This window comes from Glandiceps talaboti, chromosome 10, assembly GCF_964340395.1.
Source record: "Glandiceps talaboti chromosome 10, keGlaTala1.1, whole genome shotgun sequence".
Lineage (NCBI taxonomy): Eukaryota > Metazoa > Hemichordata > Enteropneusta > Spengelidae > Glandiceps > Glandiceps talaboti.
The window spans coordinates 19,514,580-19,570,747 of NC_135558.1; the positions used below are offsets into that span (position 1 = coordinate 19,514,580).

At 36.6% G+C, this 56,168-nt stretch overlaps 3 protein-coding genes across 4 annotated transcripts; 1 reads left to right on the forward strand and 2 right to left on the reverse strand.

The window, feature by feature from the left end:
* Positions 1-2,152: 2,152 nt before the first annotated feature.
* Positions 2,153-17,302, reverse strand: LOC144440730 (WD repeat-containing protein 76-like). The gene is made up of 15 exons (XM_078130113.1): positions 17,298-17,302; positions 16,318-16,432; positions 15,879-15,998; positions 14,905-15,153; positions 14,421-14,510; positions 13,501-13,577; positions 12,682-12,805; positions 11,291-11,433; positions 10,282-10,435; positions 9,716-9,880; positions 8,614-8,750; positions 6,952-7,053; positions 5,281-5,436; positions 2,924-3,026; positions 2,153-2,308 (listed from the first exon to the last, which is right to left on the reverse strand). Exons 1-15 carry the CDS (start codon positions 17,300-17,302, stop codon positions 2,153-2,155), a joined length of 1,896 nt encoding a protein of 631 aa, XP_077986239.1.
* Positions 17,303-20,306: 3,004 nt separating this feature from the next.
* Positions 20,307-31,695, reverse strand: LOC144441086 (quinone oxidoreductase-like). The gene is made up of 9 exons (XM_078130616.1): positions 31,566-31,695; positions 29,821-29,965; positions 28,744-28,896; positions 27,319-27,482; positions 26,415-26,466; positions 25,465-25,614; positions 23,449-23,550; positions 22,361-22,456; positions 20,307-21,500 (listed from the first exon to the last, which is right to left on the reverse strand). The coding sequence occupies exons 2-9, from the start codon at positions 29,938-29,940 to the stop codon at positions 21,336-21,338; spliced, it is 1,002 nt and encodes a 333-aa protein (XP_077986742.1). The 5' UTR covers positions 29,941-29,965; positions 31,566-31,695; the 3' UTR covers positions 20,307-21,335.
* Positions 31,696-33,631: 1,936 nt separating this feature from the next.
* On the forward strand, positions 33,632-47,410 carry LOC144441173 (uncharacterized). Of its 2 annotated transcripts, XM_078130717.1 has the most exons (5): positions 33,632-33,699; positions 40,623-40,833; positions 45,266-45,431; positions 45,837-45,953; positions 46,419-47,410. In XM_078130717.1, exons 2-5 carry the CDS (start codon positions 40,765-40,767, stop codon positions 46,493-46,495), a joined length of 429 nt encoding a protein of 142 aa, XP_077986843.1. In that variant the 5' UTR covers positions 33,632-33,699; positions 40,623-40,764; the 3' UTR covers positions 46,496-47,410. The 2 variants fall into 2 exon arrangements, with proteins under 2 accessions (XP_077986843.1, XP_077986842.1); XM_078130716.1 differs by lacking the exons at positions 33,632-33,699; positions 40,623-40,833 and having other exon boundaries at positions 45,106-45,431.
* The last annotated feature ends 8,758 nt before the right edge of the window (positions 47,411-56,168 follow it).

Genomic DNA, 56,168 nt, shown 5'->3' on the forward strand with positions numbered 1-56,168 from the left:
GTATTATATGCAAATTACCACCTTGGTATGTAAATTAGCCTCCATACTTGCAATCTAGCCTGGGAGAACACTGGTTTTTTGCACCTAAGTTTGACAAGTAGTTGACTAATGGATAATGAAATCAAGTCTGAACTTACTGTTTAAATATGGTTTTTAAGTTAGTGTACATAGTACCATCAATACCTTCATGTAGAGAAGTAATATTTTCACATCAGTACTGGACTTTTTTCAGTAAAGCCCTGGTGTACATTTGTATTTTTCAACAGGTAAATATAGAAGAAACTTGGTTCAATGCATGGCAGTAACAATAAAATAGAATGCAACAGTGACAACTTACATTCACTGTGATTAGAAAGTAGCAATTGTGAACTTGTTTTTCACCTAACCTTGCAGTTACCATGAATACTATACACAATTCATTCAAGCATGCAGAGATGTAGAAAATAGGTGGAAGGCAGAAAACAATAACCGGTTATCAAAGATAAATTTTGGGCAACATGGAAAAAATTCTTAAATATGACAGACATAGTTGTTACAATATTGAAATATTTTGTAGTTTTTGAGTCGTTGAAACCTACAATCATAATTTGATTGCGACAAATGTTTCCCCCAAGTTTGAACTTATGGTGAAATTCGCTACCTTTATAAAGCCTTCTTTGATGGCAAACATGGAATTACACAATTTTTCAAAAATGGTAATCAGCAAAGGCCTCTCCTGAGGGTCCTCAGAATTAAAACGTGGGAGAGGGGAATCCCCTCACTCACCTATCGCCATGACTGCATAGTGGTGCTTTGCTCACTAATTTCGCCCATCAAAACATTGTTTCCTTGTATCACAAAATTTTTCTACATCCCTGGGCTAAGGTCCAGTTTTCAACATCCTGGTTCTAACTGCATATGTGCTATGTAATTCTGTTACAGCCTACATATATATGTTGATTTGGGGGAAAGGTTTATTTGCACATTGAGGTGTCAAGATTTTCTTGTTACATCGACCAATGTGTTGAGATGTGGTGAGGTAACTAGAGACTAAATCTGGCATGACATTTGATTTTTAAGCACCACATCTGGTTGATGTGTTTGACACGATGATGAATGGAGATTAAACTTAAAGTTTACAATAGGAAGTAAAAGAAGTAGACTCTGGTGATGTGTCAAATCTAAAGGCTCAGTTAAATAAGGCAACTCAATGAACAACACACTGTGTAATTTGTCGCATGCGTTTAACTGCTTTGTGTACACATAATTTCAGGGCCTTGCAACGTCGTGGGGTGTGTCTTAAGGAATCCAACATGTCAGATTTTCTGCAACTGGTCACAAGTTGCTTCTCAAGTTGCTTGATGAATTGCCACATTATGTAACCACCTCGTCGAGTTGCAGGCATTAACCTTTGACATACCTGTATGCCCATACCCCGGTACATGTACATCAAATGACTTTCAATGTTATGGTCGCCATATTTTTATATCGGCAAGTAATTTCCAGTATAGTTTCACTTTATCAACACAATAATTAGCACTCATCACTGGTATGCAATGTTTATGACATCAGAAAAATCAATATCACCATAAAAAGTGAACTTCAAATTGAACATAGTTTAACTCTCGATACATGTATGTCTACAAGTTTAGTCATTTCACTGGTAACACATGTATTAGCAACTTTATAACATTTCTTCTTAAGTTCCAACTGCTAGAAGACTTGACCTTTATAATCGGCCTGTAACATTATATATCTACGTATGTGCACCAGTTTGCCTCGTGTCTCACCAGGTAATTAGTTACTGTCTCATTTGATTCAATGAATTGCTTAATGCATTGCCCCGTGTAACTGGGAGTTTAGGGTCAACCAATCAACCATCACAACAATTCCCATGTTCCTTATCTTTTCAACAAGGTACATGTATTTCCTGGCAATGGAGATGTTCAAGTTTCCTTTTTGGCAAATACATGTGGTTGGTTGCTGTCACTATCAAGTACTTCTTCAGAATAAATAAGCCAAGTTTTCCCATTATGTCTGATTCTATATAAATATGTCTTGACAGTATAAGTTCAATGTCATCTGTATTCCAGTAAAAAGCGCTCATTCAATGTTTTCCCAATGGAATACGTTTTGGTAATTCACAGGAAGAGTAAATAATGGTATATTCTCTTTATTCCTGCATGAACACATGCACACGTCCACTTGAATTACCACCAGCAAGGATGTTTCTTGTTGGATGGAATACATTCAGTGAGCACACAGATCCAAGGTAGTCGGCATCAAAAAAGTTATGAATATTATGGCAGTGGTCATTGTACATCTCAATCTGAAATATAGTACCAAATATTAGATTAGTTGGTTCAATTCCCTCACTGGAAGAATAGGAATCTTTGCTGTGCACAGTGGGCTACTCAACTGCATAATAGACATCAACAGAAATAATGTATTCATGGTTGCACAATGAATATTGATGACAGAAGTTTTACACTGAAAAGTCACGAAAATTATTAATTATAAATAATCAGGCACTATACATGTTCATTAGACGTTGACTGCAGTAGCAGGTTGAAATCATGGTTGCACTGGTGACATTGATTTTATGGTATGGAATCAAAAATCTGTTTAAGTACGTCTACTCACATGATTTAATATTGTTGAGGGTGTATGATATTGTGAGTAAGTCAATATTTCTACTAAAAGAGTTTTTAAAAATGTTCTAGTTGCAGCTAGTGCACTGAACTCTTAACAAAAAATTTACTGATGTAGCCATACAATATTAAAACATGGGGAACCTTGTAAATCTCTCCAAGGTTCCTGTATGTTGTGTCATGATTTTGATGTACATGTAGAATATTGGCAAAAGACCTCTGGCACCTCGGCAGATTTCATCTACCTGTAAAGTACAATTTCAGCAATAACTGTTCAAAAATAGCTGTCTTACCCTTCGAGGATGGCTCATACTGCCACTGATAATGATGTCTTCTCTGCTTGGGTGCCACGCTGCCCGGAAGGGTGTCAGCCAACGACCAACATGATTATCATGCCTAGAGTGGAAAATATACATTGATAATTAATTCAAGAGTGTTAAATAAATAACCACACAGTCACACTGCTGAAATATGCCTCTTGCATTTTTGCTTCATCATGTAAAGATACTCTCACCAATAAAATATATGCCACCCGTCCAAACAGCCACACATATTTTTTTTCACTATCTGAATGAATATACACATCAAATTATCAACTTTTATGCACCAATTTCCCTTGCCTTCTTGTAAGAGTGAAGTTCATCTAGTTTCAATCCGGGTTTTCACGTTATTGTTATCTTATCAGTGGAGCTATGAGGATTACATACAATGATTGTTTTGTTTTGGGCCAACTTTTTCAATAGCTTTGTCAGACAACTTTTTCACACCTGGTGTTTACTCTTTTTCAAAGGGCTAGGATAACACTATCACTTGCTGGGTAATGCATCTTTCATTGTGAATGAGTCAGCCACAAGGGCTATATAATTATAAAATGCGAGTGTTTTTGGATTCTGGAATTGACAATATCATGTTATGGTACTCAACAAATGCTTTTATTTGGGAGAGGTTCAGATTAGGTTTTGAATTTACGTGTGAAAAACATGTCTTATAGAGCTATAAGAAAAGTTGGTCCAAAACACAAGAATAATCAGTATAGCAATCCATATAGCTCTGAATGCAGGATCCAGGGACTGACCCCTTAGTCTTTAAGTGATATATACAATATACAATAAATATTTATTGCATGACAACATGCCATACATGTAGCAGGCATGGTAAAGCACACAACAATGACATACAGAAATAAAGTGACTACATATCAAATACATATCAAGTACAGAACTCTACCTTATTGCCTTGGTAATGTTTCCTGGAGTGTTGACATTCAGCACTCTAAGTAAGGCAAAAAAACATTCATTACTGATACCAGAAATCTAAAGTTATCATATCTGATGCAAAGAAGATTATGTTTCACTGAAAGTACAAGCGTACATGCACATATCGGCTATTTATGGAAATACAAATTCTAACAAATAAACTAATATTCTTACAGCGTTTTTCATGTCTTAAAATAAGCTAAATTTTGGGCTGATTTTTAGTGTCATGGAAATTACGGTAGCAGAGGTCAAGTATGGCACAATAACAATAACATTGCAGATTCTTGATTTTGCGGTGGAAATTTAAAAAAATACCGCCAATGGCCTTCTAGCACAACTATACCATTTTTAAAAATGTTTATCCATATGCTAGTCAATGCTTAAAATAAGTGTTCATTTGCTGAAGACTATCCAGTTGCCTATCCAACCATGTTGCTATCTTTATGATATACACTTTGTCTATCTTTGGCTGTTGTTATGTATGTAATGTTACATACATTTTTGTGTGTTTTTGTTCACTTGTGTATGAGTTCCTGATATTATCTTTACAATATATGTGATCATTTGGCTGTTGCTATGGGTGTAGTCTTGTTGCTAGGCAAATCTACATACATTTGTTGAATGTTTTTTCAATAGTCTAATAATCCCTATTATCTGTGAAATACATGACCGTTTGGCTGTTGCTATGGGTGTGGTCATGGTGGCTAGGGATATTTGCATACATTTTTTGAATGTTTACTCACTTGCCTACTAGATGATGTTGTTATTTGACCAAAATATACTGCCAATTGGTTGTTGATCATTGTTGCAAGGGCTAATTGTGTCAAAATATGCATATACATAGCAAGTACCAAGCTAAAAATTGTTACGACTCGAAGCTTGAATGGGAAATGATGTTGTGGGAGTAAAACTTCAACCGTTTCACCTCCTACACAACAACCAAAAGTGATATTCCTCACAAGTCCTCCCAACATTTTTCATTATATAATAATATTAAACCCCTTATAACTTGTCATAATAATAATTATTATTATAATTATATTATGCTAAACATATTGAAACAGATACGATTTCTGCTGAAATAGAAATAAATTGACTTGTTGATTTAGATGGCTTCACTTGTTTGTTGATAATCAATACACATGTTAATATAGCTACTTGTATGCTACAACATCTTGATTGATGACTGTGTGAGCACCTTGACCATTAGACTACATGTCCCATTAGAGAAATGCCAAATCAACCCTTGACTATGTCCCATTAGAGAAATGCCACATCAACCCTTGACTATGTCCCATTAGAGAAATGCCACATCAACCCTTGACCATGTCCCATTAGTGAAATGCCAAATCAACCCTGTTTCTGTTGTTATTTGATTTAGATTGAAATCTAACCTTATTCTGTCATCGAAGGCTGTAGTAACCACCTTGTCTCCTGTGAGTGGTGAGAAGTACGCAGCCGTCACTCCCCTTCCATGTTCAAAGATGGACAATGCCTTGTTTTTTCTACCACCACTCTTCATGTTCCGTATGTCCCACATGGCAACAGTGCTGTCCAGATACAAGTTTGACATGTTACTCACATTGCTGTACATGTAGAGGCCATTAGCAATTATTTAAAAGTAAATCTCATCATTTAATAGTAAAGAAAATACGAGTGACCTAAGGGGCCTCATTATTATGAGTTGCTGATGACTATTGACAAAAGCCCTCTGTCTAGAGTATTTTGAAGAAAAATTTGGGGAAATGATATCATCATACATGTACCTCTTCCAGCATAATTTATGAAAAACAAGTCTTCATGGAAGACAAACATGCATAGGCCCAAAAAAGTATTTCTTGTAGTGACTACAACAAGTTCTTTAGTTTGTACATTATGTCGCAGGCTGACACAGGGAACCTTGCACATCCTAGCACTAGGATGTACACATAGTGCTAGGATGTGGCCACAGCCTACCGGTAGTGCTAGGAAGAAGAGCACAGCTATGTACAAGCTGTGTGCCTCACAGCCCCGTTACAGGGTATATTTTTCCACAGCCCTGGTACATGGTTGTGAAAAATAAGCTTGTTGAATGGATGTGGAATACCGCCTCTATGCCATGACTGTTTTGCACATCCCAGTACCATAGCTGTGTACTGCATACCAAGCACACAGTTGTACACATACATGTAACAGTTATGGTGGAATAATACCCTGTAGCAACCCTTTTGGTCGTATCTCACTAGCACTGCTCACATAGCTGGTACATGGTTGTGGGAAATATCTATGTTACAGCTATGCTAAAATAGCTGGTACATGGCTGTAGGAAATACATATGTTACAGCTATGCCAACATAGCTTGTGCATGGCTGTGGGAAATACCAGCCTATGTTACAGCTATGCTAACAAAGCTGGTACATGGCTGTGGGAAAAGGCTCTTGTACATGGATGTTCTAAAAACCTATGCTGCATTGCTATTTTTCATATCCTTGTTACATTGGTGTTGGCATACCAGTTACACATCTGTCAAATCTAGGTATGTTACACCTAGTGTGTTGGCCAGAGCTGTTACAGGGATATTATACACATAGCTGGTACAGTCCCCTTGGCTCCACTGAGCTGGTACAGTTCAGTGCATAACCCTGTCCTAGGTATGTGAATGTTACAGGGGTGTGCAAGGTTCCCTGTGAATGTTTTGACACAGGATGATCTAGATATAAATCTTGTATTTTCTGTTTGAAAAAATTCATCTTGGCTTGTATATGATACAACCAGGTTTATCTTTTCAGTCCATCTGATGGCACATTCACTGAACCTGCTATGCATGTAAGATGAAGCCCAGAGTGTATTGAAAATGAAAAGCAAGATATGAATTGAACATCGTTTCCCTAGGTGCATGTAACCTATATTGTTCAACTTTGAGAAAAAGAAGGTGGAAATTACCCTGATAAATTTCAAGTTCATAACACTTATAATTACTGCAGCATGATGTGACCTTGCATGGCACCCATGTTATCCATACAATAACATGCATACACAAGCAGGGCACTGTACGGTTTAATATAATGATTCCATTAGTATCATACCTATCTGTTGAGGCTGTGATGACACAATGTTTGCGTAATGGATGGACACTAACTGTCTTGACACTCCTGTTGTGAACTCCATACACATTCTCTGCTGCCTTCCTGTAAAACCAGAAAAAGTCTTTCTTTACATAAACTTTATCATTTTTTTGTTATAATTTTTGTCTTGACAGTCTGCTGGCATTAGCCATTTCCTATTTACACTGTAATTAACAGTGACAATCATGTGCTTAATGCAACCTGTTAGTAATTTTTATTGGCCTTTAATCTTTACTGATCAGTAAAAGTTGTCTTTAAGATTATGTTTTATTGTTATTGAATTCATTAAACAGAAAGGATACCCTGTTTTATTTTTTTAGGTTTTTTTTTGTATTTAAACAAAAACTTAATGAATGAATGTGATAAAATGCATTGGTTTCATTCACCTTCTATTATCAGTATGCATCTGGCATTGATCAGAACTTAGGGGAAGTATTGTAATGCCCTTGCTAGGCAGTTTCTGTTAAATGTGTTGTCAACTGATTCTATTGTTATTGAACAATACAAGGAGTTGACAACCTGCTTAACGGAAATTCCCTATGGAGGACTGTATATCACTCCTGTCGAAGTTCTGATCGATGCCAGCTGAGCTGTGTACTGACAAGTGAAAGTGAATGAAACTAAAACTAATGCATTAAACATAGTGAATTCACAAGGTGTCCTTTCCAAGTATACTTTGAGACTGACTGGCTTGTGTGTAACAGCTATCTTGGCAAGCTACAGGGGCACATTTGATTTGCTCAATTAAACAAAATGTACGTACACACGTATGATTTATCGATCACAATTATGATTTCACATTTGATAAAGACCAATCGCAATCATGAATGATAATCACAGTAATCATACCCCGAACTGTGATTGATGGGATTACAAGATGGCGGACAACGTAATAATCATAAGGGGACCATTCACTGGGCATGGTTCGTCATAGCTTCCAGGTCGACCTGCCCAATGATATCTGTTCTCTGTACTAAATTGTTTATTTAGGGATAATTGCTCAAGTTCGCATAAGCTAAATAAATGAACTTCATTCATTTAGGCCAAAGCCCCTCCCCCCATACAAACTCACAAGTGTGGCATTGACACCTTTATATATGATGTAAGCGAGGGTTAAAATTGTAGTGATCACACCATTATGATCAACGCAATGTGAAAACAAGGTATACATGTAAATACACTAAAATACAATGTACTATAGGAAACCAAGGACTGTATCTCACATTAGAAGTAAATTTTAATTAACTTATCGACATCTCAGTAGTAAATACAGAACCTCTTCATCATTTAAGGCATGAAAGTTTTCAAATTTGGTTAAAAGTGCGAAAAAATAAATAAATAACTTCCTCTTAATGATGAAGTTCGAGCTTGTGCGTCATTGTTCGATCAATCATCCCTTACTTTCTTTGTGACAATTTTGGTTTCTAAATTTTGATCTCATTTCAATCTCTATTCAAAAGATTTTGCATGATGATGTTTATTCTAGATTTGAAGTGAGAATGTCTTACAGTTCTCTTGAACAAGGTAACAGTAAACATTTAAGATTTGTATTTCTGAGGTACTACCGTAGATAAAAAAAGTTTACTACTTCAAGCACGATCATTTTAGTGAGACTTGACCAACCTGTTAGTCCTTGTGTCAACAATTCCGATGGAGCCTTCTCTGTTGACCATCTGTCCTACCACAATTTGACTTCCATCTTGACTCAAGAAGTCAAGATAACTGTACCAAATGTCCAAACCATATGTGGCAGTACAAACCTATAGTGTATATGTATGATGTATAAATCATTTACACATCAAGTTGTAGTAGATTCCAATGCATGATATGGTGTATTAGATTTTTCCATTTGTGTACACAGGGGGTTCCATCTTATGATTAGCAGGATTCTCCCATGGCCTTCAGAGAGTAGTGGGTTGCACCTTATGACTTAATACACGGTTCTCCCCTGGCCTTCAGAGAGTAGTGAGTTGCACCTTATGACTTACACGGTTCTCCCTAGGCCTGTGTATAGTACATGTACCGGTAGGTTCCATCCTATAATTTACGAGGTTCTCCCCAAGCCTTTGCACCCCACGATGCACAGGGCTCTCTTGAGTCCTTTATATGGTAATGGGTTCCACCCTATATATGATTTACACAGTTCTCAGGTCTTTGAGGAGTACTGGGTTCCACCCTGTGAATTACAGGGCTCTCATGAGTCCTCTATATCGAAGTGGGTTCCATCCTAAAAATTGCTATGATTACAGGGTTATCCCCTGGCCTTTATTGAGTAGTGCATTCTACCCTATGACTCACCAGGGTTCTCACCTTTATAGTGGAGTGTCAGTGGTTTCCACCCTATGATTTTCAGGGTTCTCTTACACCCATTATAGAGAAGTGGTTTCCTTGCTATATTTTACAGAGTTATATTGGGTGATGAATTATCAAAATGTCAAAAAAATGTCAAGACAACAAAGAGGGTACATACATGTATAGAATGCTGTTATCAGCAAAGCTTTTCCTGTAACCCCTTGCAGGAAAATGGCTGAACAAATGTCAAATGCAGTACTGTTAAAGTTTTTTTTAACAAGATATCAAAGTTGTGCAAGTTATTAACGTACTATGTTATCCCCCAAAATCATGTGTTGATAGCAGTAAACTGTAACCAAAGCAAGTTATCAAAGACAGAAATAAGACTCTCTAGACTTCTTTGAATACTATACAATATTTTTAGCTGTCTTACCTCCTCAAACACATTTCTGTTGAAGTCTCCACATCTCACAGTGCCATCATAGCTGCAGGAGTAGATCTTGTCAGGTTGTAGTTGGGGTAATGCCAAACAGTTGATTGGTCTAGAGTGTGGTTCAAATGTATACACACCATTGTCTGATGTCTCTGCCTTTGCACCCTAGTATGAAGTAATGGTAACATTAACAGGTGGGATCCTAGATTGTATAGCTCAGATTGAAAAGAATTATTACCCATTGTATACAGCACACATGTACAGGTCTACAATCTCATTCTGTCTTTGGCAGGCATCAGGCTAGTTCAGCAAATGACGGGTTAATACGACTGATATCAATGCCAGGCTAACAGAGTGATTACACTGTGCTAGCCACTAACATCTCACAAGCACTGGAAGGGTTAATGCACCACCCCAATGTCACCACCAGAACCAATCATTATTTAACAAGAATTTATACTTCAATGTTTCTAAATTTTTGCATCTTCATATTAGGCAAACACACACTGACACAAACACAGACACAGACAGACACAGACACATAGTTTTGATGGCACAATACTAACCACATCCCACAGACCAAGTGTTCCCCATTTCCCACCAGCAAAGACCAATGTCTTAGTGACAGACGGGTGGATGGCTAAAGAGAATATCCTTGTCGGTACAACTTTAGCCACATGGTCTTGGGTCAGAGTCATCTTGGCTACTTCACCAATAAACCTGGTAGAAGGTAAACAGGATTGTGAGTTTTGGCAGTTCCGATAAAGACTAAAGTTTTGGTATGAAAAACAGTTGTCTGGCAGAGTTTAAGGAAAAGCTGGTCCAGAACAAATGAATAACACTGTGTAACAATTAAGCCAAACCTGGGGTTAAAACTCTGGCTTTAAGTAACCCTTTTTTTTATCAAAACCATGACAGGAATAGAACAGAGCCACACAAAAGTACCATTTCAAATATTGACATGTTTTATATATTAGATATCCTTCAACTTTTTATTAGATTTGCCTCATGTTTTGTTTGTCATTATCTGTCTTTCTAAGTACATGTATTGGGAATCATGGAAACAACGGAGGGGAAAGCTCTTTAGACTAGCTTCCTGTACACTATAACCGAAATTTTCTTTTGGAAACTCATAAAATGATCTCACCTGCTACCATCGTTACAAAAACACAATCATTGATCAATCAATTAATCAATCAATCAATCCATCAATCTATCAATCAGTGATTTTATAAACACTCATTTCCACTATTATGTAGAGTTTAGAAGTGTTGTACAGCATGTACATGTACATGTATGTAGGTTGGCTATGGTCCGTTCAGAGATTTGTATTTGATTAATAATAGTTTCAATTTAAATGTATCCTGTATTGATGGTAACCAGTGGACCGCTTTAAGGATTGGTGTCATGTGATCATAGTTCTTGGCCCACATGGTAAACCTTGATGCAGTGCTCTATGTGTGTTGGTAATGGTTTCATATATTCAATTGGTAGGCCATAAAACAGTGTATTTCATTAGTCACCATAGTGTTGTATATTAAAACCAATAATAAATACATAATGGAATGTTCTTACTTGTCAAGGTCTGTTGTGCTCTTGTATTGTGATTTGATCTTGAATTCACAAATTCTTTTTACTGAGTTTTCAAATATTGAAGTTTCACGCTTGTCTTCGATATTGTTTGGTTTCATTTCCATTGGTCCTCCTGGTTTCCGTGGCTATAAGGTAAAAAATAAAGGTGTTGCTATTTTCAATGAAGTATGCTCACCAATAAGTATATCTAGTTCAATACACAGTCCTGTAGATTTAATCATAGTCAGGCATAATCCACGAGAATTGATGATGGGTAAAGTATAAATGGCCCTGAGCTCTCATGAAACATTACAACGAAACTCATGAAACAAAATATTGCCTGACTAGACAAAAATAAAAATCTTACTAACATTGCTACATTTCATCATCTGGCTCAATGAAAATCTTACTAATATTGCTAAATGTACAGTTATCATCAGGTGCTTCAAAAATCTTACATTGTGCTAAATGTTATCATCTGGCTCAACGAAAATCTTACTAACATTGCTACATTTTATCATCTGGTGCTTCAAAAATCTTACTAACACTGCTACATTTTATCCTCTGGTGTGGTAAAACTATTAACACTGCCCCTATCATTGTCTGGCATGACATACATATTAACCAACATTGCTACACATTTTTTGCAAGGAAGGTGAGCTACCATTATCAGTTAAAAATGTACAAGGACAATATGTGAAGGGAAGCCTAATGTTGGTGCATTCATTCAGATATTTTACACAGTCAATTGACTAACATATAACAATATCATATCTGCTAGATGACAAGACATGGACATGTTAATTAGATTTTGTGATGAGTTAGATGATGATAAAACTGAGTAACATCTCTGGAATATTAGTCAGGCCAGATGATAAATTGTTGCAATGTCTACTAGGATTTTTATCAAGCCAGGCAATGTTTTGCTTCAGGTCTAGTGATTTTTGTTGGATGATCAGATTTATAAAGTATATTCATCTTTGCATGCTTTTCACTTCACATACCCTAACAGGACGGTCTAATACTGCATTCAAATCATTAAAAATAATCAAGACATTCTTACTACACTGTATTATAGGCTTTGTTATCATACCTCGAAACTTTGTCTCGAAACTTTGTCTCTCGGAGGATTAAATGTCAGCACACCTCAAGATGTTTAAATCTGATTAGCTGTCATTGACAACTCAAGGTCCCATTGCGTGCCTTGTGGCTTATTAATTGCCAATTCTACGATGCTCAAACATTTTCTAAATGACGTGGGGCTCAATGCTTTGAAACAATTCACAATTATAATAGTTTTAACTTTTACGCATGTGTTAGCTTGTCAGTAGTCCCATCTGCCATTGTATTTACAGAAAGTAAATAATACTCTGGACATTAATTAGTAACCTTACATGTCTCTCTGGTTCCTGTTCTGGTTCCTTTGGTACTTCTGGTAATAAGGCACCATCTGGATTCATACCGCGTAGTCTTAAAGAAGGTTGTCGTCTTGGTAGGGGTTCCGGTGTTTTGGGCTTGCTGAAATTCACACCAAGAGGTCAAAGGTCATGTATGAGTTAAAAAAAATATTAAGTTGTCCATACAGCATTAACTCATTGAATAATACTTCATAGTTCTTTAGGTAGAGGGTTGGTGGAAGAGTTATACCACTTGACAGTGTAAACACATCTGGTGAATCAATCAATTAATCAATCAGTCAATCAATCAATCAATTGATCCACACATCTATGTACTACAATCCAAAATGTTGTTTCCTTGGTCCGGAATCATATTTTGTATTAGGTTCGAACTCGATGTTTCTATCCTGTTCTCCGCTGAAAGTTATACTTGATTGTTCAGATTGTTCTGGATCTGATATGTTGATTATATTGTGTGGTAAAATGTTCCAATCTCTGGTTTTCCGTGGCTCAAACTCAAATGAGTATTTGTAACAGTCTATGTGTACCTTGTGTTGAGTGGAACTTTTAGTTTGTATGATGTGTTTGCCTATGAGCTGGTGACAGGTAGAAATGGAAGGGCCAAGCCCCCCCCCCCCCCCCCCCCTGTAAAATGCCAAGTTGAGATGTTCTCCTCCTCATTGACAAGCTGTCCCACTCTAATTCATTTATGAGTTCTGGTAACGCTTGTTTTCCATTCATAGTTTGCTTGTAATTGTTTATCATGTAGTCCAGGAACAACTTTGTACAGGAGTTAACATCAAAGGGTTTCCATACCTTTTAATTCCATTCTGACTGGCTTTCTTGGCCTCCTTCTTCTCTGGTCTCAACATACTGCTAAAATTCTCTTTGGCCTGTAGTCATAGAAAAGATTCTCAAAGTCCATAAAAATTTACAACAAGGGTGTATTTTGTCAAGATACACCATTATGATTACCAGATTTTTCTTGGACAAACTTCTACAAGTGGTAGACATTAGTGTTATTAACATCTTGAAGAGATTCTAATATTCGATCTAAACATCTCATTTGTGATGTCATCCATTATAGACAAATCAAAGACAAGGCAGTTTCTTATTAATGACCAATCAAACAACCATAAACGTCATCAAAATTATCTGCTGGAAGAATTCTGACAAATTTTCTTTAAAATCAGGTTCATGTATGCTTGGTGTGTATTATAAATACTACCTGCTTGTATATTGAAAACTATGCTTTCTGGACATGACTCGAAAGAATTTTGGGTCTGGTTGCTGTACTTCTAGCATTTTGAGAAATTTAAGTATGATGTTAATTATATTGAGAGTTCTTAGAAACTATAAAATGTGCTTTGGTTACTTCGAAAAGGGAGAATGCTGCACACCAACCATAGGGTACTAGGGGTGAACAAATCCACTGGTCCTGGGTCCGAGACTGGCGATTGTTTTGGGTGGTGTGGTATAATTTTTTCTTGTCTGGACCATCAGACCAGTACCTTACTGTTAATAACTACGTTAAAAAGTTGTCTGAATATACAGATTCATAGGTAAGATATAATGTTTCACATTAGCGGGACCTGGGACCACTAATTCTTTTAGCAGGACCACTGTTTTTTTTAAGGTACTGGTCCGGGGACCACCACTTCACAAAATGATTTGTTCACCCCTGTCACTGTATGGTCTACATGTATGTACCAACCAACACTAATTAATTACCTTACCTGAAATATACCAAGGGAGGCAAAAAACTTGGCATTCTCTTCAATATTTCTCAATCTTTTCCTTTCATATGCTGACAATCCATTGTCATCCTGTTTAAAATAAGAAATCTGTTAGTTAACAGATATTGCAAACACTGAAATAATATTTTATGCAGGGCATTGTGCCATCTACTCCAACTTGATGTGGCCTAAATGACAGCATATCTTGTAATGCACCAACGTTTGGCTTTCCTATCTTTATTTGGTTACTCATATGAAAACATATTTTGTAAATCATGTTGTCCCACAACATCTCATAAATATTAATGTCTGACAAAACCCATAATGCAATAGTGCATGCATCACTGAAAGAACTACAGAGGTAAAGTATAGTTTCATAATATATAGTTTAGTGGGGAGCAGGAATGCTTTTTATACACTTGACACTATAGACTACAACAAGAGATTAGGTAAATAAAGAGTGGGTGATGATTGTTGTTCTCACCTCACTGTCATCTTCGCTCAAGTCACTGTCTGACTCACTTTCTTCCTTCATTTTCTCCAAACTTGTCTTCTCCTTTACTCTGACGTCTTCCACATCCTGTACAGGTTGTCTTTTCTGGGTTTCTTTCTTGATTTCATTATCTATGTCTGATGTGTTATCTATTACAACACTGTGAGAAACTTCCTGTAAAGTGAAAGCTCTGCGTCTTGAACGCCTTGGCATGTTCTTATTCCTGCCATCTTGAGAGGTCTGTTGTAGAAATTTGAGGACAGCATACAACATTTAAGTACACAACATTTACAAAACTAATTTTTGAGGAAGGCATTGAGAAGGTACAAGCTTTCTTGTTATTTTACTTAGGTACCCATAGAACTTTAGAAGAGTTATGGTTGCAAACATACAATATCATGCATATACATTTAGTGATTCTGAACATCAAGGGTGGCAATTTTCTTGTCACATATAATATTATAAGATTTATGCTATACCGACCCTGTTTTGGCTGTAAAGGTTTTTGTTTGAAAAGGAACCACTAAGCTAAATTGGTATACTTGACATAATCATATCGACTTCTACAATCAACGATTTTACAATTATACTAATGGCAATTACTCTTCACAAATCATTTTTGAGAAGAAAAATTCAGACGGTATATGTTACATGGTGTAAGTTAAGGAATATATTCAGACGGTATATGTTACATGGTGTAAGTTAAGGAATACATTCAGACGGTATATGTTACATGGTGTAAGTTAAGGAATACATTCAGACGGTATATGTTACATGGTGTAAGTTAAGGAATACATTCAGACGGTATATGTTACATGGTGTAAGTTAAGGAATACATTCAGAAGGTATATGTTACATGGTGTAAGTTAAGGAATATATTCAGATGGTATATGTTACATGGTGTAAGTTAAGGAATATATTCAGATGGTATATGTTACATGGTGTAAGTTAAGGAATACATTCACCTCATCATTATATTCTCGTTTTATTTTCTGTTCAAGTCTTCTTGATTTCAGAGGTGTAACCATTACTTTGCTGCGCATACCAAGACAAAGTTTTTTGTCTTCTTGTTTCACATCTGGCTTCTGTTGAATAGAAACAACACATTATGCTATGAGCCTATCAGTTTCCTTTGAGCTAGAAAAGGTTTGAACTGTTCTACTAAAAATAGTGTTATGACACGGGAAGATTTAAATGTTCCTGTGTCATTACACAGGGTACACAATGTACATGTTGTATCTGATAAAAGTTCTATGACCAGGACATGGTGTTTTGGGGATCCCGCTACTATATCTCATGGGCAATTTCGCTGTGCAAATGTCGGTCTCCAAAATCCGCACATGTATATGAAGTGTCAAGATTAATATTATACATTTTTCAATATACACAAACCGGACCACTCACGTAATCAATACATGCATCTTCACTATCAATCTTGGAACGTTTCTTCATACTTTGAGGACTGCTCTTGTGTGTCTGCCTCTTTCGTTTCAACTGGCTTGCACCGATCATTTTGATTCTGTTGAGAAAAAAGAATGTATGGATTGATACACCCACAGTCAGAATATAGGGAGAACTTAACACTACAAAGTATGAAATTATGAGCTAGCTAAATTAAATCCTGTGGTGTGAGGATTTTGCTCTTGCTTTTCCACTACTAATGGTCTATGCATGACACTTTGCTATAACTGTCTTATTGTCAGATTTTCTTACGGGGATTTACAACGAAAAACAAAAGTTCTAGTGGAGGACATAGAGCGACGTAGCGAAACTGCTACAGTACTGCATCTAATACTTAAGATACCAATACTTACATGTAAAGCCAGGCGCTCACTATATAGAGCAATCAGCTGAGCAAAATTTCACGAGTGGCAATTTGCTCACACTGATTCCTCTCGTGTGCGGGTAAATTTTTATGAGATTATGGTCAATCATGGCCGTGAGCCAAATATCTAGCAAATATCTCGCCACAAGTGAATTTTGGCTCATGTGTGCACCTGAACGTAAGCATTCTGCTCACGACTTTCTCACATACATGGTGCTGATGACTTAAGTACAAAATATTTGTGTTCAGTCTAAATTTACAGTTGAGTAACTTCTTCGTCAACGACTGTATTTTCATGACAACGTGTCAATCTTTGGCCTAAATACCTGTGGCTATTAGAAGGAATAGTCAACAAGATGCCGGTTATCGTGTGATAGCGTGAGATAGTTATCTCGTTTGGTATAGTTTTGTGACTATTCCCACTCAATAAAGCAATGGCTACAGGTATTTTGGCCAAAAATCGACACATTCGTTTTCTAAAATCATGAAAATACCATCGTTATTGATGTGAAAGTTTATTCACCTGTGTCTCAGACTGGGGCAAACATTTCATACTTACGTCATCGCCACACATGCTCTCTTAAGAGAAAGTTGTGAGCAGAATTTTCACATTCAGGCGGACACATGAGCCAAAATCCACTTGTGGCCAAAATTATCAAACTCGCCAGATATTTGGCTCACGGCCACAAATGGCCAAAATCTCATGAAAATTTACCTGCACACGAGAGGAATCGGCATGAGCAAATCATCGTCGCAAACCACGACTGTTTTACGGCACCGTTCTTAACAAGCCACAGTCCCTACTATTTTGAAGTGTAGTGGTAGAAATAATAACTCTGGTTTGCGAGAATGGAGCAAATTGCTACGAGTGAAATTTAGCTCAGTTGACTGCTCTAGTGTTTGCCATGCAGCTTTGCCGGAAAAAAGAATGAGTAAAATGTATACCATGCCTCCAAAACTTTGTTTATATAGTTTAGTTCAGTTAGGGATTAGATAAGATATCCAAAGATAATAGCATCCCATCAGAATCTGGTGCAGAAGTGTTGATCAATGATTGTGCTTGTGATATTTACTTTGATTCATGTGTCAATGTACATATATTGCACCAATATATTACTTTTCATTACTGAGCGAGTTCTCTTGACATATCATTATACCCATATCAACTTTGTTATATAACGGTACAATTTAGAAGTACCAACCAGGCCTCTGTAGCCTGACACCAAAACAGATCAAGGTTACAGTTTCCATGATCAATAGAACTTGCATGGACAGATGTGTTCATATGAAAGCGTACTGAGAGGTGCTGCCACATGTTGGAACTCATACGACAGTTAAGTTGTAAAATTACACAATCGTCAAGTATTTACGTAATTGCGTAAACCATAAGTGCGTAAACACAATGACACGGATCTGTCAATGGTTTATTTACGATAACGGTGCACTTCATAGGACTTAGTATGGGTTGCAGAGTGTTCAGGCTTGTATGACTACATATTCCAACTTGAGGACCAACCAGTTATCTAACCGATCAGTTATCTAATCAGTTTAGGGATGTACACATCGTACTTGTAAGTACAATCATTTTAGCGAGGACTTATTCTACCTCCTGGACCATGGAGTTCAAATGCTCGAGTTCTCGGATCATATCGACTGGCGATAGCCCGATCCCCCGTCAATTCATTTTAAGTTTCACGTTCGGATTGATCGTAGGGTACTTTTAAAGAGTACAGCCTTATCACCTACCTTCTGATCCTGCTTGTGGGCAGTTATGAAACGAGTAGTGAACGCACGTTACCAACTTGCGTAGCTTGCATAACCAAAACAAATGAGCACATTGAAAAGACGCGCCATCAATAACCTCGTTCTGATAAAGTTTATCATCGCTCATACAACGCCAATCTTTTTCATTTAATACATCAATTTTGTTTCTTTATATTATTTTCTCTTCAAAGATATAGTTCTTGAAAGATTGAGGGAACCCGAAATTCTCCTGTAGTCTTTGCAAATCATGAAACACTCAGCTGCAATCTAGTCAAATAATATGAGAACGAGGCTGAAATAAGTTTGTCGAGAACTTCAGTCTTGTTTACCCAGACTCCTCTAGCTCTCTATCTGACTAAGTTTGTCGAGAACTTTAATCTTGTTTACCCAGACTCCTCTAGCTCTCTATCTAACTTTATTAAAGTACATCAGTTACATTTAAATGTAACAAAAGTATGTTTATGATTTGAAAACTTGAACTTCGGTAAAAAAATGTACCAATAACTAAATGAACCACGTGCTTTGAATAAAATACTTCGGTGGTCAGTCTGTATCGGAAGAATCTTAATATGTAAATTTATTTTGTTATACCCTATTTAACTATTATTGTTCATACATTCATAACAGGTGTATAATTGTATATTTTCCTTAGTTTCCTTGCAAATATTCTGCATGTTTTTTAAAGAAAGTCTGTTGAAAAATGTATAAAATTGATATCTCCTTCTTCATATAAATCATTAATGAAAATTGGTGTCCAGATTCATTATTGCCAGTTAACTAATTTGCAAATTTCCAAAATATTTTCCAAATTTTACATTGCAGGTTGGGTCAATTGAGAAAATATCATAAACGCCATTCTGCTTCAGTATACAGCCATTCTTCGACTATTTGTAGCAACTTTATATTGAATAAGGGTACCAAGTGAAAGTTGTTCTTTTTTATGCCCTCTGGTTTGAGAAAGGATTGACTGATAAATATTCATATTAAAACACAGGGTGCCCAGGAACTCTATTACAAACAAACAAACAAACAAACAAATCAACAAATCAACAAATCAAACAAACAAACAACTATGCATGGGTAAATGGAATGTAATTTTAAACTATCCATATACATGTGTATATATACAGGCCTGTAATATACTATGTTTCTACAATATAATCATATATACAACTATGGACGAGTATATATAGAAACATATAGTATATCATTTCAATTGTATACGCATGGAGTCTTTGATTTCCCATGGTGTAGTCAAGCTGCCTTGGACTTTCTTCTGGAAGGTGTCATCGAGCTTGAAAGGGTGAACGCCAGGCTAGCGCCCTCACTAGTGACCTTTGGTCACTTTCACAGTGGGACCTAGCAGCAAGACTACCTTTGGTGTTGTCTCTCCCCCCCCCCCCACCCACACCCAGCTGCCCAGGATCTAACATGCAATTATTATCACTACCTCCCTCATTGCCTTGAGATGAGGGAACCCATATTTACAGTAGACAGGTTAGGTTCTAAGCTATACAACATGCTTCATTTATAGCTCTTTTAAAATGCTGGCCTGACACACACACACACACACACACACACACACAACACATGCATGCATACTCATACACTCTCTTAATGACACCACATACACACACACACCACAAACAAACAAACAAACCAACAAAAACACAAACACATACACACGCTCACTCACTCACTCAGACCATGGACAGTGCTCAGACAAACACCTACACACAAAAACACTCGTGTATTAAAGTCAGGAGGTTCCATATATTGATGTTTTATATTAAAGCATTGCACAGTTTTATACAAACTTCTCAGTGATCAATGTTCAAGTTACACAGTACTTGACAACATATCCTTTCGAAAAGAGCCTTATAATTATATGAGGTTATTTTTCATTTGCATGCTTTTAAACCATTTGTGAAAAAGCCCATGTTCAGGCATGGGCCCAACCTCTTTTTTCCATAAATGGAGAGTTACCATTCTGGAAAGCTTACGATAGACAGTTATAGCCATGAAGAACTTTGTCAAAGTAATAACTGTGAAAAGCTATATCCGTGACAGACTAATAAAGCTATTACTTTCTATAAAGGCAATTATTAAACATCGTAAACATATTGAAAAACTTTAGCATTGATTCATTAGAGATTTGTTTTTCTTTTCACATATCTCTAGAGTCAGACATTGATGTTCGATAATATAATTATTATTGTGGTCTTTTATTTTTCATTTTTTTAAACGTTAATTTACATGTACAGCTCCTTATTAATGTGAAACTAAATTTAAAACAAGTTTAATCTTCTAATTTTGATTAAATTTATCTCTTTCCCTGTCACGATACTTATATTTTATAATATAGTAAAATTTGACACAAATAACTAAAACCTGGTAATTTGCATAAATGTACTACACTGTTCTACTGCCAACTACATTCCCCGTTTACTGTTCTACTACTGTGTAAACCAAGCTTTTGGCATACTATTAGATAGACACAAACTAAACTTTATTGTTGTTCAATGTGGTAGCTAACACAAGTGGTTGATACTGATGTCTCTGTTGTGTGTTTTATGTCAATGTGTAATCAAGAGAATGTAAACACTGGAAGTTGTCAAAAATGTACATTAAGAATTCAAGGAAGTTATCAGCAACATGATCCTCCTGTGAGTACAATTAAGCTCATTAACCAACATCAATTAAATAACTTATATCAACAAATCATCACAGTAGTTTTAGTTTGTGTCAATCTTAGTTAGCCCAAGCTTAGTTTCCACTGTTAGTCTGGCAAGATTGTTTATTTGCTACATCATATTTTGTCTTCATTACTTCTCTATATATTTAGTACAATCTTCCCATGAGTTCCTAGTTTATGGGCAATGACTTCATGATGAGCTTCCACTGCTTTGTCCAGAGGGAATTCTTGTCCAACAACTGGCTTTACGAATCCCTTTGCCATGCCTGCATTTGTTGCTGCCATAAGTTCTCTGAAGTCAAACTGCAGAAACAAGAAGACACACAGCAAATATGACATGACTTTATGTAAAACACATATTTTGCTCCAGTTGTTCGAAGAGCTGTACAATTACTCCCTGTAAAGGCATCATTACCAACAGTGTACCCTCTAAACCAATTTGGCACACTACTCTGTAAACACAGCAATTTCTTGTGATGGGTCATATTTGGTGTTCACCTACATTGTATCTCTTACTACTATATAGTGACTCACAAGAAAATCTAGTTTTTATCATTTTGACCGACAACATATATTGCCTTTCATTTTAGAGGGCAGACTGACAGCCAATCGTACTCTTTATACTCTCTGGAGAGTGTATAGTCCATTGCAGCCTCAGATCACTTCACATACTTCTATAAATTAGCAACTATTCTTCCAGGTTCCCATTTGGGTTAACTACAGCTGCTTAAATCTTGCTATTCAGAAATGACTGGATCATATGGTGAAGCTTACTCCGCCAACATTCAGATTATAAGTTACCCACTCTAACTATTCCATCTCAATGACATGAGTTGTTCTCAACTACATAAACATGGCAATGACTCTCACTTTTGTTAAATGTACCAAATATTCCTAAATATGTGACTTTTAAAATATGAAATTAAATTACTTTGTTTACATACGGACTTTGTATGCCATTTTTAACAAACCTCATTTCATGTATCATAAGCAGGACAAGGTGACACTAAAAGCACATAATCTAGATCTGTACTTGATAGATGACAACTCAGATTTCAAAATTGTATGACTAGACCCCCTAGCATCAAGTAAAAATATCATTTCAGGTAAAAATTGAGGATTAATAAAGTATAAATGATTATTGTACATTTGTAATCACTTACTTCTGAGGCACATAGAAGCATCATACCAACTATAGCAGCTTCTTTTGCCATTGTCTGTCGTGCATCTATTTCTATGTTTCCACGGTTACCTACAACCTGATGAAAAAATGTTTAATATTTAGCAGTAATTATGATCACGAAACTCTCATAAAATCTTGTTTTTATGAAGGTGTATGAAGATATATGATTATTACTCTATCATTCTACAGGATTGCTACTCCTTGAGTTACGTTAAAAATGCAGCAATGCAATTGAATGTGCCCACACTGTGGAGCAGAGCAGCAGTGAGAGCTTGATGTGCACTGCTTTTGTCCACTGTTTGTAAATATTCATCAATTTATTCTAAAACATTTATAATGTTGCATTCTTCTGAAACAGACACCCAGTTTAACCTGAATTATTTGCTTAGGTATAAAACTGAGTGTGATTATTGAGTCAACCAATCACAAATGAACCAGGATAGAGCATGAACAATTTCAAATAAAAACTTTCCAAACAATATGGATTTCGAAACTTGAAGATAGCAAAACTTATGTGTGCCCCCCCCCCCCCCCCATCACACACGTTTACAGGATTTTGATTTCATTCATTAAATGACACTCTTTTTAAAACATCTTCAGCCAAATAAAAAAAAATTTCCATACATACTTCTGAATATCAAAGAAGTGAGTTTATTTATTTCACCTTTGTACCGTTGCAAAGGTGAAATAAATAAATAAAAATAAATAAATTGAGTCAGAACAGATTTGACTAAATAAGTACAGAATTGATGTGTTAACAAATTGCAAATGTTACACTTGTATTTTGTTCCTATTTGTTTTTTTGTTTTTGTTTTAGTTTCCATGGTAACATTATTAGGTGTCATACCAAGTTCTGGGTGCATTTGCAAATGTGGGCAACATTTTAGTATGGGTGAAAGCTATTATAATGTGTAACTCTTTTTTTTGAAATTTTCAAGATAGGTGGGAGGGAGAACGGACTATGTTGTTTGTAAGATTGTTTCTGTCAGTGTATGCATGCAAGGATAGCTTAGTTTACTTTGTAACTCTATAACATCACAGACCACATGATGGATGTCATAAACTTACCACAATTCTGCCAAATTTTGCCACCATTTCTAGATCTTTCTGTAGATTAACATTGCCAAGCATTTCAACAATGAGATCTGGACCAGTACCCCCTGTAGCAGCCTAAAAAATACACAAAATCATTTTAGTAATGAAAATCTCTGCTCACAGAGTCGAAAAATTTCTTGGCAGCAAATCTCAAATATTCCCTGATGTCTTGTTAGCATCTTCAGGGGTGTACTACAATGGGCTATTGTCTTTACAGAAATTTGTTGACTTTGTGAGTAGAAATTTTCATTACTAAGTATTAACCCAGAATCAATAAACATTCTTCCTCGCATAGAAAATCATGTTGAAGTCCATGATGGCCAAGTATCATAGCCATGGACACAGGGACATGTAATCTTGTTGGTTATTAGTAAATACAAATGTACATGAAATACTATTTCTATTACAAATTTCATTATTACACCTATCCATTTTTCCTTGTGTATGTATCCCATTGAATGTACAATGCCCAGTAGTCTAGTTCCTATACAATATCGTTACAATTTACACTTTGACTTTGTCAAAGTCGTTACTCTAGAAGTCCAGAGATGCATGAGATGCAATTTAAAATTCATTCAGAGCCACCCAAACAGTCATTAACATCATGTCTTTGTTAATCAATCACAAAATTCTAACAGTAACACAGTCCCTCATAAAGTTAGTGTTTAATGGGGCAGTTATGTAATGTCCAAATATAGTATATTTGTCAGCTCAGGATGTAGTCTATCTGCTAGACCTCGGATGTTCTTCCGATAGAATACGACACACGCCCGAACATCACTATCAAGGATGGAACATCCGAGGTCTAGCAAATGTTATCAGGATATAAATAACTGCCAATCAGAGAACCGTATTAGCGACAAGCACAAACAGAGGACAATAGCTAATTTTTCATGCATATTCATCATAAGGAGGGGCTTGTAAAAATAACCACCAATGCTGTTAACTAAAATGTGTGAATGACAATGTCTACACACTCATCAAACACAATTACCATAAACTGATAAGACATAGTAATGACATAAATGTGTTTGTCAACACCTGCATGCAGAGATTGAATATATTAAAGTATATATATGCATACATGGCCCAACCCACTAATCTCAATGGAATGTCCGGTCTGAAAATGACATTAGCTAGACTGTTCGGGCAAGCCCTCACTGCGAACTTCGTTCGCTTATAGTATCGAAAGAAAGCCCGAACGTCTAGCAGCAAGACTACTCAGGATGTTACTTATACACTGTTTACATCATTATATAACAGTTGGGGTTCACAGATTGGATGAACAATTTTTTTTTCTGATTGTGGGACTTTGACCAGACGTGGTTTAGTTAGAACCACATTGGCATCCAGACTAAATGCCTGGTGGAGGTGATATGCAATCATGGCAATTAACTAAACATTATTCATGTATAGTATTTAATCATATTAATTCTCTTATTCAGGCAAGACTCCATGTCCCTGTGGTCATGGACGAGTGCTGAGATTTGGTGCAATTTGATTTGAATCAAATTTCTTATAAAAAGCCCACTGAGGTACTAAACTAGTGAGTAATTAAAACTGTTTTCAACATTACACACACTACAGTCTCAACAGTTGATTATATACAAATGTACTTGACCCCTGTCTTGTAGAAATAGGCAACTTGCTCAGTGCAACTTCTTCTTTGCCTACAAATGTAAAGGGTTTAACTTTAAGTTCTTGTAATAGTTCTAAACTTGGAATATAAATAATTTACCTAGTATAAATCCCCCAGCCTTCTTCACTTGTTGTATGCAGTTACTACTATGAATACTGTATAAAGGTTAATTGCCATAGACTTGTCATGTGATCAAAGGAGGGAATATGTAAACTACTGGTACTAATATAAAATATGTTTTCAGAGCAAGCCAATATTTTTGGCAGTAAGAAAGTTGTTTAGAAAAAAGACATAGTTACGTAAAGTGAAAAATTATTGTTTAAATTTTGATTGTCGTTTTCTTGACATACCATGATTTTTTTGGTGTAGTCTGGGTCTCTGTGATTAAAACAAGCTTCAGCACCATGTTGTTTGATTAATTCCAACCCCTCAGGAGTACCTGCTGTACCAAGCAATTTAAGACCATAGGCACTTCCAAACTGTAGACAAGCAATGCCAACCTGAAAGTAAGGATAGAAATGTTTGTATATCAATTGAATGAGAAAATGAGAAAGTGACAAAGTGAGTTAGTGAGTGAGTGAGTGAGTGAGTGAGTGAGTGTGTGTGTGTATGTGTGTGTGTGTGTGTGTGTGTGTGTGTGTGTGTGTGTGTGTGAGTTAGTGAGTGAGTGGGTGAATGAGATTTAGTGAGTGAGTGAGTGTGTGTGTGTGTGTGTGTGTGAGTTAGTGAGTGGGTGAATGAGAAATTGAGTGAGTGAGTGAGTGAGTGAGTGAGTGAGTGAGTGAGTGAGTGAGTGTGTCTGTGTGTGTGTTACTGAGTGCATGGGTGGGTGAATTAGAAATTGAGTGAGTGAGTGACTGAGTGAGTGAGTGAGTGAGTGAGTGAGTGGGTGGGTGGGTGGGTGAGTGAGTGAGTATAAATGAGTATGGCAGTGAGTGAGGTTTGAAGTGCATAAATGAGTACCAAGTGAATGAATAGAAAGACAAATAGAAAAAGAGACATGGTAGATGGAAATGTATACAGACAGATGCTATGACGATGATGATGATGATGATGATGACAATGATGATGATGATGATACAGATGATACACAGATAGATGCATGCATGGACACACAGACATACAGGAAGTTTAACTTGCTGACATGAAAAAAGACCAGCCAGGTACCAACACAAAGCTAGACTGGCTGACTGACAGGCTGACTGACTGACTGACTGACTGATGTATTCTAATAAAAAATATACCCATCAAATCATCTATTCAATGCGAAAAGGTAAAAACAGAATTATGTAATACTTACTGCACCACTAGCTCCATGAATGAGAACAGTTTCACTTGCCCTGGCTTTACCTCTGTGTAAGATAAACATTAGATACATATACATTACATTGTTAACTTGTTTTCAGAAGACGAAAATAGACTTTCTCTCAAAATGTCTTAGATTGTCAGACAGTAATGAATGTCTCACAATGACTGTAGATCAAGCTAGATTGGCACAATGTCTTGATAATTCATATCACTGCAACAATTCTTTCAATATTCATTTTAAAAAATTGCTGTAACCAGCTAGCTATAGTCAACATAACATGGACAAAATACAGGAGAAAAGTAATGCTTTAACATAACTGCTTTTTGGTAGGTTTCTGTTTTAACTCAAGTCAGGGGTAGGGTACGGGTAGACTGTCAGAAATGTTGTGTAACGATTGCTCTGACCACAATGGTCTTGATCTTTACATTAGTGACTTAGTGTTATGGTACATGTCCATAAATTAGCTAAAAAGTCTGTCATTACTGTCATCTTAAAGGTGATTCAAAATGCTCACAATCACTATTGCTATTTTGCTAGACGACATGTTTGTGAAACGTATTCTGGTTTCAAAACTTTAAAAAAGCGTCTGCAAACACCTTAAAATGACCTTTTTTCAGTCAGTTCCCTTTGGATATACTTAGAGAGTTTTCGGGTATTTCCGGTCCCACCTAGACCACAGGACTTTGTGACGTCATAGAGGGACATTGTTAGCATTTATTACAGAACTGTATCTGATTGGCTGAAATGGTTGCAGCATATGGAAGTATATTTCCATCATTGCAGCATGCTAGGAGAGGCTAATTCATTCAATACTGAAATGAAAGAGGTTGGCTGATACCCAGACATGGCTACTGCCGTTCAGACTGGGGGTGGGGGTGGGGGGGGGGTGTCTTACCTTTGAAACAATGCTCTAAAAGCTGTGTAGTACGGAGTACCACTTGAAGCTCCTTGCTGGAAAGTGATATTTTCTGGAAGATAAGATACTCTATCTTCTAATGCAATACCATACTCTGCATAAGAACCACTTGTACAATTTCCAGTGTAAACTCTATCCCCTACCTGTTGAAATAAGTCAACTATCATTAAAAGTAGAAACGTGGTTGTGCCACACCATACAGGTTTGTGAACCAAAATAGTGGTTTCTTTTTTTGTGTGTGACTATTTTGGTACTTAATATTTATGTCATGCTATTTCTTAGTAAAGTAGCACAAGCTGAGTGTATTAACACCAGGGAGAAGCAAGCGTGTAACTGATTGATCCATCAATTGATTGATTGATCATTTGATTGAATTATTGATTGATCGATCGATTGAATGATCAATGTTTGTGGTGAAATAAAACTTATTTTGTGTGTGATATTGATCAATTGACTGATTGGTGCTAATGGTGTTATAAAAAAATATTCCCTTCTTTTCCTGGCTAATTTTTTCTCTTTCAGTATTATATGTAATTCCCTCTTTATTGACAAATAAAGACATCTTGTCTATTCTTCTCCTCTTATCTAAATTAAAACACCCCTAATCTTATAATTAGCAGGGGTTAGGTGACTGCCACAATTTGCTTTATCTCTTATGTACTGGGTTATTATCACACTGAACAACTCAAGTGATGTGCAAACTAGCTTGTTTATACCAGATCAATCAGTTACATGCTACTCTCTTCTCCCTGTGCTTTTACTGAGGTGAAAATACGTACATAAAACATTAATTAAACCATTCTAGTATGTCAATGTATGTCTTCTATGACATCATAAATTCCTTCTGGAATTGTCAGAATAGTTTATTGCCTAGCTAGTATGAATTCCTCAACATTTTTTTTCTCCATACCAAAAATTACGTCATCAGATCATTTATAGGATATATTTTCATACCAGGTTTGAGTTCAGTCTATTGCAAGTGATAGTTAAGTTATGTATACTTCAGAAAGTAAAATACTATTGAGTGACTTTTATATATGCAGCATACATAGCCAAAACAAATTTTAGCTTGTCTCCCTTTAAAAATATCATACTATAAATTTAAAGATTTTTGCAACTAGAATTGAAAACAAAGTTTTCAGTTGGTTCTCAAAGGCCTATCATTTACTTTCTGTTCATGTACCAGAAAGAAAACATATTAGTCACTACATATTTTTACAGTTTCGTTTACCAGCAATGTAAGTGAAAATAAGTCATTATGTGGCCATATGGATGACAAATGGGTTTTTATTTTGGATTTTTAATCTATAAAATAACCATGCTATATTTGTCTACTTGGAAATGTAAGTAAATGAAAGGTGTCCCTTTAAAAGTGAACATGACATGACATGACAGACTTCTCACCTTGAATTTGTTAGCTTTAGGTCCAACTTTTTCCACTATACCTGCAGCATCTCCTCCTGGTGTGTATGGCAGTGATGGTAAGACAGCTCGATTACCAGAACGTATATACGTCTCAACAGGATTGACACCAGCTGATGATATTTTTATCAATACCTACATGTAAGCAGTAAAGTACAGCACACAGTTGATGAGGTTTGTTTTTTTAAATTTTCAAGTGAAGCCATTATATATATGTGTAGTGCACAAGTGTTAGCAACTAGGTATTACATTTGTTTGTGAAGTGTCATTTATAGCTATGCTGAAATTAGAAGAGAAAAAAAAACACTTTGTAAACTGATAGAAAACTACCAAAATAAACAGAACAAGCACGCCAATGACATCTTCATATAATTATAACTCATGTATATCACTTATGCTTCCATTTCAAAGGTGAATAAATATCATTATTATCAGTATCAGTACAAGTCTGATTAAACATGGAACATATAGAACTACATGTATATGTATAGCATAGGACATTGTAATGTGTGTATGTCCACCACAGGAGCACGTTCACATAGTATTTCTTAGATTGTTGTTTTCCTTACAAGTCTACAGTCTAAATATGACAACATTTAAACTTCAATATATTTCCCCTACCTGTATAGAAAGGACACTAGTTATCTTCTAGTATACATCGCATATTAATACATTTATAGTAGCAGGATTAGTGTGACCCTTAAGAAAACAAAATCTAAGCAACAACACGTCTTCCTGTGTGTATGTCTGGTTCTTTGTTACATATATAATATAAACAGTAATTTCTTAATACTCATACTGTGCATATGTAGTAGAGAGCCGATATTGCCCGATATTGTTATATGCTACGCTGTTGTACATATAGTTATGCTTGATCTGCACAACAAATATACAATAGGTTTCTGCTGATGACACTTCATGATTGACTTAAGCCAGGTTACTTTGGCATCAAATTTAGGGGGTTAGGTTAGGAATAGGAATAGGGTGAGCCACATTAACTTATATCTGATTTGTAGTATGAACAAGAATGACTTTGCGCTTGCCAAACCTGAACCTTACCTCTTTGCCGACAGGAGTTGGTATTGCTACGTCAGTTTGTACGTTCAGCACTTCTGGTGCACCAAACTCTGACACTCGTATAGCTCGCATTATTCTTAAGGCAGAACGGGTTGCTGACATTGAAATGTATGTTTAAATTCCACTTCTACCAAAAGAAAAAAAAAAAAAAAAAAACAGCAATCAAACAAATAAGCAAATTTAGAAACAAAACAGAATTGTGACATTACATCTTACAAATGTACTAATTAAACATCAAGAACATTTAGTATGATATGAGTATGTATGCAACATAAGTGTTTTTAAAGGGGAATGTTTAGTTCCCTTGTAAAATCTACATGTTTTTGATAAACACTTGGATGCTAAATGAGATGAAATGCATTTTAATTTCATTCATTTTCACTATCAATACAATTGAAAAACCAGTAAGTCACTGCAATTCACAGTGTTGGCATCGATCAGAACCTAAGTGGAAGTGATGTATATTACACCTCACTTGGCAACTTTTGTTGACCTCAATCAGTAGTGTCTAATAAGATTCCACTCAAGTAAAATATAGCAAGGTCAAATATCAACTTCCATTCTTTTATTTATTACTGCATTGCAATTTACAAAGCCTTTCTGTTTTTATCGGACAGTCATCTTTGACAACTATATGTTGAAATAACTTGTCAAGCTAACATGTGGCAGTAATCTTGTTTACTTTATCCTAACATAAATAATATGTCACCATCAAATATTTGGCACCTGTCACAGGGCCAAGAATTATATACTAGTGCATATCACCTTTGTATTCAATAAATCTTAAAGCCTCTGAAAATCAGTTTATCAACCTTCTTGATAGTTTAAAAGTGAAAACCCTGGAACAATAATACGCCCTACAAACTACAACAATCAAAGCTCAAAAAAAAAAAAAAAAAAAAAAAAAACACAAACAAACTAACACTACAATTATTGCAGCTAGTGTTCTTCTGTGTTTTGAAATGGTTTAATTTGATAACATTTGATAACTAACTATAGTTAGTTTAAAAGTGCACACCCTGGAACAATAATACGCCTTACAAACTACAACAATCAAAGCTCAAAAGAAAAAAACAAAACAAAAAAAACCACACAAACAAACTAACACTACAATTATTGCAGCTAGTGTTCTTCTGTGTTTTGAAATGGTTTAATTTGATAACAGATCTGTTTTAGTGATGTCAGCAAATACATCCACCATTTGTTAGAGTTGTAAGTAAATATATGATCTAGTGTCAAGCTCAACAAGTGTCAAGATGATCGAAGATGTCGTATTCATGAATGCAAAGAATGTCAAGTGGTGCATGGTGACATTACCTCATATAATATCACTTGGTACTTTTGTACTACAGATCATTTGCAAAGCGTGACAACTGACATGTCATTTGTTTCAAAGACTTCTAAAGATTAATAATATAGCTGAACGAAAGAAACCTACTCCCCCACCCCTCCCAGGACAAAATACTTGTTGTTGTTGTTGTTGTTGTTGTTGTTGTTTGGATCCAACCCGACACACTAAACTGAGAAACAGGTAGTTCGCTGGCAGTGTCACACACCTACGATCTAAAATTACACTGGCGATATATATATATATATACCAACAACATCAAACGCACGAACCAAGAGACCACCATTACAATGTACATTACTCGAGCGACAAAAGCACGGCGTCTAATTAGTTATTTAAACGACGACATATTAAATTATTTGATAATTGACAAACTTACCGGATCAATGAATCCACCTATTCCTGTGAATTGTATATACTTGCTAATTATAAAGTGCCTAAATCAGTTTGAATGTGCCTAGCCGATCGAAGTGCGGTGTCTACTGTATGACTCTACGCCTAGTATAGTATGGCAGAGGTACGGTCATGACCTCGGGTCAGGTGCCCTGGCGATGTATGGGTAGAACCATTATATCCAGCAGGGGTGGCATCGAGAAACACTTGTTCTCGATCCTGTACCCCCCGGGAGCCGGTACGCGGTACGTACGCGGTGGATAGCCAGTGCTGGAAACCTAATACCCCATTTAGACCCACTTTGAAGATGAACAAAAATCAGTACCCCATTTTAGACCATTACAGGTTTCTAAAAGATGAAAGGTTTACATTTTCCTTAAGAGGCAATTTTCTTTTGGCAATTAATGGCAGTTATGATTTGGTAAAGTTACATTGCATACAAAAGAAGTGAACATAAATGGTATATGATACCCAATGATGGAAATCCGCAAATTGTGCAACTTTCATTGACCTTTGATGCAAGCAGGGTACGCCCTCAACGGCAAGAGGCTGGGTAACCGTAATTTTGAACATTCATATAAAACAGATTGAATATACGGCTAACTTTGAAATATTCTTATTATTACACACAATGTTTCACTTCTTAAATTCTAACGATTATTACTATACATGTTATATCGCCCACTGAATAACCTTTGACTTTTTTTATATGGAATGCGTTAATGTAAACATGACATATCTCAGCAAAAAGTTAGGACGTACGGAGGGCATTAATTTTCATGATATCGATTTTTTTTATCAATTTTTGTAAACTGCCAAAGGTTTACCCTCTGAGTTAGGGTGACAAATTTCCAGTTTTGAAACATAGTCACCTGCTGGATCTTTATTTATCTTTTGAAAGTACTTGGACTAAGGGACCGGTCAGTTTCTCCAGCATGGGGGGGGGGGGTGGATTCTTAAATCGGGCCGACAAAAAGTCACTGACCCCCCCCCCCATATATGATATTCGCATGAGTGACAGGTATTTTTTTATCATGACTCAGTGTGGACTGCTTGACTGTCTTGCATCTACTTTATAAGATCCCGGGTTAGCTTATCATAATTATAATTTTTGACTACACAGGGTAAATATATTTGAAAAGGAGTTTAATAGCATCTTGACAGTGAAGGTAGGGGGAAAGCTTGAGAAGGGAATATGTACAGCTGTCATGGGGGGTCCTAGGGGGTCTCCCCCTAGAAGCCCAGGAGGTTTTTAACTCTGAAAAGTCAATTTTGAGACTATTCAGACATTTTTCGAAAATCATTTCCAAGCTTTACAAGAAAGCACCAACATGTAAAAAGCAACTACATAAGGTTGAAATATTTTTGAAATATAGTTTGATAGGATCTTGACAGTAAGAGGTAGGGGAGAGGTCTTGAGACTGGGATGTGTACACCTCATGGGGGGGGGGGTCCTACCCAGATAACACCACACTGACGGCCCGACGTCGGCAAAATTGGGTCGGTGTGTCAACGTTTTCCCGACGTCGGCAGAAGGTCGGCACATGCATGACGTTGATAATTGAAAGCATATAAAATGTGTTGTGTTGTCATTTTTCAATACTTGCCGTAGTTGGGAAGCACCAGTGAGGCTTTATTTCACAAGAATAACGACTAAAACAACCGTGTTAACTTGCCGAATGCCACCGTCGGGCCAACGTTGGCTCAACCATGCAACATACCCTGCGACTTGGTGCTCACGTGATTGTCACGATATGAATGTGTGAATATTGGGTCGGTGTGTCAACGTTTTCCCGACGTCGGCACATGCATGACGTTGATAATTGAAAGCATATAAAATGCGTTGTGTTGTCATTTTTCAATACTTGCCGTACTTGGGAAGCATCAATGAGGCTTTATTTCACAAGAATAACGACTAAAACAATCGTTTTAACTTGCCGAATGCCACCGTCAGCTCAACCATATCACGGAGCTATAAACCTGCGCTGTCGACTAGGTGATCACGTGATTGTTACGATGCGAATGTATAGCACGCCCTCAAGATAAGAAGTGTCTTCTGGTTGACTGCCGCCAACTCGTCATCTCGTTTACTAAGCGTTTTAGGATTTGTTTTCATCTTGGTGAGTATATTTATCTTACATAATTACTGTCAAAATGACCATGAATATGTTTTATTGTCTAGATTGTTAAATAAGACGACAGAAATTGCGAAACATGGTATGTATAGTTCAACGTGCACATTTGATAGCATGGGCGCGAGAATGATCGCACTGTGATCAGTAGCGTACAATACACAATATTAATGCCTTTTTCATAAATATTTTCAATTATCACGAAACAAAAACATACCAAATAGTAATACCAATACAATAAACTAAATTTCTATGTGATTGGGTAAGGTATAACTTGATGCGTTCGTCTTACAGAGCCGATTGTATGTGATCCCGCTGTCTCGGAACGCGTATGGGGGTCACCATGGAAATGGACACGAAATAACCGTGTCTGTTCCATTCACCCTCCTCGTGTTTAAATTTTGTTTCCGCGCGATCCTTTACGTCATACAAATGTAACATTGTTGCCATCATTTGCACCAGATTGTGAGCTCCAATTCTATACTCAGAACAATAACATAACATGGCATTTTCGATGTGAAGGCATGGACGTTTGCACCTGAACGACTGGTGTTCAGAAAAATGTATGTTTTTTGCACTTGTGAAGTTTTTGTACTTGAAGTATATGTATGATTGGGGGTATAAATATGTGTAATAGAACAATTTATGTTGTATATTTTGCATACCTGTGTGTGACGTTTAGCCACTTGTGCAATGTGTGTGGGCAGTATGGGGTCAAGTAATCATTGAGTGTGGTTGTTGTTAAAACTATAAGGGGACAATCATTATTTATTAGTATGGTGGATCCTGTATTTATTTTATTTTATTTGGAGGGGTAGGGGAGAGGTTGGGTTTTTTTTTCCACAAAAAGGCTATCCTCCAAATGCAATGATATATATGGGAAGGTTCCATAAACCACCGGTCACTTTAGTGTGATAAATCAAGAGATTTGCTGGGTTTTCTCTGGGTTTTAAAATTTATTAGTAAAACAGCAAAACTCTGTAAAAATATGCCAACATTTGACATTTTCTTTTATATTCTTATGTAAAATTTACTAATGCTGAAAATTGAATATTAGTAAATTCCAGTTTTTAATAATTAATTTACTAATTAAGAATTATATCCATTATGATGACTGAATATCCACAGGGAGGGAGTAATGTTCCTCCAATGTTCTTCTAGACTAATAGTCCTGTGATCTCTTTCCAAAAGTTGTGCTCTTCATATTGCTCTTGATTAGATTTTCCATTTCAAGTCTTAGATAAATGACTGAACTCATGGGTTCTTAATTACACACACCATGGTTTCTTCTCCGACATCATATCAGTGCAACTGTGCTTAAAACTCTTCTGTGGATTTTCTCTCTTTCTCATTTTGCTTCTTCAACTGCAGTAAAGGAAATGATTGGTTAAAACTTAAAAATCTTTAAAGGTTATTTTTCTTCTGTTGAAGGCCAAAGAATATCCATAAGAATACAAATATTTTAAAGATGCATCTTACTTGTGTTGTTGTGTTATAACGTTACGGATAGCTTTGAGCTTCCTCCACATGATGTTTGACTCTTGAAGGGTATGTTATTAAATAAATTGATAGGACATGTATTTAGAGCCAGTGCTGATATCTCAATATGCTAACTACATGAACACTAAATGATTGGTAAGAAGGGGAGGGATGATACTCTCTTCAGATTATTGAAGTATTGAAATATTCATGTGAAAAATGGGATTACTCAGTTTCATAGATGTACTGGTTCATTTCATTATATATATATATATATATATATATATATATATATATATATATATATATATATATATATATATATATATATATAGTTTTGGTAGTACTGGAACTCTTTCTTGGTTGTAACTCGGAGTTTCACGCATAGTGCGATCATCAGACAACACTATCATCACGCATCACACACTATGCATGAAACTCCGAGTTACAACCAAGAAAGAGATCCAGTACTACCAAAACTATTACGCTCTGCCACTGCGGTATAGAGCACTGTCTTAGCAGATATATAAGCTATATAAGTTACAGCATCTCTACAAATAAATGGTGTTTGTAGTGATACGTAAGATTTCATATGTATGAACATTGAAGTAATACTGCCATGTTAGGAGCAAAGGTAAAAATGACAATTGATGAACTGCTTCAATTCATTAATTTATTGCAATAAAGTTTTGTAGCACTGTAAGTAATCGTGGATTGATTTCAATTCTAACTCAAGAATATCATTTGAAACCCCAAGTCTTCATAATGAATATTCAAATAAATGGTCAATTAATTAAAAGTGGCCATATGAATGAGGACCGGGCATTTATATTGGATTTTTCATTTATAAAACATTTTTATCATTGCTTCCTATTTGGAAAATCAATGCAAAACAATTTGACTAAGTCTGTGTTTGTAACTCAGTGACTGCAAAAATTACAAAAAATGAATGGTGTAAAAAGTTTGTTATTGAACATTACAACAATTGCATCAAATGTATTGATCAACCAGATGAGTATCTGATAATGGATAAAATTTACAAGTGTGATTTCGATATGGTCATACTAAAAGATTTGTTTTCAGCAAACAACCTGATTGTTTATCTAATATTTACATGAGGATCTCAAGTCAGCTGGGACTCATGGAAAAATGGGTTCATTACAGCATCAAGAAAGATACCAGTAACAGCTGTTCTGTCTGTCTTCTCAACTATAAAATGCATATTTAGTATTTTACACCTTTTCTTTTGTTTCTCTTGTACAGTCAAGTTGCAAGGACAAAAGATGCACTGAAGTAATAAGTATCTCATTGTCTATTCAGGCAATGTGTGACAACATCTATCTAAAGATAAACATAGACAATAGCTAGTAGGCCTCTCCACTGTTTTTGGGATAAATTACCATGGTCTATTCAAAATATCCTGAAACAACACATGGCAATGCCAAGATCTTAATAAACATTTGTAACATCACAGACATACTGGGGTCACATATGGAAAGTTTGGAATCAGTTCTACCACCAAGTATTTAGTCACTATTGAAGAAATGCATGGATTTGCTGCATATATTAAAGAGTTTGAAAAGTTTCAAAAAACAGTACTTGAACTAGAAATATAGCCCTAGCACAATCTGCCACATGTCAAGAATAATGATAAAAATTGTCACTCTTACCTTTGTTGTTCCAGTGAACTTGATTTGACCAAAAGTTGATCAGATCATGGAAGTAATATCAGCCATGGTCAAACAGAGAAACCACTATTGTGGAACCATCAGTAGACGTAGACATGAGATCATCTTCGGTTAAAATTACACCAAAAATGGCAGAAAAGAGATCTGCTTTGCAAAGGCTGCTATAGCTAGGTAACTTGCTACATGCCAATGTGAAAATAAGTGAAAACTTGGCTAAAACTATGTATCAATGTGTGGCACCGTACTTTTACCAGTTGTTGTATGTGGTACAACTTCAGCAGAATTATGCTAAAATTGACCTCTGGCCTTTCCACTCTTTCAACCAATAAGCATGCATGCTCATTGTTATGTAGTATACAAAACAGTGACACAATATTATATGTGTTTTGTGTTTGTACAAAGTATGCACACTGCCCAGTGATACAGATGTACACATGTAGCAAGAACCAAACAAGGTCTGAGTTGCAGAGTCGGCACATACATAGTGCATATGACAATCAGAGTTTTTACACAAAAATATTATTGTTCCTAAAAAGAAAGGTAAATTTCATTTTGGTCAATCCCATCTCAAATTAACAAAAACAGTTACATTTTTTTATCTTACATCATTATTTTTACCTACAAATAGGTGCATCGGCATAAAAATAATGATAATTTGTGTTTAGATAAAAAAATGTACTCTGTGGATATTCCTGAAATTTCCCAATGATAGTTGAATTTAATAGTCTTTGTGCTGACAATTTTGTACCCTGTTTTACCCAATATAAACTGAGTTTGGGATTTATAGATCCAAAAAAGACACGCTGTATCTCAGACTAGTGGTTTATAGTGGTTTGAGAGTGTATGTAGTCACTTCCTCTGTCTGTTGATTAATGTAATATGGATTCAGGCTACTGGGCTATATTTTCTGGATCTGCAATTTGACATTGCAGTTTGTTTTTGTGTGTGATGGATTCAGGCTACCGCTAGTACCAGGCTATATTTTCTGGATCTGCAATTTGACATTGCAGTTTGTTTTTGTGTGTGATATATATCTGATTCAGTTACATGCATGTGTTCTACAAGCAAGACAAATTTCCTGCAATAATTGCACATACATTGAAACATTAATTTTCAGACACTGGTTCCAAAATATATAGATCTCGCGCTATTATGTTGTACCATATTTATGAGGTACTGGTATAAATTCATCCTGGGTTTATTGTACTAAATGCTGCATGATTCAAACTTTCTGCATAACCATTCTATACTAGTATGTGTTCCTCACAACTCCACCAAGTTCAGTCAGAGAGGAAAAGTTTGTTTTCTCCTAGGCAACATTACATTTTAAATCTACAGAATTCCTGTACTCCATACATGTCTATTGTATAGTCATGGGAACAGTTAGTAACTTAGTCATGAGAACATTGATAGATGTATATACATTGTGTATTCCACTAGATAACTCTAATTATGCCCTTTATTAACTGTCAAAATGTTGACTAAGTTCATGGAAGTATAACCCTTCTTTCATGCTCAGTGTTTGAGATGTGCAGGATTAGCAGTCCGCTACTGGAGCTAATAGTAAAGTTTGTGCACAGGGGACAGCGAGCATGTAATCGATTGATTGATTGATTATTTGGTCGAATGATTGATTGATTATTTTTTCCTTCTCTCCCTGGCTACTTTTCTCTCTTTCAACTAGTATATGATACTAGTTTATGCATGATTGATTGTTTGTATAGGGTGTTATCCGCCAAAAGATTAGGCATAATGAACATTTTCACTGTAACCGATCATGGGATTAGGGGTGTTTTAATTTAGATAAGAAGAGAACAATTGACAAGGTGTCTTTATTTATATAGTAAAGATACAGTTGAAAGAGAGAAAAGTAGGCATATAGACAGTGTAGCCGACACGAAAATAGGGTACACGAAAAAAAGAAAAAAATCATGGGGGGGGGGGGGGGTATGATGAACTTACTGCGTGGGCTGTAAGGTAGGGGGTGGCCCATTCCAAGTTATCAACTTACTTCTGGAGTTACCAAGTTAGGGCTTGGCATCTAAGGTAGGGGTGCCATGGCCTATTCCAAGTTACCAACTTACTTAGTTACCAAGTTAGGGTTTGATCTCTAAGGTAGAAGGTGGCCCATTCCAAGTTACCAACTTACTTAGTTACCAAGTTAGGGTTTGATCTCTAATCTAAGGTAGAAGGTGGCCCATTCCAAGTTACCAACTTACTTAGTTACCAAGTTAGGCCTTGGGCTAGAAGGCAGTAACTTGTTCTGATTGACCCATTCAATGTTTCAGAAGTAGTTCTGCTGAGCACAGTCCCTCTGTATAGAGACTGTGTGCTGAGAGACAACATGGGTGATACAGGTTCATAACTCCACATTAGGGAGTTGGAACTTGGTAGACTTGCATATGATTTGCATGTCATTATCGGCTACACCATCTGTAGCCCGAAAAGTAGCCAGGGATAGAAGGAAAAAACAATCAATCAATCATTCGACCAAATAATCAATCAATCAATCGATCGATCGATTACATGCTCGCTATGGCCCCTGTGGTTTGTGCAGTGGCTGATAACCCAACTCTTTGCCTGTGTTTGCTGTTGAAGTATTATCAGTAATGGATAGTGTAAGACCTTGAAGGAATTATACTGTCAGTATAATTCCTCCAAGGTAAGACAAAAGCCATGGTCACATTGGTTTATCTTTGTTATTCATTCTTATCTCTTCACAATGGATGGGTCAAAACCCCAAATTTTGGACATTACATCAGCACGTGATATATCAAAAATGGGCACAGGTCAAATTGCTCAGTATTTGGCTTGTAAAAATACCTTATATATGTATGTAATGATCATTTTTATTGTTGACAAAAGAATAGTAACAGGTCTGCACTGAAATTCAATTTTCAATGTCATGAAAACAGTGTTATAGCTATATACTGTGTTCATTTCTGTTGTCCTAATCCATAATGTGCAACTATATATCTATCTAAATTGGCAATAACAATATATTTGCAAACTCACAAAATATTGGCCAATATTTTGGGAAGTCTCAAAATTTTGGCCAATATTTTGGGAAGTTAAAAATAATTTGGAGTTTTCAATGTAAAGAATATGACAGAACCCCACAGCCTCCAAGTGGCAGGCAGGCCAGATCGAAATTATTTTCACGAGTGAAGAAACCACATCACTCGTGAAAATAATTTCGATCTGGCCTGCCACTGCCCCCAAAACTGTGTCTGGGATTTTGTTTTTAATACTGACCTGGTTGATAAGCTATGATAAAAACAAGTTTGTTTACATTGGGTGTCTGGACTAAAATGATGTACAGTAAAAACGGAGAGTGTAAACAAAAATCAGAGACACGGTTTTTTGGGCCTGGGCAGCATGAATTGAGTGGTATATGTTTCATTTTCAGGTGCTCTCTGTATTGTGTAAATAAAAGATGATAAGATATTCGACCACCTTTGATTTTCTCCCATTCACACTGACCACTTTCACTTTTTAATTAAACATATTCAATACAGAAGTGAACAGAGGAGATCCAAAGCTTCAAGATAATATATAGTTTATTGGGTATAACATGTTTTTATTTTCAACTGAACCATAACAGTCTGCAGTTCTTATTAGTTGTAGTCTACATGTATATCCTTAATAACCTTTAACAAGGCTAAGTGATCTTTTTTGGCCGTAGATGATATAACCTGATATATTTTGATTAAGGTGGTGTAACTTAAAATATTTTCCTTGTAGAACTTTGAAAACAGTACTGCTGGTGCTCAGTGAGATTAGGCAGCAGGTCAAGCAGAATACTCTGCTGCTAAAGTCCCTTAAGGTGAGGCAGCAGCAACAGGTCAATGTAGACATTGACATCAGTGAGGACTTCCGTCTTCCGATGGAATCAGAAGCCGATGTGACTGCTGTGGAGGAGACCCTCCAAGATAAAGAAAAATCAAAGCGACTAGTAAGTTGATGCATTTGAACATTTTGGATCATTTAGTTTTCAGGGATAATTTTCAGAAACAGATTTACAGCTTAAGTTAGAATGGAGATAAAAATATTAGATATTGCGTTACTGTCTTAATGCTCTTAATGCAAGAGCATAGGTTATTGAATGTATTAGCAGGGCAGAAATCAATCTGATTAAAATCCGATGTGGTGAAAGCGGCTAGATGTACTTATTTACCTCTATTCATCGTGTTGTGTCGTTTGTTTTGTTCGGAGTGATCGCCGCCTTCCCACATCTGAACCGGTGTAATCTACAATCCCATTGAACGTGGACAATATTGTAAGGATTTTTCAACCAATCAGCACGTTTCTTTCAAAATCATTTAGAGATACAGTTGCCACCACCGACGCATCGTCAAATTAAAGTTATCATGTTTAGTCTAACAGGCAGGGGGATTCTTGTCATATACACAGTGAAGCCTTTAGTAGGCACCCAGCCGGGCCGTAGTTACTCTTTGTAGCATCATGTGTATTTGATCCTGAGGTAGACTTTCGACTTGAAGGAAATGGCACCATGTGTGTATGAGCGAGTCAACTACTTATTTTATTATACATGGTTTTCATACATTTTATTTTATTATACAAACGTAATTCCTTGAAGGGGGGGGGTAAGATTGTCGTTTTTCGCGTGCGTCAAAATCACTACAGCCTACAGGGATATTTAATTCATACTAAGAATATGTAAGATGGAATCAAAAGAGGCAATGCTATTTTACTACTCTTGAAAATGACAGTCAGAAACTTTGCCGACATAATACACGGAGTGAGATGCATGTTGTTCTAAAATAACCGTATGGCCAAGTAACCCAGCTGACAAGGGAGTGGTGTACAATTAATGAATGACAAAAACAACCACATGAATGCTACGAAAACATGATTTTATTATTCACCCACACCTAAACAGAAGTTCCTGAATTCAAGAGACTGTTTTTCTGTTTGTTCGGTCATCACAACTATAAATGATGGTATGTGACGAACGCACGTGTCAACTAATTTCGTGCGACTAGGATTTACTTGTACGACAACTCTTGGTTTTTAAAACGTCCTATATAGCTTTAAGTTTTAGGATTACCTAATGCCAAATTCTAGACTAGACGGGTAGCTGTTTAGACACGATGCGATTCATAGTACACAATTGAATACGGCACTCCACTACATATACGTAGGTAATTATAACGTCATGTGATCTTGTCTGTCAACGAAAGTTAACGAAGGCACAGTAGGTACGTGCACATGATCAGAGCCGATCGTTCAATCGTAGTCGCAACTTTTAAAGGACGTACCTTCATGATAATTGATTTGAATAGTCTATGTGGGGAGGACGTTGCCAAAATCCACCTACACGAAGGTTCTAAGTTAGGCCATGTTGGGGTATAACGTGAAACTAATACGAATGTAAATCCGGAAATTACCGATGAGATGTCACATGTTTGACATGACGTGAAGTGACCTCTAAACTTGGACTAAATTGTCGTAGATAGCGTGGTATTGCGAATGTTTATTTCGACACTAACAACAAGTTGCTCGTTCGACTGATGTTGATTCAATCCTTCTATTAACGTGAAAATCAAAAGTTCGGTCGCCTGAAATAATTATTCAGCAATAGTTTAGTAATTCCAAACGGATTTGTAGATGTTTGTAGATGATAGTTGAAACATTTATGTCAAAGGCGTGGTCAACGTGTTCGTCACTGTCGCGGTGCGATGTCACAGTCAAAATCAAATTGTATAAATTACGGAAGCGTGCGAATATATAGACTCGACATAAACAACTTGAAGGCTAAAAAGCATCAGAACTGGTAAATACAATTTCTAGTTGAAACTATGTTTTGCAGAGACAGTTAAATGTTTTACAATTTGAATTGCAATGTTGCGACCCAGTGAAAATGGTTACTTCATCCGATCTAATCTTTGGAATGGCCTTTAATGGGAAGTGGTGTCCTGCTGTTTGCAAAACATCCATCAATTTCTCCAGTGTTTGAAGCTGCCAACGTAACGCTCGTCCTAATTGGCTATTCAAAAGTGCGAGATTTAAATGGGATTGTAGATTACATCGGTTCAGATGTGGGAAGGCGGCGATCACTCCGAACAAAACAAACGACACAACACGATGAATAGAGGTAAATAAGTACATCTAGCCGCTTTCACCACATCGGATTTTAATCAGATTGGGCAGAAATTTATTCCAATGAAAACCTGTTTAGAACTGCTTAAGATTTTTAATGTTAACTTTTCTTTTTAATTTTTACGTGACTATTAAACATGTTTTGATCAAAAGGCTTCAAATCCCTAGTGATCCAGACTGGCTATCACTATAATTAAAGGACTCCTGAATTCCTTTCAGAAGGTTTTTTAAGTGATATACTAGGTATGTATCTTGGTTAAGGGTTCCAGGTATTGTACTTAGGATCATTGTACTTAACTTTAAGAAGACTGCTTTCTGTGTTGTTGCCACATACTATGTGCATCTAAATTATTATCATGTAACCATTATTGGAATTCCCATAATTGGTGGAAGCCATGGTTCTTGGGCGTGGGATATCATAGAATTTTATCTGCACTGGCAAAAGTGTGTGTGGTATGTGTGCTTATCTGTCATACCAAGTAATGTAAATATTTCCCCTTTTATACCTGCTGTGCTTTGCAGTGTTTATCAAGTTAACTACAGATATCTTGCTTTGGTGGTAGGTGTATACTACGTTCACACTTAGGCAGTTAAACCGGTGTCAGGCCTACTTAACTTTAAGTCAACTTAAACATTTCTAATGTGAACGCACTATGTCAGCCCAGGGCCGACTTAATTTAGTCCCAGACAAAGGGTGGGTTTAGGCCCGGTCTCAAACCGACTTAAAGTTAAGTCGACATAACATAAGTTGAGTGTGCATGGTTAACCTGACCTAAACCCAACTTAAAAGTCATTCCAAGTTGCTAAAGCAACCTCTTCCCACCAGACCCTGCTGCATTGTCAACTCGAAAGGGTGCGATTCACTGTTATGGTTGAAGGCACGTTCATGAACATCCACAAGGTTATGTGTTTGTTTCAACTGTTCTCCTCCTTTGTCGTTGATATCGCGCTCGTCTTGACCTGTTTAATGTAATCTGTCCGTCATTTTCTTCACTGAAGTTTCTGAATCTAGCGAAATGACCTGTTTAACAGAGTTCGACCTTCTTGAGTGTAAAAAGCGTAAGAATAAAAGAAAGAGAGAGAACAACCTTGCTTGTGGTTGTCCGACGGCCGCCATTACGTTGGAATGAGGGTGCTATGACTTTGGAATGTTAGGTCGGGTCAAACGCAAAAACCTTTCATGAATGTAAGTCGAGTCGTAACATTTTTTGGCTTATCAGGCTAATCCTTATGTCGGCCCTGGGCCACTTTTGGATTTGAGTGTGAACGTAGTCGTACTCTGGGTTTTTGTTTTTTACTTATACCTCGTTCACACTCAAAACCAAAGTGGCCCAGGGCCGACATAAGGATTAATCTGTTAAGCCAAAACAAATCACGGCTTGGAGTTAGTTCGGGTTCATACACGAAAGGTGGTAAGGCTTTTGATCCAAAGCCAAAGTGCCCTCACTCCACTCAAACCATCAAACAAGCCATATTCTCTCTCTTTCTACCATTCCTACATTTGTTGCTCAAGAAGGTTGAACTTTGTAAACCAGGGCCATTTTAATAAACTTAGAAACTCAAGTGAAGAAAATTATGAACAAATTATACAGAATAGATCAAGACGACCAGGGAGAACAGTCGAAAAGAACACATACTTAATATCGATGTTCATGAAAGTGCCCTTTGGAGTGGACAACACTGTAGGGTATGGTAGGAAGGGGTTACTTTAGGGACGTAGAAATTGAATGATACAGAATGGGTTGTGTGTGCGTGTTCAGTGCTTCTATGCTGAAGTCAAACACCGAGGACGTCCTAAAGTCGGTTGAACCATTCACATTCAAAATAGTTTATATCGGCTTATCTTTTACCCCAGCCCTAAACCCCCCCCCCCCTCTTGTCTGGGACTAAATTAAGTATATATATATATATATATATATATATATATATATATATATATATATATATATATATATATATATATATATATATATATATATATATATATATATATATATATATATATATATTGTCTTGCATTTTTTGAATAAATGAATGGACCTCTTTATCACCGTACTGCTATAAAAATAAATATATAAATCAACAAATAAATGAAAAAAAATTATATACTGGGGTATTTCCAACATAAAACTTAACCCTGCAATGTTATGATAACATGGTTAAAGTCTTCTGCAACCCTGCAGTGTTATGATAACATGATAACATGGTTAAAGTCTTCTGCTACTTATATGTTTCCTGTACACTCTTTCAATTATATATTCCAGGTACGCCATCTCAGTACCTTGGGAGGTGTTTCTTCCAAGGATGTGGTGGAGAGGATAATGGTGGCCATGTTCTCTCAATCATTATCCACGATCTACAACTGGCTGGGAAAAGGGAAACTAAAAAAACATGCCCTTTCACAACTGAGTATTGCAACAATTATCAAAGGTAATTTCTCAATTAAGATTTTGCATGTATCCTAACAGAGGGATAATGTCTCTGCAAGGCGAATTCTGTATTATTATTTATTTTTCACAGTGCTGCTCACATTGATATTCAGTTTTACTTTATTAGTTTATTAACCAAGGTAATGAAATGAGTATACCAGAGTAATGCAGTACATTATAAATAATCCTAATTAACCCCAGGATTGTAAGAGGCACAAGTGATGGACTTCTATATTCTCTCATGGTGCCAAATAATTTGACAAAAGCTTTTAGAGTGATATTCATAAAAATTATACCATCCAAATTATGATGTCTCAAAAAAGTGGCACTAGCCAGGGATCAAAGAAATAAAAAAAAAAAAAAATCAGTAATGAATCGAAATCTCATGCAACATTTGCCATTCCAGATGCAGCCAAACAGTCTAATGTAAAGGAGGCTGACTGTGAGGCAGCCATCAAGAACTGGCTGAAGTATGCCAGCGACCGGGATGGGGGTCGAAAAAAGAGGGCAGAAAAGCAAAAAGGTACAATTATAGTGTCATATCAAATATTCATGACCTCAGTGAACTAAATCAAGATCACAGATGTCAGCCTGACTTCAAAATACTCATTTCTTTATGGTGCATATATATTTTTCCAATCAGTTGACTTGTTACTTTGTAAGTTGTAACTGTGAAAGAGGAAGTGTGTTGAAACCAGCCTCCAAAATGTTGTCCCTGCTTTCAGGAAATTCATGTTTTACTATTGAAACTATAATTGAAGGTCTCGTGAAGTGTTTGACATAGAAACATTTAATTTTTACCTTGTCAGCCATGAAGATATGCTGTAACAGTTAAAAATATTGGTAATAATTTTATCTTTTTTCAGTATCTGGCAGTTTACATGTGTAAATGACTTAATTTTGACTCACATGCTGGAGTCTGAGAAAACACCTATGATTTAAAATCAACAAAACATGACTGCCTAAAATTTTACTTCTTTATTTGCAGAAAGAGATAGAGAGCAAGCAAGGAAGTTCAAGGCTCTTAACCTGAACCTTGACTCAAGTGATGATGAACAAGAGTGATTTTTAGCACAACTGAACTGAGGTTCAGTAGTGCTATAGGGATGGCAAAGTGTCTGTCTGTCTGTATGTCTGTGTGTGTGTGTAAACAACTTAAAGTCAAAAACTGCTGGACCGATGGCTTTGATATTTGGTGGTCATGTTACTTCTGGTATCTAGTTGGGAAATTGTTCAAATGAAAATGATAGTATCACAGATATGGGTTTTGGGTCAAAAAATGTGATTTTTGGTCAAAAAACTTAAACTCCAAAACTACAAGGCAGATTGGCATGAAATTTGGTGGGGACATTCTTAGGGGTGAGTAAATTAAGATTTGTTCATGACATGATGATTCCCTCAGTAATATGCAAATTAGGGCTAAACGCTATAATTCCAAAACTACTCAGCAGATTGGGCTGAAATTTAACAGGGATGCATCTGTGGGTGTATAGACAAAGAAATACTAAGCATACTATGATTTCATGAGTGATATGCAAATTAGGTGGAAAAATGTTCATTTTTGGTCAAAAACTTGTATCTCAAAAAGAACTTGGTCAATGAGACTGAAACTTGGGGAGATGTTTCTGAAAGTGTTATTCTTGCAGATTTTCTTCAAAAACATTTGGACAAAATCAAAATGATTGCATCACAGATGTGCATTTTGCATCAACAAATGTGATTCTGGGTGTGAAACTCATGCAAAATGAAAAGTTATAGTTTTATAGATGCAATAAAATCATTAAAATCTTTTATGGGCTACTTCACATGTCAATGTCAATTGCATGAAGATTACCCTCTGTTTAAGGTTGCTTGGAAACACTGTTTTAAAAATACTCTCTATGATTAAACAGGTTCATTCTGTGCTACATACATAATACAGTCTTTGGGGTCAAGAAAGTGTGATTCACCAAATGAACATGTATACCTAGCATGCTCACCATGCGAATAAATATTTTCAAAACAGTACATTGTACAGTTTTGCTACAACACCGTTGGTGGTATTTTTAGCATTCAAAGTTGGTGTGAGGAGACATTGTCCATAGGGAAACCATTTTATTATAAATTCTGCCATGTCTACAGCCTTTATTACTTTGAACTCTGTTAGCAAGATGTCATACATTCCACACACAATTACATTTAAGATAAGTTTTAGATATTTCCAAATATTCAAAAAAAGAAAAGAAAAAAAAAGCGGGAACTGTGTAATATCATTACTTGTACACTAGCAATAAATATTTGATAAAATCCAATATTTTGTGTCTTGTTTAGTGTATTTGAATCACATTCAGCCCTGTATGGAATCTCTGATAGATCTGTGGGCAGCTTGCCATTATGCAGTGAAGCACCATTGGGCCAACAGTGGCCCAACGTTGGGCCAACCTTACCACCAATTAGCAATGTTGGGCCAAAGTTGGGCCAACGTTGTGCCTACCTATTTCTTGCCACTGTTGGGCCAACCTTGGGCCAACCTTGCCAGTGTCCAAAGTTGGGCCAACGTTGTGCCAACCTATTTCTTGCCACCAGTGAGCCAACGTTGGGCCGACGGACAAAACGACGTTGGGCCAACCTCAGTTCCTGACGTTGGCCCAACTGATCTACTTTCGTTGGGCCAACGTTGGCCCACCACAGGTGTGCTATCTGGGTAGAAGCCCTGGAGGTTTTTTCCCCGAAAAGTTAATTTTGAGACTATTCAGACCCTTTCAGACAATAATTTCCAAGCTTTACAAGACAGCACCAACATGTAAAAAACAACTACTTATAGGGTTGAAATATTTTTGAAATATACTTTGATAGCATCTTGACAGTAAGAGGGGAAGAGCTTGAGACTGGGATATGTCCACTTCATGCGGGGGGTCTGAGGGGGTCTCCCTCTAGAAGCCCTGAAGGATTTTTACTCTTATAGCCAATATTTACGCTATTTAGACCCTTCAAGCAATAACTTAATCCATGCTTTACAAGACAGCAAGTATCAGAAACTATTCTTTATAACTTACACTAAGGGTTGAAATATGTTCTTAAAAAAGTTAAATGCATCATTATATACATGTAGGTCAGCACATCTCATGGTAGTATCATTGGTAGGGGAGATTTGGAGATTAAGGCAATTTTAGACTATCTTGGCAAACATTTCACATCCTGAAAAGACAATATCATCTCAAATTAGAATAGGGTGAAAATATTTAAGAAAAGTTTAATACCATTATGATAGTAAAAAGATTGTTGGTGCATCTGATTATTGGTTGAATGCATGAGTGCAGTAAACAGACTATAGGGCTAGTAGGTACGACAGCTAACGATGTATCTCAACAGTGCAGTAAACAGACTAGGCTAGGAGGTACGACCAGCTAACGATGTATCTCAACTGTGCAGTAAACAGACTAGGCTAGGAGGTAAGACCAGCTAATGATGTATCTTAACAGTGCAGTAAACAGACTAGTCTAGGAGGTAAGACCAGCTAATGATGTATCTTAACAGTGCAGTAAACAGACTAGGCTAGGAGGTACGACCAGCTAACGATGTATCTCAACTGTGCAGTAAACAGACTAGCCTAGGAGGTACGACCAGCTAACGATGTATCTCGGCAGTGCAGTAAACAGACTAGTCTAGGAGGTACGACAAGCTAACGATGTATCTCAACAGTGCAGTAAACAGACTAGCCTAGGAGGTACGACCAGTTAACGATGCATTATAATGATCTCATCAGTAATATGCAAATTTGGTGTAAAAATGTTAATTTTGGTCAAAAATTTATATCTCAAAATGTACTTGGTCAGTGAGACTGAAACTTGGTGAGATGTTTCTAGAAGTGTTATTCTGCAGATTTTCTTCAAAATATTTTGACACAATTGTCCATAGCAACTATGACCACGCCCTTAGCAACAGCCAGATGGCAGTATATTTTGGTCAAATAATATCATCTGGTAGGCAAGTGAGTAAACATTCAAAGAATGTATGCAAATATCCTAGCAAACATGACCACGCCCACAGCAACAGCCAGACGGTCGTGTATTTCACAAATATAACAGGGATTAACAGACAATTGAATAAACATTCAAAAAATGTATGCAAATGTGCCTAGCAACAAGACCACGCCCATAGCAACAGCTAAATGATCGCGTATATCGCAAAGATAGCAATTATGGTTGGATAGGCAACTGGACCGCAAATGAACACTTACTGTTAGCATGGACTAGCATATATCGATAAACATTTTTAAAAACTGTACAGTTGTGCTACAACGCTATTGGCGGTAGTTTATTGTTACCTCTTCGGACAAGCCGTAATCGAACAATGTCATGAATTTGTAATAGTGTGTTTGGGTTGTGACATGACATGACACTGTTTATATACATGTTGCCAAACACCTAGAGAAATGAATATCTGGCTTCAGACAAGCCTTTAGTTTGGCAGAACAGTGTCAAGACCCTATACATTCCACTTTAGCGGTTAAACATATTGTCGACAACGTCTATTTCGAGTGCAGTGACTGGCGTCAACTATTATGACTCGACACGCTATGTATTGGTATTATCTAGATTGCCCACATGCGCATAAGTGATGCTAATTTATGTTGTATCACAGACTACTTATTACTTGTCTGTGGTTGTATTGTATAATGTAATTAGAACAAAATAGCTGAATATGTTCATATGTTGTTAGTTTGTATTTTTGAGACATTCTGGAGATGGCGTTAGCCAGGGAAGGACTTGGCTCTGCCATGTCTGATCTCAGCGCTATCTATCTACTGCAATAAATAAAGTCGCATGCATGGTTATTAGGTCTTCGAGGTGCTTCTGTACAACTACTACACTTCACTATTTGTCAGAACAGTAGTCGGTGTTTATTTTACCCCCTTCAATACAGACACCTGACGTCCTTGCTTGATAAAGTGAGTGTTTATTAATTCACACAAGTACATGTATCACTCTCTTCCAGAGAACATACGAGCTGTATGAAACGCCAGTTTACTTTCCAGATCGAGATGGTAACTCATTCTCAACCCAAATTCTTCTGGAATCACTCCCCGTCTCGAACTACATTAAATTTCCCGCGGTTCGAAGTAAAGCGGGAAATTATTGTCTTGGCATGACGTAACTACTGGCCAATGGGAGGCCAGCTTTGCAAAGGTGTTCTGTGCAACGTGGTAGTGGTATTTAAGTGAAAGTGTGATGGTATTCATCAGTCTAGCATTGCCACCAGTACGTTGTGGATATCCACTTTCAATTTTTCGAAATAATTTATTTCGTTTTGCATGTCCGAGCCGAAGTTCTAGATCAGCTTTTTATTTTCGTTCCCCAAACGTCACCTTTCTGTAAAAAGATGCCAAACTTGAAAAGCACATGTAGCATTGCTTTTGGGTACAGGTTTCCAGAACTGTTTTCCTTAGAATTACAGGGTTTTTATTTCTGGATTTTCTTTGGCGGCTCTGTGCTCTCTGGACGTTTTCAGCCTTGTAGATTCCGTATGCCTTTTCGGCAAATTTACTTTCGTTCATGTACAATCGTTTGCGCCGGCAAACAATTTCGTTTCACGGCTTTTTCAGTCAGCCTTGTACTGTTCAATAAAGGTTTGCGTGGCCGTGCACACATTACTCGGGCAACGCTTCCCCCTACACTATGACTTGTGTGATATGTGTGTGTGTGTGTGTGTGTGTGTGTGTGTGTGTGTGTGTGTGTGTGTGTGTGTGTGTGTGAAGTCTGGATAAGACGTGTACTTCTTCTTACCTTTTTTATAAAAACTCTCACGTTAAGAAATGTGTTTACATTACGCATTTCTATTTATAAGTAAATGAGGTCACTAGTTTCTAAAGCTCAAGTTCTATCAATAGATACAAGAAAGAGATGATATTCCCTCGCCCCCCCCCCCAAAAAAAAATAAATAGATAAAAAAAAAATTGGTAAGAATACCCCTTCTATATACATACTATATACATACATCGCTGGGGAAAGAAAACAGATATGCATGAAGGTCACAAAAACAAAGAAAGTTTTGTTTATCTTTTTGTTTTAAAATGTTTTTTTTTTTTTTTTTTTTTTTTTTTTTAAATACGATTGGGTTATCAGAACCACATGTGCAAAAAGCAATGATTAGAGCCACGGTTGAAACTAACTATATGCAAGTAGAATTTAATGTATTTTAGGCAAGGTGAAGAAATTGCCGAAACAAAAAAATATTGAAATATTGGTCCGTGAAAATATCTACAAAGAAGACATATTCAAGTTTGAATAGCTTAATTTATGCCATTTATTTTTACTTCCCATAATTGGAGGTATTTAAATGGCAATGTCTTTCTGTGTGTCTGTGTCTGTGTGTATGTCCGTCTGTGTCTGTCTGTCTGTCTGTCTGTCTGTCTGTCTGTCTGTCTGTCTGTCTGTCTGTCTGTGTCATTTGCTTAAAAACGACTGGCTCAATTATAATGACATTTGCTACGCATCATCCATATGCAAATGTAAAGAACTGATTAGATTTTGGTAAATATCCAATGATCATTAGTTATTTGCATAATTACTGGTTTTGAGTAATTAGGCTATATCTTTGGAACGCATATTTCAAATTCAATATAATTTGGTGCATATGTTAACCATAATAAGGTGCATATGTCCTATACGGTTTCTTGATTTAGCTTAAAGCTTTCCTGAATAATGTGCATAATCAATGAATTTCAGTAATTAGGCTAAATCTTTTGACCTAATTTGGATATTACTAAGGGAATCATCATGTCATGAACAAATCTTACTTTACACCCCTTACACCCTTAAGAATGTTGAACCAATCTGCACAGTAATTTCTGAGTTTAAGTGTTTTGTTTTTTTAACCGAGAATCCCATTTTTTTTACCCATATCACACACCTGTGATGCGATCATTTTCATTTGAGCAATTTCTCAACTAGATCCCACGAGTAATGTCCCCACCTAATACCAAGGCAATAAAAGTGGCATTTTTTGAGTTTAAGTCGTCCACACACACAGACAGACAGACAGACAGACAGACAGACAGACAGACAGATAGATAGACATACATACAGACAGACAGACAGGCAGGCAGGCAGGCAGGCAGGCAGGCAGACAGACAGACAGACAGACAGACAGACAGACAGACAGACAGACAGACAGACAGACAGACAGACTGACACCGCTCGATGCCTATAGCACTACTGGACCTACATTGTAGTTCAGTTGTGCTAGAAAATTAAAATACGATAGCTCTATCACTACTAGCAACTAGTTTTAAAGGTCAAATATTCTTTGTCAATGCAACACTGTAAATTCTCAAGAACTCTCGTCAAGATTTGAGTACTTGAAACGTGTGTCATTGAGCTACCCATTACTGTGTACATTGTCACACAATAGATCTAGAGTTCAGACCAGACCAATGCGATATTATGTATCTGTCCTATAGTAACTATAAGACCTTTATTGCCAACCATGGGATAAAACAGGAACTTGCAACATCACTACTACAACACTTATATGACATCATCGCCAATTGCAGACCTGAAACTGTACTCGGTACACCTGGTAATTTTCAAAACGGTTGTTTATGTTATAGCTTAAAGTTATTTATTTGTGGTATTTTTCAGTCACCTATACGTTAAACTTTCCACATTACACAAGATTACATTTACAACTAATATAAATATAAACATAAGAATACGAATACGAATCAGTGTGAAAGTCGGATAAAATGACTACCTGTCATAAGGACCGACAGGTAGCAAAAGCTGCTGGTCCTTACGGAAAACTGTTGGACCATATGCAGTTCACACTCCGGGAGTTCACACCCATGACCTGTATCTACATCCTCATACAGAACACATGATTTTGAACTTTAATAGGATACAACATATCTTTTGATGCACTAAATAAAAGAGAGAATATCCAATTGTTTTATCAACTCTTTATTTCATGAAAATGTTATTATTTGCAATTTGTCCCTGACGGTGAGTAGAATTTTTTTTCTAAAGTTTGTAACTGACCCAGAGGTCATGAACATTCATTCTCTCATCGGATCTGTTATTCACTGAATGTATTATATTCATTCAATACAAATACAGCTCTAGATACATAGATTGTAGATAACTTACGGGTGAATGAATCTTTCACATTATTTGCAATCTCCAAGAGATCAGTCTTCTCCTCCCCCATTGTTTGATTCTCTAAATTCTGAATCACATGATCCAAGTCAGATTCATTATCTGCATCAACAGCTGATGTAGTAGCAGCTACAGAATCCTCAACACCTCAAGGTAGCAGCAATGTCAGCATAGAGTGCGTCATGAAGTTGAGATTGTTTGTCAGCCCTTGAAGGTTGGTCGACTACATATACAATGGATGTTTCAATGGGGCTACTCTTTGACCTTTTGTTTGGGCGTAAGCTACAAAATTTGAATGATGAAAGCTCGCTGACCCAACGACAAATAGACCCTTAGAATTACCAGAGAATAAAGAAGTACTTGATGATACCAGTACTTTGTGAGTTGGTAGCTGCAATAAGGCTCGGGTCAGAATTTACGGCGAGGGCGGGGGGGGGGGGGGACTGGGGTGAAATTAGTTTAGTCAAAATTGTTTTCGCATTCCCCCCACTTTGCGCACTCAAAATAATTCCCCCTTCCCCCCCCCCCCGAAATGAACCCAAGAATTTCTGTAGTCCCTCCCGGCTACATATATTTTAATGTGTAACCCCCCCCCCCTCCTCCCGGCTCCACTTGCCAGAGATGTAGAGTATATGGTAACTAATATGGAAACTAACAGTGGAATTCAACCAGTGTCCATACCGTGAACAATGAGAGAATCCTTTACAAATATATGTGGGCTTTATGAAAAAGATCTCACATTGGGCTGTAACCTATACTTGGTGATACTTAGCCAGCAGGGTTTTCTCTTTCAATCTTGATTCTCGGCAGAAACAGCATCATCCATGATAGCTAGTGGGGAGGGTCAAGTCATAGAGTACTTTAAATTTGTCATCATACCCCAATTTTACTTAGCTCAATACATTACTTTACAACAGTACTAGTATGGCTATATTATCTGCACTTTAAACTTATTACGTACAGAGATAGTTTGACACACACACATTCACTTAGCTATTGACTGCCTCATAATTAACTGTATAATAGGCAAATGAAGTGTACAATTTTGCAAAGTACAAGGCAAACGACTGCTCCTGAAGTTTGAATATTTAAACATGGAGAGAGAGAGAGAGAGAGAGAGAGAGAGAGAGAGACAGACAGACAGACAGACAGACAGACACAAGAGTCTAGAGATATGCACACAGAGGAAGACATACACAAATACATTCGCATGGCTGTCACCCAACTCTTCGCTGAATATAGGCTTTAGAAGGTATTGTGGCAAAGCAGCGAGAAATCTTTAAATTTACTCAGTAAACGACCGATCCTGATGTTTCATTTGGTTCAAATCATGAGCTGAGCATAATATTTCTGGAGCACCCTTCTAGATCATCAGAACTTTCATAGCCCCCCCCCCCCCTGAATGCTCAATTTTTCTTAAGCCCCCCCCCCCCATTGAGTTGTTTGAATAATTAATGATCTTCAGTAATTAAGCTGTATCTTTGGAATGCTATGTTTAAAATTCCATACAATTTGGCACATACATCAACCATATATATATATATATATATATATATATATATATATATATATATATATATATATATATATATATGGTTAATCTGCATAATCAATGTTTTAAAAAAAATAATTAGGCAATATGTTAACTGTACAAGCTTTTAGTTTCATATAATCAATTTTCCAAGTAAGGGATACGTCATGTAGAATAGCTATAGTTTACAATTTTGTATTCCAACAATGTATGTTGACCCAAAAACCTATGGTTTGCACTTGTGGGAGGCATTCAGTTTAAATCTGGTTTACATTTTACTCTTAACACGTTTGATATTTTTTTGACAGAAGTTACAAATATTACAAGAAATACATTCAATATATTTTTTACATTCTATGGTTGCATGAAATACAATCTGGGGGCGGACGATGTTCAAGAGAGCTTGCATGAAATGCAATTAGTACATTTTTACAGTTTATGATTGTACGAAATACACTATAGTTTCGGTGGGCGGGCGTCCAGGAATTTGCGTGAAATACATGTAATATATATTTTTTACATTCTAAGAGTTCACAAAATACATTCTAGGGTCGGCTGGCGGTCATCAAGGATGCTTGTACAAAATACATTTAATACATTTTATTCATTTTAGGTTAGGGCAATGATCCGGGGAGCTTGCATAAAATACAGGCTGGAGGATTTTCAAAAAAAATCGTTTTGCTGTACCCCTAACTTGGCAAAAAAGCCAGCATTCGGCACTGATTTTTCTACATTACCACCCAAAATGTTCAAACATGTAGTATTTTGTGATTCTATAAATGGTCACTGTACTGTATATGATCACTAACATTTTGAAGGAAAGAAAGAATTGCAGGTAAGTATTGTGAACATGAACTATTGTCATTTGTACCAAATGTAGGCCTAACCAAACATAACCAAACAGCGTGATGAACACTGTGATCGGTGAGCTGGCGTGAGACCGTGTACCGATACGCACCCAACTGAATTATTTCCATGTATCGTACGTAATTCAACTAAGTGTCTCATCCCTTTTCTGATGATGCTGTCGCAGGTTTTCCAATGTTTGATCTTTTTCTCAAACAAGGTGGAG

Bases quoted from the DNA above. Each gene is read 5' to 3' on its own strand.
- LOC144440730 (XM_078130113.1), bottom strand. The intron at 13,578-14,420 runs GTAAGGTAATTA...CTATGACTACAG, and splicing joins CCTCCCTTGGTATATTTCAG to GCCAAAGAGAATTTTAGCAG. The intron at 3,027-5,280 runs GTTAGATTTCAA...TTTCCACTCTAG, and splicing joins GCCTTCGATGACAGAATAAG to GCATGATAATCATGTTGGTC.
- LOC144441086 (XM_078130616.1), bottom strand. From the start codon at position 29,940: ATGTCAGCAACCCGTTCTGCCTTAAGAATAATGCGAGCTATACGAGTG. The intron at 28,897-29,820 runs GTAAGGTTCAGG...GCTTACATGTAG, and splicing joins CAACTCCTGTCGGCAAAGAG to GTATTGATAAAAATATCATC. The intron at 23,551-25,464 runs GTATGTCAAGAA...TGTATTTTTTAG, and splicing joins ACTACACCAAAAAAATCATG to GCTGCTACAGGGGGTACTGG.
- LOC144441173 (XM_078130716.1), top strand. From the start codon at position 45,149: ATGATAACATGGTTAAAGTCTTCTGCAACCCTGCAGTGTTATGATAAC. The intron at 45,432-45,836 runs GTAATTTCTCAA...TTGCCATTCCAG, and splicing joins TATTGCAACAATTATCAAAG to ATGCAGCCAAACAGTCTAAT. The intron at 45,954-46,418 runs GTACAATTATAG...CTTTATTTGCAG, and splicing joins GAGGGCAGAAAAGCAAAAAG to AAAGAGATAGAGAGCAAGCA.